The sequence below is a fragment of the Saccostrea cucullata genome, unplaced genomic scaffold (genome assembly GCF_032062105.1).
Source record: "Saccostrea cucullata isolate Sc308-1 unplaced genomic scaffold, CSIRO_AGI_Scuc_v1 ctg1268, whole genome shotgun sequence".
Taxonomy (NCBI): Eukaryota; Metazoa; Mollusca; class Bivalvia; order Ostreida; family Ostreidae; genus Saccostrea; species Saccostrea cuccullata.
In genome coordinates, this window is record NW_026941281.1 from 2,449 (window position 1) to 74,537 (window position 72,089).

A 72,089-nucleotide genomic window follows, 5' to 3' on the forward strand; every position below is an offset into this window, starting at 1 on the left:
ATCAATAACTCTTTGTCAGTTAATAGTTTGTATTACATTACTGAAACAAAGATGTTTATCTCAGTAACTTACAGGGACCACAAGGGGCCAGAATGTTAAATCTTCGACGCTTTACATCTTGAAAGAGAGAAATATTTTGATAAGTAATATTTAATAAAAGATGTTCAAAATCATGTTCTGAACAATATGCAACCATTCTTTTTCCGCTAAACGTTCCCGTTAGGGAGTTGAAGGGTTGGCCCCAAAATATTATTTTAGAAATTAACTCGAAAACGGAAAAGAATCTCTGAATAGTTGCTGAACAAAAATTCATCAAAATCCTAAGAGCTTTAAGATGATATGAATAAATACGGATTCTTAAAATTAGGAGCCTTGAGGGGCCAAAAGCAGATTTTTTAAGTCTTTAATGTTCAATGTCTTTTACACGTTATAGAAATCATTACTTTAGAATGAAAATCTCAATCAAAGTCTTATCTCATTTTATCATGAATCGAACGGAAGAACCACTCGTTGCTCGCAACGAGATCGTATCTAGTTATTATTCTTTTTTCTTCTTACAAAATTTGTGCAGGCGATTTCCCAGAAATGGCTCGTTCGATTCTAACCAAATTTTCAGTGCCGATGCATTGTTATATGAAGTTAATACCAACTAAAGGGATCTTTACAATTTACTTCCGGTCGGACGTTATCGCCCTTTGATCGAAATTTTGAGGACCTCCTTGTCTGTCACGTTACTCAAAAACAGCTCAAGCTAGAAAGCTGAAATTTTTAGTGATGATAGAGGACATGTTCCCATTTCGTCAAGATATTTTCCGGAAGTGCTTAGTATGGAAGCTCGGTAGGGGTCAAAATTTAGGACACAAATCATGAGTGATTTTTTGAGACATTTCACATCATATCTTTTAAAGTATAAATATTATTTGAGGACATACTGAACGTCATTTGTACAGAACAACGAGATCTTTCATATGATACCAAGAAAAAAGTGCTGACTCATCACATAAGGGACATAAAGGGGCCAAAAGTATTCAATCGATAACTCCTTAACAATCAATATTTTGTTATATATTATTGAAGCAAAAATGTTTATCTCAGCAATCTACAACGATAAATTATAATTTTTATGTACTATGATACATATTTAGGGACTACAAGGGGCCAGAATGGTAAATATTTGACGCTTTGTATCTCGAAAGAGAGAAATATTTTGATAGATGATATTGAACAAAAGATGTTCAAAATAATGTCCTAAACAATATGCAACCTTTCATGTTTCGCTTAACGTCCCCTTTAATGAGTTGAAGGATTGGCCCCTAAATTTTTTTTGCTAATATCTCGGAAACGAAAAAGAATCTCTGAATAGTTGCTGAACAAAAAGTGTTAAAAATCTCAAGTGCTATAAGATAAAATGCAGAAAAAGGGGCTGGACATTCAAATTAGGGGCTGAGAGGGGCCAAAAGTCTTCAATCGATACCTCTTTAGCAGGCAATATTTTGTTATACATTATTGAAGCAAAAATATTTATCTCAGCAATCTACAACGATATGAGCATACGTTTTATGTCGTATGATACATGTTAAGGGGCCACAAGGTGTCAGAATGGTAAATATTTGACGCTTTGTTTCTCGAAAGTGATAAATATTTGATACGTAATATTGAACAAAAGATGTTCAAAATAATGTCCTGAACAATATGCAACCTTTCCTTTTTCGCCAAAGGTCCCAATTAAGGAGATGAAGGGTTGGCCCCTAAATAATTCTTTTGCTAATATCTCGAAAACGAAAAATAATCTCTAAAATGTTGTTGAACAAAAAGTGTTCAAAATCTTGAGTAATTCTCCAAAACAGTGCGAAAAATATTTTACGCCGTAAATTGCACGTTTTTTTTTTGGCATTACTGGATCTGGTCAAATCTTAAGATATAATACCATAACGCTATAGTTCTGCGGCTAAATATGTGTTTTCAATTTTCATAGCTGAATGGTTCATGTATGCGATATGTCGTCCAATATATCTGTAGAATTTAGGGGAGTGATTTGCCGTAATTGAAAGTCCTAATGCATGATAAAATGGAATACAAAACAAATACGAAATTAGCAATAACGGCCAGGATTACAAAAGATTCCCTTTGCACATGTGTTATCTTTGTAAATATACATATTGATACAATCTACACTATAATATAGTTATTATTATAATTAATGCTGAAATGCTCTAACGTCTGTCTTTATTCCTAATGGAAAGTTGAAGATAACGAAAATATATATGAATATACAAATATCACCGCTCTTTTACATTTTCATCGACGTAAAAAATTAACTAAAGCACAAATACATAATTAGAAAATTAGTACGTAGTCATTATTAAGGATCGTTGTGACAGTGAGGAACTTTTGAAAATAAAGACAAGTGAAATGTATCCGTGCATATTGACAAACAGTGTGCCAACAATGACGGTTTTTTAGAAAAGTTTCTTTGGAAATCTCTTGAAAATCCATATGCAAATTGATCTTCTTCTTTCCTTGGCAGTAAATGAGGGGCTCGATTTAAATGAACTTAAACTTGTGGCAAAACCTGAATTTGACCGAATGAGATAGTTAGTTTATTAGTATTCTAGTCTATGCCAAAGTTGGTAGATTGGGGAAATATGAACGTATAGGAAAGAATTTGAAATAAAAAGATATTAAACAACAAAAAATTTAAAAAAAACTATGCGAAATAATTAATTATGAATAATAATCAGCGTCAATTTCTGAATTAACAGCTTTAAAAACTATTTGTTTTTCAAGAAATGGCAGTCTCTTTGATAATTTATACAATGTTAGGTGTTCGATAAATTTACTTTTTTCCAATTAAATATTCATATACATTGAATTAATATATATTCTTCCTTTTCATGATACATAGGTAAAATAAGGTAAACCAAGGTAAATCCTAACCAGAAATCAGACTATTGTTGGTATTGTTAATATTCAAGACATATATAACACCATTATTGTTTTATACCTAATTATAAAATGTGTCCAAAACAGGAACACACCGCTGGGAGCAATGAAGAAATTCAAAATTTGGGCTACTGTAGCTGGGAATGATATGCCAGTTGGAGTCAGTTGGGGATTTAGAGGGTAAGTACAGTGTATATACACTGTTACGCACGCCTGAACTTCAACGATAGCCAGTAAACAGCAACAGGGCCATGTCAGTCAACATTATGTTAGGAGAGGGTGTAAAGAGAGAGATTCAGTGCGTAAAGAGGGAGATTCAGTGTTGTATTTAAATAATAAAAAGAATTTATTTTCCCCAATTATTTCATCCCTTCATAATTATACCATGTTTCTTCAAGAAATAATTATGGACTTGACACAATTATTGTAGTATTGCCGAATGGTTTCTTACCCAACCAATTATAAAATAATTAATTTACTACTAACCGAGACATATAAGAAATATTTTATGAAATTTAAAACTGTTACATTTATTCCAAAGGTGGAATAATGTCAAAAATGTCCAAGATAATTTTTTTCACTCAGAATTGATTATCGAGTGTACATGTACGTGTTATTCAGTTATCTGCGCAATTATATGCATTTAAATTTCAGTGATTTGGACTATCTCATTAAAATGTGAATGTAGCAGACCGAAGATGATGGCGAGCAAAGAAAAAAATAGGTTTTAGATTGCTTACGGATCGAAAGGGGTACAGGATAAAATATGTCACGGGAAAGCAAAGAGTAGAATCGTGAAAGAAGCTGACCAGTTAATATTTTGATGTATAATTCAATTATTTATCACCGGAACAGGCTTTTTTCTCGCAGTACGCTGTTTTGAATCGCAGATAAGTATAACCAGTTAGATTTTGGTCATAAGTTGTAAAAGTAATCCTGGACTAAATCCGTTGTTTTGCGTAAACGGGGAAGAAGAAATGTTGGCGAGTATAACGAAGTAGTGGCGTTGTGGGCCGTAATAAAACGTAAAGGGTAAAGGTGCCGTATTCCTTATGGTCCTCCAATATAAAGTCAAAGAATTGGTAAATCAGGTTTCCGAATTTATTAAAGACGATGGTAAATAACAAACATGAATTTTAACAATATCTTACGAGACTTGGTCGAGTTGGATGTGGCCGGTAGAGCGTCGGGCCTCCAAACTAAAGAGATTATAATGGACATAGATATTTGTAAGATTAAGAGTAAACAATAATTGACTTTTGACACTAGTTGAGTTAATTGATGAACAGGCGTGTTTCTTTGATAAAGTGGACATGAAAGATGTTATAAAGAAATTGTACAAATAAAGTTATTGGTAAAGGATTAACAAATCCCGAGGCATTAACACCTAACGAGCAACAGTAACTTTGACAGAGTCACAGAGTGTCAATTGGAATGTCTTAATCCTATTTCAAAGGGAATGAGATAAATAAGACACAATTTACTACAAACAAGCAAATATTAAAAACAGATAAAGAATGTCACAAATAAACGTCACAATTTGGTATAAAATATATTAAAAAGTTATTTTAGTTAAAAAAATGTTAATTTTGCTCGGTGATATAAGTGACCATGCGAGTCGCTGTTGCTGGACATGATCACACTTATAATATGGAACCACCCCTAACAAAAAATACTATAGTAAACTATAGTTAACTATAGTTTACTATAGTTAGCTATAGTACCAAAGTTAAAACTTTGGAACTTTGATTTACTCTGGTGAAAACTTTGGAACTTTGAATTACTATGGTATAAACTTTGGAACTTTGATTTACTATGGTGAGAACTTTGAACTTTGATTTACTGTAGTAAAAACTTTGGAACTTTGATTTACTATGGAAAACTTTGGAACTTTGATTTACTTTAGTGAAAACTTTGGAACTTTGATTTACTTTGGAAAACTTTGGAACTTTGATTTACTATAGTGAAAACTTTGGAGCTTTGATTTACTATAGTTAACTATAGTAAACTATAGTTAACTATAGTTTACTATAGTTTACTATGGTATTTTTTGTTAGGGACAGTATTGGTCATATGAAAGTTATATCAACTTTGGATAATTATATCGTAAACTCTAATTATCAATAAATAAACCCCCCATCTCCATTTCTCCCGATATATTAGTATAATAAAAAAAACTGGTACACGTGCTTCACAATACATGTTTAACTGAAACATAATTACATGATAAAACTGACACCCCCTCCCCACCTCGAAAAAAATACAATAATGTTTTTCAGCGAAAGCTGTGGGACTGGATGAGAACAGAGAATGAAGTGAATAGACCCCCAACCCCGATAAGCAAAACTATACATATGAACAATGGACATCGATCTTTTTAAAGGCGCATAGACATAGATTTGCTGTAAATATTTTCTCGAATTTGATTATTTTCTGTATAAAATTATATATTGCAATTGCAGCATTTACCATCAAAACATAGTTATTGAATATTTCTGGATGGGTTTTATTGATACGTCGTTTCACTTTAACAAATTTTAACTTTGTTCATAATACTTAGGAAAATGACAATCTTATTGTGTATTAATGAAAAATATCAAAACTATAATCCATAAAAATTAAAGTTGAAATATTTGAAAGCAAAATATATACACTCAGTATACTGTCAGTCTCCTCTAAGTGTTGCACAGTATATCTTAAATAAATTTCCCACATCATTTAACATGTAAAATAGTTTAAAGTATCAGAATGTTGAAAACCTTTTTTCAAGGAGAGTTATCATAGGGTGCAACAAAATTAATATCTTATCAAAGGTAGGAAAATTAACAGTATTGTAATTCAGTATTTTAGTCGTGACGGGTATAAGTGAGCCCACTGGAAAGATTGTGTCGAATGTCATCTAGATATTTATTTGTTAATGTGTAGGGCTGTACTTATACACACAGTCTTAACTGGTCCCGCCCTGTATCTCTTCTAATGTAATTTGTTTTTCGTTAGGGAATCTGGTAAGGTATAATTATACTAGTTAAAGAAACAATACCGGTAAGTTTATTACCGTTACCCAAACGGAAATTACTTTCTTACAGGCCTGTAATTTGATCGAGTCTATGGTCAAATATAAGAACACGCATCTTTTTCTTTAAAAGAGTAAATTAATTCAGCATATCGGCGAGTTAACATAAAGTAGTGGACATTGTAGATGAAGAAATGTTTGTTTTAGTATTGACAAACTTCACATCTTTATATAACAAGAAAACATTGACGTTACCATCAATTGTCGCCCGGGAAATATATAAAGTAAACAATGGAAATGAAGTGCAAGTTGGACGTTAATGGTCTCTGAAAGGCTTTTATTGAAAGCATAACATGTATAAAGACAAGACCCCTATATAACCCGTCATTTGCAATGTACTTTCACTTTCAAGTTTTAACATTTGGACAAAATAAACATCGAAAACAACTTTCCAGAGACTATCTAAGTCCACCTTGCCCTTTATTGATAAACATATTTTGTTTCTGCAAAAATGGTTTTCACTAAGAGCCTGGAATTAATTAGGTGTATTTTAAAAAAATATATGCTTTTTAAAGATTTTTTTTTCTCAATTACTATTTCTTCCAAGTATTTTTTTTATCAAGCGATACTTTCTATCTGTTAATCAATAAAAAAATAATAAACTGTAAATGTTTCAACTTTATACCTCACATATATTTGGAGTTATTGTAAAAATAAATCTTTGGACATTTGACCTTTGACGAAACCTAAAGTATATCATTAGAAGATTTTCTGGGATCTAGTTCTCTATCAGCCGAATTAAAATCATCATCATCAGTTTCATTGTTGCATTCATTGATACATTTCAAATATTTAAATACCTCTTCAATATCTTCTACACTTTTTGACTCTTTATTAGAAGAATTTAGTATTTTCAAGTAATCTAAAGTATTTGTAGTACGCAGTTGCATGAGTTTACGAGTTAGGTCAGCTTTATATTTTCTAATACATATATCCATGACTTTTTTATTACTTCTACTCGTCTCTTTAAGATTTTGTTTGTTTCTTCTGATTAACGCAAGTTATGCATTCTTTTAGCCAAGTGAAGTTTTGCATTCTCTATTAAACCAAGGTTTGTTTCGTTTTTTTATCTTTTGAATATTTACCTTTTGAAAAGATTTCAAAACTTTCTTTGGCTGATTTAGTAAATATATTACAAATTTCTTTTGTTACCTTAATAATATCAGTACTTGAAACATCATTATTACTCATTTCAATAAGGTTTCACTCAATTGACTTCACAGCTGAAATATCAATGTTATTACAAAACTCGACTTCCCTATCGGAGCACAATAATTTTCCACCTGGTTGGTTTTCACACGTGGAGCAATTTTTAGGGTGCGTATCATTACCGCTACATTTTCAAAATTTTCATTACCGCTACTTAGTCATTACCGCTACAAAAAACCTTACGTTACCGCTACATAAAAAGTATACATTACCACTACATTGCTTCTTTCGTTAGCCAGCCACTTATGCGTGTACAGTACAACCTATAAATGTACATGCATATATGTGCAAGACCCATTCCTCCTGCTCACCACGGAGAAGTGAAAGTAGGACTTTGAACTGGATGTTGGTTTTTTTTTTAATTAAAATCAACTAATAATTCGTCGAGGTCTGTTTTGCAGCTGCTTTTGCAACTCTTTTCAACGCATTTCCACAATTTTGAGGGTTTTTTTTAAGTCTTTTTATTCTAAATATATAAAAAAAACACTAAGTAAGCCGGTATTTCCTCGATTTCTAACAAATTTCTCAATGGTGGTCAAAATGTTCAGATGACGCTAAAGGATTAAATTCCGACTGCAAAATTTTTTTATACATATGTACTCATTCTGATTAGATAGTTAGTGAATTATGTTGATTAGATTTCATGTAAACCGAACTATACCCGGCTAAATCGATATGTAGCAGTAATGAGTTGTTTTTGGCTGATTCAGTATGTAGCGGTAATGAGTTTTTTTTACTGGAAAAATGTAGCGGTAATGATCGGTCGAAAATATGACAAAATGTAGCGGTAATGAGTTGAAATTTTTGACAATGTAGCGGTAATGTTGACCTCCCAATTTTTAGACATTGAACAGGCAATCGCAAGTTCTCGGGCCTTTCCGACTTACGGAAAAACGACCTCGAATGTATATGGTAGACGCCATTACAACCCTCCCTTTTCATTATTTTTTGCAATAAATGCATGGAGACCTTTTATCTGTGGAATATGGAGTTTAACTTTATTCAATGTAGTGATATTACCTAAAATATACAAAAGAAGGGACTTCTAACTCACTCAATCCTATATTTGAATAAACAGGAAATGTATAAATTTTTAACATCCAGTAATGTTAATACATTTGAGGTTGTTTTTCCGAGCTGTGACGGAAAGACCCGAGATGATGCGATTGATTGAACAGGTAGACAAAGAAAAAGATAAAGGATTATGTACATAGGGTAGGATGGGGCCACAATGGCCGAACACAGTTTTACATAGAAATAAATAGGGAAAAATTTTAAAATCTTCTTTATAATATAATTACGCACACATCACGATTAATCGGTAATTATTATCCCTCTCTGCATTTTGGTTATTTCTCTCATCCAGATAATTTTCGGTAACTTTACTACTCCATAAAATTATCGGTATTTTTCTCTTCCAATCACTTTCCAGAACTTAAATACTGAAAGAAAATATGTTCACTGCAAAATCATTGTTAATAGACGATTTTCTTTTTTTCCAAACATTTGTTTTCCAGACTTATAACAATCAACAGCTGATAAGTAGGACAGCTGCCAGGGATGGGGCCCTGACTAAGCAGCTCCTTCTATGACAATGCATAATAATGATCCCTACAGCACCTCGCAGGGTGCTTTATTATTTGAATACAAAGACATAATTCTACATGATACATATAGTAAATCAAATAATATATGTATATACATGTATAAATATGGAATCAGTTTTGGTGAAAATGTGACAATAAAATGTAAAATTAAAATTATGATAAGATCATCGTTTTGTTATTTAAATCTGTACTGAGGAAAACAGGTAACACTTAATCGAAGTCTGTAAGCATATCTTATGTTAATTTTAAATTTCAATTGGAATTACTCTTATCATTTCTTAAGAGTTGAAAGATTGATTTCATTTCTTTCCTGAAATCATTCAAAAATATTGAAGCTGTAATATTGTTATTTTCATACTTAATGCTGTTTCTTGTTTTCCATAGTGACCACTTGTATATATAAATCAAAGTGTTAAAACAAATTCGAACATTTTTGGGTTCTCCAGCGAATCCCAATAAAACATACATACATCAACTTTGATTGAATTTACTACAGGAATTTTATCGTAATATTTTGTAGCACTTCTAGAAGTGGTTTGACATGATTATATTCATAAAATAAATATTTCTGACTCTCAATATTTGATTTACAGAAAAAAAAAATTACCATTTGATTATCCCTTTTTGCTTAATTTTTCTTTAGTGTATAAGACGTTACGCAAACATTTCCATTAAAATTCTTGAATCTTTTGTTTAAACTTACTTCATAAATTGAGCCCCCAATTTTTTTTTCCATATAATTTCAATTTGCATCATTTTCTTCCATGTTTCTTGAGATTTTGGAGTGATATTTTTGTTTAGTACTCTTTGTATACCTTTGAGTTTTATATTTTCAAAATTGATGAATTTGTTTGTTTTTCTTAGAAATAAAGAACTATCACACAACACAAAATAACTATTTATTTCAGTATCTATTCTATACAGTATTTCTCCTTTAAAGAATGTCAAGATAGGTCTTAGGTATAGCAGTTTTTTTTAATGTATTCACAAATTCAACTCCTTTTATGAAGAAGTTTTGATAATATATAAGCATTAGTCTTAAAAGTCTTAGTATCGTTATCCCGAATATCTACAATAATTGGTAGATCACATATGAAAAAAGACTCTATATATAGGCTTTTGCATCGAAATTGTTTATATTTATTTCCAAAAATCTGACATTTCAAAATTTTATCTTTGCTTTCTGGCGGAAAGTGTGATCTAAATTCACTGTATGCCAATATTGCATTTTTATAAAATGTGGGTAGTTTATTGAGAGAAATGTTCATAAGGTCAGAGCAATTGCAAATAAAATATTCCAGTTTTGCATAAATGTCTTTACTTTTAACCAGAGTTTTCCATTCCAGTTTAGCATTCTAGTTTTCAAGTTCAGAGTGCATTATTTGTTTTAATTTGTTTACTTTTAATAAATGTAAATAAATTTATCATGTTTAATCTCCCCTTAGCTTTACTAAGGTGGTTAACATTTCTATCTACTTTGTTTACTTTCTGATCCCATTAATAAGACCAGATAATGTCATTAAATTTTTTACTGTAAATATCTGGTATGCCTCTCATTTCAATTTCATAACCAATAATAGGGTTTAAAGGGTTTTTAAAATATTAATGTTTTTCCTTAAAATGTCTAATTTCTAGTTTTCCAAATATGAGGACTATTGGTTATTTTTTTTCTATTATTTCCATCTATATAGCTTAAATATCAATATCGTAACCGTGGTTCACACTTAAAGTTTTAACATGTGTTGTGGTCCACTGAATTTTATTGAATTTAGGTTTTTACCCTTTGATTTTTCAATGTATAAGCCTTTTGTATTAGCAAAATTTATTTTTGCACCTGAAATATATGTAAACGTGCTTATAGGTCTCAATAAAGTAAAAGAAACTTATCCATCAGCAAATATAAGTTTCAGCACGATTATTCCTAGGAAAGGTAAGCGTGCTGTGATAAAAAAAATTAAATGAAACAACAAACAATTTGAACATCTTCCTGAAAAAGAAGCTCTGCGATAAGGATCACAGAACTCAGATGATTGACACATACAGTCTTTTCGTAAATGATCAAGGTAACGCGATAAAATCACTGTACGATCCTACCGATCCAAGTGGCGTGCACATAAGCAGAAAAGGTGCTGAAGAAATTGTGATGGCCTTTCTGGAGCAAAAGGAAACTTCGGATGACAGTGAACCTCAGACACCAAACATGTCAAAACGAAAATTAAGTTCGCGTTCACCATCCTCCGCGGCGGAGAAACAAGGCATCTGTCACAAAGTGTAGTATATGTAGCAAATGTACGTGAACCATACACATTCTATTGTTATCAGCAAATAATCTAACTTCGTGATCTCCGAAGTGTGTTCGTTTGGGAAGGGTTGATACACAGTTTAAGATTTGTAGGTATCTTGTTCCGGTTTCAATACTAGTGTTTTTAATTGTGCCTCGTTTTATTGAATCAGACACTACCTGTCCATAGACAATCATTTTGGTGACAATGAAGGAATCGTCTAGTTTGACTGGGGCAACTTTAATAGTAATATTTGTTATTTGTTTCTCTACATCAATCAGAGTGATGCCTCTGTTTTAGACCGTCAAATCCGACTATAGAAGATTTTCCTCAACCTGACAATCTCAAGAGTAGTTATGTAATTATGCAATCATTTTCGGTAATTTGAACAGCTTTAATGTCATTGTTTTCTACTTTTGCAGTAAACCATCCAATATATCCTCGTGAGTTATACCCTTGAAGTATTTGTTAGAGAAGTGTAGACACAAATGCCTCGATACTTTTGACATACTGAGTAGTGTTCAATGACCTGTTCATCGACTTGTTTTAGATATGCGAATCGTTATGCAAGCTAAATGCTAAAAAATGTACTTTCACTATACTTGCACACTATTGGGACGAACACCTATTTATTCTCAGGCATGCATCGCTCTGGAAGAAAGAGTGCCAAGGAAAAATTAAAACAAATAATACTCGGAGCGATAAAAAATAAGTGTCGACCATGACAAGGGCTATAATAGACGATTTTCTTGTATGTTAGTTTATTTAAGATTGCATTATATCCCTTTGCTTGGATGAGTCTTTATATATTTCATAAAACTTATTTTTCAAAATCACATTATTTTTCTCTTTCAGTTCTTCCTTTCGATTGCAAAGACATCCTTGACATTGGTTACAATAATTCGGGGATGTTCGATATTTATCCAAGCTGTTCGAGTCCAGGGGCTACCAGTGCTTACTGCGATATGCAAACTATGAATGGAGGGTGGACGGTAATAATTAGATCTTACAATACTGTAAAATACTGTAAGATCCTGAAAAAATACTGTAAGATCCTGAAAAAATACTGTAAAATATTGTAAATACTGTAAAGTACTGTAAAATCCTGTAAAAACTGTACAGTTCTGTTAAATACTAGTTAGTGTCTTGCTTGCTTGCTTGATTGATTGTTTGTAAGCCTGTTTAACGTTCCTTTGAGAACATTTCACTTATACTTAGATTCCTGTGGCAACGCACTTTGAAAAATTAGTTTCAAAGTCCGCTTAATTTGGGCAAAATTATGACACGTTGAAATTTATTTTTTAAAGTGCATTCTGTATGGAAAAAAATCAACCACCTTTTTTATTCTTTCAAAGAAAATTAGTAGTGAACAACCTCTTTTTTGAACAGTACAGTGGTCCGGTAAATGAAAAGTAGTAAATTAAAGCCTTTACCTAGGTGATTTCCGGGGCTTACGCCAAAATTTAGTCCAGCGTTATTGCGTTTCACCAAGTGGAGTAAGTCTAGTCGTAAATGATACGCTGAGTCGCAGGACAAAGTCTTTCACAACGTTCAACTGCACGGGCACAAAACAAAAACATTGTCCTGTATAAATTATAGAACGGTAGAGTACAGAATAAAACAAGGCGTTTATCTATAATATCTCATACTGTACAATACAACTATCATATGTGTGTGAATGCATTGCCAAAACGTAAGATCGAAGAAATATATGTAAAAGCAATTTCCATCTCAAAGAAATACTGTTCGTTATTTCCATATCCTTCCTTTCCTTATTAAATTATTAAGTTCGTTATTACTCCAATCAACAACGTCTCCAACCAGTTATTTTTATCAAGTGATATATACTTTCTATATGTTAATCAATGTGAAAATTTGAAAACTGTAAAAGTTTTAACTTTATATCTCACATAGTTTTGGGGCTTAATTGTAAAAATAAAATTTAATTGTAAAAATAAAATTTTAGACATGCTGACCTTTGACGAAACCTTAATATTAACTTTACGCCCGATCTTACGCCTACCCATGAGTAGACATAAAACGTTGGCCTATATTTAGTCAGGCCTAGCGATACACTCTTTAATGAAACGCAAATATTCGTGTTAGTCCCGACTTTACACCGGCGTAGCGCTACGACTGGGCGTACGACCTTTGATGAAACGTGCCCCAGACCCTTAATGCACTTTTTAAAAAAAATCTGGACTTAGATTGTAGTGATAGACTGCACAACTTTGTTATATTTCTTTCGAAAATGTGATGTATTGATCTACCCTTATCGAGAAAGAAGAGAAGACAGGTAGAGGAATGCTCCGTCCAATTCTTTATCGTTCCTATCAAAATATTAGTATTTACATAACTTGTATGACATGATATACTATCTCTCGATAAATATGAGTAAAAGAGAAATAGATGCAAAAATTGAGAAAATCTTTCCTGAAAAAAAAAATCACGCACCCTTTAATATTAAAGAAGGGAAGTTCAGGAATAATGTCGCATATCTTAGCTGCAATTGTAAACTGGATTTTTTTTTTGCCAAAGTAGGCTTTCCTAATCAAAAACCAAACGAAAGAAAGAACAAATAAGAACAAAAAAATTCAACTCATTTTATTAATCAAATTACCATCGATAATGTCATTTTACTGTACGTGAATTGATAATTTTTTTTTCTATACTTCTAGATACTTCAATAAAAAGTGCGTTAATTTGATAAAAAATTCAATGCACTTTGAAAAACATTTTTGTTTTAAAGTTCGTTGTAACATACGACACCACTTATCAGAGGATTACAAATAAAGCCGTGTAATCGGCATTTATTGCCTTCGTCCATGGTTGGGAGGTCGTTTTCCTTCGAGCATTTGCTGCAACAAGGAAACTCAGTTTAAACAGTCTTTAAACAGTCTCATTCCATTTTCCCTGCCTCGCAGTGGGATTCGAATCTTATTAATTTAATTTTAAAATGTGTAAATGGTGTTGTTAATTTGAGAGACAAGAGGAGTCCGGATATACCATTTCTTTTCCTAGGGTTAGTAAAACATGTTTGTTCAATCTTTATTAGTCACCCGGATGGTTACATCTGCTCTGAAAGAGTCGCGAAGGAGTCGATCCTTACGTCGTGCGTTCGAATTCCGTTATGGGACGTGGAGACTGGGCCTTCGATTTAGTCTGTATAAACCGACAACCCGTGTGACAGTAGGTATTGGCACGAAAGAGATCCCGCACTGCTCAATGGCCCTAAGTGATTAGTAATGGACAAATATTTTAGCTCTCCGCCGGCAAGTGATGGCGTCTCCATATGAGTGAAAAATTATTGAGAGGGAATTTCAACAACATACAATCAATCAATATTTATTACATACCGTACAAATGTCTGACACGTGTTCATTTCAAAGGCAATTCAGAGGAGAGTAGATGGAACCGTTAGCTTTAAGAAGAATTGGGCAGAATACAGGAATGGATTTGGTGTACCGGAAGGGGATTTTTGGATTGGTAAATTTAGATCTTAGATCGCTGCAACATACGACAAATAATTATCGTACATATATTTGTTCAGATTATCTAAAGCCTATCTTGGTGAAATTTATTCACTGTGTGACAATGAAATCTCAAATAAATAGGAAGTTAATTAAAATGCAAGAAAAAGAATTAAAAGGTACCGTAAAGTAAAAACTCTCATGTCCAAACTTAAACGGTTTTAAAAATGAAAATGAAAATCGAGGAATAAGAAATGAAAATAATGAAATAAACACTCATTGACCACTCTATAATACTATTTAGTGCGATTTCTAGAAGAAATACTTCAAACGGCAAATAATCATTATTTGGTCAAGCATTGATTTTTAACCTATTTAAGTATGCTTAATCCGAAAAAAATATCCTGGCCATTCATGAAAATGGCGTTTAAGAGGTCAAAATGGCGATTCAAAATGCTGAACGTCATTTTTTTTCTTATTTTCTCTCAATATCGCGCAAAAAGGAGAAATAAAGTGTGAATATCTTACTGGGTGTAATAAAAATATGAAAATGACAATATAATACATATATTATTAATTTAAATTAGAAAATGTGGTCGTTTCTACACTTAATTCGATTTTTTTGTCTAACTTAATGTTCTATATTCTGTTGTTTGGATTTTACATTTGCAAACATCCATACGAGGCCTGTTCAAGAAATAATGTCCTGAACTGTATGACATACAATACAGATATCGTATGACATTAAACTTGAATTTCTCTCTTATTGAATCTTTACTGAATTTATAACAGTTTATGTGACCACTTTTCATCATATAATTTCATTGTGAGAAGCTGGGAAACAATGGCTATTCGAGACACTGCATTATAAATGAATGATAAAGAATCAAGTAGACTAGAGTGAAAATAAAGGCTTCATTAAAGCTGCTGTAAAACTTGTTAAAATTCCCAAAGAAATATGCACTGAAATATGAGTCATTTACAGCTACCGATGCTTGTTTTGTAGACAAATAAGCAGGTAGATTTCAATGATAATAATTATACAATGGGGATCAAAAATGGGTGTCTTCCTTGCCAAAAAACCTATTTCAGCCATTGTCCACTGAAGATTTGTATTTTTTCCTCTACATCTCACTTTTCTATAATTAAATGATGGTACAGATGTAAGTGTAAAGTCAAAATGGTGAATATTCCTTTTTTCAAATTATTTCTTAATGTCGTTTACAGAGGAAAATGGATTTGTGAATATCATAATGGGCAAGTACAGTTAACTATGTAAAATTTCAATAAGACACTAATATGATCATTTCAAAGCGGAAAATGGAGTTGTTTAGTCTGACATTTCTGCTTCATACTTGGATATTTTACTTGAAAAAGACGCTAATGGTAATCGAACAACCAAGCTATATGATTAACGGAATGACTTTAACTTTTGTATCGTCAACTTCCCTTACTTATGCAGCAATATACCTTCATCACCTGCATACGGAGTATATATATATATATATATATATATATATATATATATATATATATATATATATATATATATATATATATATATATATATATCTTTAACTTTTGTATCGTCAACTTCCCTTACTTATGCAGCAATATACCTTCATCACCTGCATACGGAGTATATATATCTCAGTTGATTCGATACGAAAGAGCATGCTCTACGTATAAACAATATCTTAAACGAGATTAATTACTGAGAAGCAAGTTGATGAAACAAGAACATCAACAGTCTCGTTTAAAGTCATAATTTTGTAAATTCTATGGTCGATACAATGACCTTGTCAGCAAATACAATTCATCATTGAATGAAATGCTGACTGATGTTATTCATACCAGTTGGTAGTCAATTTATTAAACACTGAATTGTCGACTGATTTTTTTCCCGTCATTTCCTGATCATGACAAGGGGCAAATAGTGGGTGTGAACGGTCGGCAGGGGATGCTAACTTCTCCATGGCACCTGATCCCACCTCTGATGTTTCGGGGGTCCGTGTTTGCTCTGCTCTTATTTTGCCATTTATTTAATGGACATTGAGATTGAATACTGTTCGCTATCTCCATACACTTCCTTTGTGAGTTCATTGGCTCAAAATGGCGATTCAAAATGACGTAAAAGATAGTTTCTTTCGAGTTCGAAAAGATTAACTTACTGTGGGCAGCCAGAAAAAATCAAAATCCTTCCAAAACTGATTATGTAAACTGATAGTCCTCCGAAACATGGCTGAAATTTGCCGACTCAGTGTTAAATAATATACAATCAATCAATCAACAATTAAGGAACAACACATCAATGTTCAAATTTTAAAAGTCTGCTTTGTTTTACAAAACCTTCATGGAATGTATCTCTTTATTTCGTGATAGCATATAGATTTTTTGTCTTTTAGGGCAGATAAGCCATTCTATTAGCAAGAAAATTCTCAAACTTTATCATCTGGAATCACAATATATGCATATTCAATTCAAGTGTGCCTGCAGATTCCTCGTGATTTCTATCTATTTCTATAGCTGAGCCATTCTTGACTTCGATCTAGTCAACAATCCTCTTGACAATAAAATTTTCTTGTCCAATATTCCAAGAACTTTATATGGCAACTTGATCCACACTTCTTTGTTGGATTATGTGCAGTTGAAGTTTTGACTGAGAATAACAAAATGAAAATGTAGGGACACAAAATTAGAGCTGGACAATCAAGAAAAAAAAATATGGTTTACGCATATTATACTGATAATTTTGTAAAAAAAAAATATGTTTATAATTGGATATTTTAATATATTCAGATTTATATAATGTAACAATTACTAGTCCTCTAATTAGTTGTGGTTCATAATTTTTAAAACTCTACTAAGTTATGTTTTTTGCCCTTTGTTAGATTCCACACAACAATATATAAACGATGCATCTATCACAATGAACTTGTCAATGTGACATCATCTCACAAAAATGATGCAGTTTGTACACAATCAGAGCCTGAGCAAGTCACATTTTGTACATTAAAAAATTTCTTCTGTTCTCAAATACGAGGGTTGATCCAAAAGTTCGTGGAATTTTTTTTCTATTTTATTCATTTTTAAGTTGAATTGGTTGAAAATTACAAATGAAAATATAGACACTTGATGGATATTTTAAATTGAAAAATAGTTTAAATATCTATGATAGTAACCCTATGGTAGTTGCCATAGAAACGGTTGTTTGGTTATGCGGGGGAGACATTAACACTTTCATTTTCATTTTAATTCTTAATACGGAAATGAGATTTAAACCGGTCTGTGTGGTATATAAACGAAAATTATGTCATTATTACGATTGCTTGGTCTTTTATAAACCTTTGTGTGAAAGTTTTACTGATTTTAATGGATATTTAGTTTATTAAATTATTATTTATGGTTCACCTTTAAGTTGTAAGACAACGTCAAATTTCGGTAAAGTCATACGTTTTGTGAAAAATCCGGGACCACTCTTTCTTAAACGCGAATATAATAGACAAAAGCCTTGGAAAAAATGCATTTAGTGACTGGTTTTTCGGTGGCATGAGAAATTTAAGAAAATAGAACTGCCATGGACGTTGATTAAAGGTGTGATGGCTTTTTGGAGACTGTCTTGATGCAGATCCCCTTAAACAAATTAAAAGCGTTAATGGACGTTGTCGGCGCTGCCGTACTGTTATTGTTATTGCTGCTGAAATTGGATCATTACTGGAACATCATATGGAAAGATGGGTAGTAATTTGAAGTATCTGTAAAAAATGAAGATAAGTTGGCGCAAGAGGAAACCCAGGCTTTTTAAAGAAAAAAATAGAGAAAAAGACAGCTTTTTGTAGAATTACGCATTCATTTTAGATTAGCATGAGTTGCATGTATAACGTGACGTGACATATCTAACTTGACGTTACGTCGAAGTCTCCCCCGGGTTTCACAACTATCCATTTTCAGAAAGCTCGTGTGACCACATTGGTAATTGGAAAGTAGTAAAATTTTCCAATATTGTTGCATAATGACTCTATATTATGAATATGCCTGTTGTTTGCTTTCATCAAATCGCTATAAAATTTTAGAAAGAAAATCCACGAACTTTTGGATCAACCCTGGTAAAATATCATTTGCACTATTTGAAAGGCCGTTAACTTGGATGCAATGTCTATTTTACTATTTTATTTATATACTGTCTGAATATTCTCCAGACAAGTGATACTGTCGTGTGCTCGTGTGCAGATTCAATGAAAAAGTAATAGAAGGGTCCTAATTAATCGATTTATTGCAAGGGCATACCCTCAATGTCTCTTGCCAAGTCTTTACACATAAACTCCACAAGCATTAAGTAATTTGTAAAGTACTTCGAACCTCGTGAAATCTTGAAAATAAATTAATTAAAGCTATATTTCATGTACCTGACTAGCAAAATATTTTACCTGCCGTCCAACAAGTTAAATTTAAAAATGAAATAACAGATTCTATTTAGGGTTTCAGCACTTTTCACAACCTATTTATTGTTTATTTAAAGGATTATAATTTAAACCTAGAAATTTCAACCTGGTTATGCCCTTGCAACATTGGAATTTGTAGATTATCTCTATACTCCAAGTATAAATGCGTAAATCATCACGTACATCACGTGCCAAGGCAAAGTCTAAATATCCTAGATATGCAGATTTGAACCACATTACATTTGTTTGATATCAGTGAAGTCTAAAAAAGAATAACACAGCCTTATAAAGCATGTATTTTTTATCTTAAAAAAATCGTCGATATTTCTATTTGTAATCTTATCTGTCCTGCGTTACATGAAGATGAACAAATTAATTTTAATGAATTATTTTTTTATGAATTAATTTGGGTTGTTAAGAAAAATTGTTCCACGAAGAAATAATCGCAAAAATTTCAAAATAATGCTTAACTAAAGACGTGAATTTTCAAATCTGACAAAATCACAAGAGTGTGCCTTAGAATCATAGCAATTCATTTCAGCAGGAAATTATAGCCTTTTTCTTCCTTATGAAAACATATAACATCTTTAAGGAACCCGAATGATAGAAAGGAATGCTATTCATTTTGAGTTTAAGAATAATTTACTTTAGTTTCTATATAGCCTATCTTGTATAAGACAAGCTGATGAGCATAGGTATAAGAGCGATACATCACTTTTTAAAAGAATAGGCTTGTCATAGGATGTTTTGTGCTGTGTGCTTGCTTAATGTAAAAATATGCGTCATCCCTAAGAATCTTGGGGTGGGGGGGGGGGGGGGGTTTAACATGAAGTATGAAAAGCATCACATACCAAAAGATACTGTGACGATAACCACAAGGTTTATAAATATAGATATTGTCATTTGGTCAGTGCTCTGAAAAGTTAAAATGTTTAGGTAAATCGAACAACTGTAAAATTTCCGATATTCCTACAGAGCTACAAAATCCCTCTTGACATATGACTCGCCGTGTACCCCCCCCCCCCCCCCCCCCCGATTTTTTTTGAACAAACATTATCTGTTTTAAGGTAAGGTTTGCGTCTCCCTCCAACTCATATTTTTTTTAATATGCACACATGCTATATATCAATTTATTCAGGGAGATTAGCTTCATCATTTAATACGATTTTCAAAGATATTGCCCGTCCCATTTTTTTAGTAAAAGACGCCAAATTTGACGTATTTCATATTTCACCTCGAATATTATTTTCATTAAAAAATTGATTTATTTTATAAATTATCAAACTTATATAATTAAAATGACCTGAATTAGTATAATTTATGCTACTTTTATTTAAATTGTTAATTTTCCGTTATCAAAAATGTGAAAATATGGGTAAAAAAGAAGATTTTTCAATTTTCCTTGATAAAGTGAAACCGTTGCCATGGCAACAAAAATATAAAAATCAATGTTTTACATATCTACCGATTCCATCAAAATCCATGAAGTTATTAATTTGATCATTTTCATTAATTTGAACTAAAAAAATATGTATGTCCCCAATATTATTTCCATGGAAACAGGGGCTATATTATGGGTTCGGAACATAAAAATCAGGCTTTTTCTACACTTTTAAAGATAACATAGATATTACCTTGTCATGGTGAATGTTAAAGACTAAATGTTATTTTTGATATAGTTTTTAGGCATAAATTGGCCAAAAATATTCAAAATAAAACTCCTCCTGTGCTACATGATGGTCTAAAAATTTATTCCATGGAAGAACTCTAGTATTTATGGCAATCTTTACATCTGAATATTCTGATGAAACTGTCCATGAATTATATTGCAACACCTTTAGAAGTACCTGTATATGTATATAAACATACTTCAGAACATGTTGCAACTAAATCAATTAAAAGCCTATGAATTTGACCTCACTCTGATTTAGTTATTCCAACATGTAGTAACTTCTAGACATCTTTGTAGCAAAATATCTTTATTCAGTTATGGCTGGTGACTGTCATTATACATGTATGCAATTTTTTGAGTGAAATGTTGTAAGCATTGCATCCACGAAGCTGCTGTTTTTATAATTAAATGATTTCTTTACTTCGAAGAGTAGAAATGCTATCTTTAAAGTACTGTTTGTTTGCCCTCTCTTGACTCAGGGTAAAATTATTGGGTCGGTAGGTGAGAAAATCTTCAACAACATTTTTTTAAGGGGGATAAGAGGAATAAAAAGAAAAAAAATACGGCCCTGCATTGAAAAAAAAGTTTTCAGTCTGGTCATTTTAGTCAGTCGGTCTGGAGAGGCCGACAATCAAACATTCTTTAAAGATGGCCTATTTCTACACTTCATGGACATTTTAATAGCTCAATCATTGGATTAGGTAGTCTGAGAATCTAAATTGAAATATCAGACAGAACAAAATAAAGATGAATTCTAAGTGACATCAATTCATACTTTAATGAGTTTACAGAGTACTTCTGATTTCAGAGAAAAGGCAAATTCTGCAAAATGACATAACACTGTCAATGTAAATATTTGTCAAGAACAGGGAAAAAGAAACAATGCTACAGTGATAGATATATCTCCTTGATATCCATGAAATAATAATTTCAATATAACAAAAATTGTTCCTTTTTAAAATCAAAATACAGAAAAAAAAATAAAAGATTATAAATATATACAATTTTAAAATAAACTACATGTATTTGTGAAAGATTTTAATTCTAGTAGATTACTAAACTGGTCTTATCATTCCTACTAAATTAACAACCTTACAATTTCCAAGTGTCATGTTTTAAACTGTTACAGTAGATATAATTATACATGTTCACTGCAGCTTTATGTACAAAACTCATCAGTTTTCAGAAATACTTATTTGAGCATATTAGGTCCTGGTAAGAAAAAAATTTAATGAATAAAAATATTAATCTTAATTGTTCATGTATTAATTTCCTTGCAATTTTACAAACCCTTTTAAGAAACTTGTTACATGTAAGTATAGACAAAAGCAACCTTCAATTAATACCTATGATTTATACATTTATTTTACTGAAAACAAATTCAAAGATGGACAAACAGAGCATGCACTGCAATCATCACATACACATATTTTCTAAATATACGGAAAACAGCATGTATATACTAGATAGGATGTTGTTAAACATTAAATTTTCTTCTATAATCTATAGACATATAAAAATATGCATTGGGTATAACAAGTCAGAAGTTCTTCTCCAAATCTCCATTGATTTTGCATGTCTGGTTCAACATCTTAGCTTGATCCATCCAACTTTCTTTAATATTCTTGGGATGACCTCTACTTTGATTGATGGCACAAATCTTTTAAGGAAACACTTTTTTTGGTTCTTATCTATTCCAATTAATGACCCATGATCTGAAATCATATGTGTTCATTTTTACAATAATTACATTTAAGGAATTGCATTTTTGGAATTGCATAAGGAATTGCACTGAGTTTCATTCACTCAATGAAATGAATAAATTTCCAATATAATCAATGAAGAATCAATATAAAATTATTGTAAAATTTACAGATTGAATTAGTGAAATGCAAATGCTTGATCAAGAAAATTAATGTTCGTGTCATGCACAATCTGTATCTTTTTTTATTAATTAGAAAATGAGATATTAATTAAAATCAAACCTCATTTAAAAAGGTAACTTGAACAATTGAATACTGTTCCAATAATGTTACAAATATTAGGCCTAAAAAGCAAGGATTTTATTTTTCATAATTTTCTTGAATGAATGCATTTTTATTTTTAGGCAATGTTGGGATATTAGTCACATCCTGACATCCTTGTACCGTTTATTCATCGTTATTAAATCCGTAGTCAGTAGATCATTCATAACTTTCAGTAAAATGAATAGTTTAATAATTACCTGATGAAAATACTATCAACAATCAAACTGTCAACATCATCATTGGACATGGTCAAATGCACCGTGACTTTTCTTCCCTGTTCGGGACTGCATATAGCATAATACTTTACAGGATACTCTCAGGTCTTTTCTTTTTTCTTTCCCATTCTCACTTAAAATTTTAGTGTAATGGTGAAGCGAGAAACACACAACAGCACAATGCGTCAATGACTCTCTTCTGATCGGAATGGCCGAGCAACTTGCCACGTTCCGTATCGAAAATAAACAAGTCCTCCTTTATTGGTTCATCCACATGCATCACGCTAATCTCAAAGGATTCTAAGATTCCTATGCTTTGATTTGTTATAAGACTTTCTCCTGAAAACATCCTTTGTTTTTAGTCCTAACAATAAGTGACAACAAACATCAAGTATGACAGAGGAAATTCGTTACCGAGATGCTTAGCATCGCTGGTTTAAAATCGCCTGTTTCAAACGCTTTGGTGATTCGCAAGAGTTATCTCCCTGTAAACGCAAACCTTACCTTAATACCTACCTTCTCCTTATTGATTCAACCAAAAAAAAAAGTTAAATTCTTAATAGTATCTAGAATACACTCTGTAAACATGAAATATACCAAATTGTAAATATCTTCTAATCGTATTTCTTTTCGAAAATAAAAGAAAAAAGGGAGAAGGAAATTAATAACACCCTTTAGACATGGTAAAAATAATTAAAATGTTGATATTATCAAAATAAAATAATTTATATAAAGATAATACAACTATTCCTCAAACAATCTTTAAACTATACTAAATATTTTTCTTCGTTTAATTTTCTTCCAAAGATAAGGTATCATCATCTTCCCATAGCAATTTTTGTATATTATTTTTAAATTATGAATTACAAGTAACCTTCTTCATTAAACGTCTAGGTTCAGAACATATTGTATACAAAGTAAAAATGCTTACTATTTTCTTGCATCCTACAATTACTATTTGGATTTGTTATGATCATTATATATATGCAGATCATTATTCAAAATACAATGTTTTCTTCATTTTGTATGTAAAATGTTCAGATGCCTGTGTCATATGCGTAACATTCGAGAAGTTTATCATGATCATTTTTCAATTTCTAGTAAAAATTCCAATTGATTTTTTTTATATTTCTGATAGACGTTACTCTGTGAATTCCATATTTGATCAGTGTTTGGGACAAATTATTTGTTGAATAATTAAAGCCTGCATTGTAAGGAATAATTAAATGACTTACGAGTGTTGTACTTTGAAACAGTATTTCTCAAAATCGGTGCATTTTTTCTAAGTTTTGATAAGCTAGGTTTTTGTGGATTTTAAACTTATTTAAAAGTTTAGTTTACATTAATGAAAAACAAATCACGAATTCGATCATAGAAATTCATAAAACTTTTTGATAGTAAATGAAATATGAAACATTTTTTTCGATGTACATAAAAAAATCAGCCAGTGAACTTTAAAAAGCACATAATTATACGACCGGTCACTCCCGCCACGTGCAGCTAGTATACAGTTTTGTGAAAATGAAAACAAAACATTTTAATAAAATTGAAGAACATGACACGGCTGTTAATATTCTTGTAATACTGGCTTGTTTTCAATAGTTTGGCTCATTCAAGAAAGCGCATCAAAATTTAAAATGAGGGAAGTCAATTGTAAAATAAATGATGTCATTAAGTTTTCTCGCGACCAAAACCTTAAAATTTTTACCTTGTAAATTATCTGAACATGAAAAACCCGTAGATGTGTCAGACTCTGTGGAAGGCTTATTTCAAGTTCAAATGCTTTTATCGTAATATTAAATTTGAAACGATACCAACAGGATATTCTAAATTTTAGAGACGTGTATTAGATACGTGTTCAATCCATGCATAGTTCACTAGAACTTTTGCGGAGGGTCTTTTTACTGGGTCTCTTTGAAAACACTGATCCAAGAATCTTCTGCAAGTCTCTGAAACTTTCTCCGGAAGTCTGTAATCGAATTCTGCACCGTTGCCTATCTTAAAAATAGCAGCTTGACTCTCTAATTCAGACCAAGGTGTTCTGGTGGTAAACATTTCCAAAATTACACAAGCCAAACTCCTACAAAATAGGATTGTCATATGAAATTACAAAAATCTGAAAATTTGTAAAATCGTTATCTTTTTAAATAAAATATCTCCTATCTCCTTGAAGTTATATTAGCGAATAGAAAAAGGGACATGTCGCGAAAAAATCGATATTGATATGTGATAGAAATTAACAGTTTGCACATGTTTTGAAAAGTCAATTTAACACACGCTTTAAGATTTTAAACTTTACGTTTGATAATTAAATGTGAGAATGCCGATTTTTTTAAAAAATTTGATTTGCACATTGGACATTCCCAAACTTCAAACTTTGCTAAGCAATTTGAATTAAAGAATTTGGAGATATTGGCAGGAAATATAATTTTCCAAAATATATACCGAACAGAAGAGGTAAACAATGGTTTTAAAAATGTCGGAACGGAATTTTATAAATGTTAAATTGACTTTAATGCGTAAAAGAGCTTGATTCTCTTCATGCATAAAATGACCCTGTAGATATACTGATTTATTGATTATCATTTGATGATCCATTTGAAGCATTTAAATATAAATGAAACTTTGTGCTTTCATTTCCTTTTTAAAATTTTCTCCTAAAAGTCAAGGTCTTGGAGCACTGGCTCTATGAAATTGTGATGGTCTTGAATTATAAGGTAAATAGGTATATTTGAGTACTTATAAAATAAAACATGTCTTCTAATCCCCAGAAGGAGCTCTATCAATATAATAGTTGCATATTTTAGATCAGAGGTTGCGCTCTATATCAAATTAAAACTTCAAAAATTGGCCATTTTTGTAGTCTCTTTTCATTAAATGAGGAAATTGACGCATTTGTGAATTCATAATGCATTGACTAAACTGAAAATCACGTCACTTTTGATAGATACGCAGTCACAAAAGATCTTAATGATATTCAATACATTGTTTATCTAAACTAAGTAGTTTCAGTTTTTCAGAAATTCACAGGGCCAAATAAGGCAAAGGTGAACCTTGTTCTTTGTAAAATGAAAAATGATACCACAGAACAAGATGTTCTTCAACAAATCATACTGTTTCATATGAAAATTTGAAAATCGCCAAAATGAGTAATAGATTTTGCAAAATTGAACAGAGGACGAAAGATTGCGACAAAAACCTTAATATTTTATAGATAGAAACGTTTTAGGGATGAATGTAGGCAGATGATAACATTGAAATGGCTAAAAGACAAGTACGATTTACGCACACAAAATCCAAACATGTATGTAAATATGTTTTGCGTTTAAAATTTGTTTAAAACTTCACCATTCAAAGTTTATCACTAATGTGGAGGTCTATGGTTAGGAAATTTATTTTGATGTCACAAATGCTAAAAATGTGTAAATGTGAGGGCCTTGCAAGACTTGTTAGCAAACAGTAATGCAGATATGATACTTAATCTTTCAAAAGAACGATTTAAAGTATAACTAAAAAGGATTTAAAAAAGTATATAAATATACTGGGGATTTTATTTAACAGAAAATTTCTTTGATCTACCCTCATCCTTACCAGATGTCGGTTTTTGTGCCATAGCCTTCTTTAGTAATCATTTCAGGTGACATCCAGTAGATAGTGCCTGTAAAAGTTTTTACTTGACCACTTGAAATTGTGTTCCTAAACCTCGACACACCAAAATCAGCCAGTTTTATGTTCTTCTTGTCAATGTCAAGTAATATATTCGCAGCTGAAAAAAAATAATGCATGAATAAAATTAAAGTTCGACAATGATGTGGTAGCTGAGAAAAATAGAGAGAGATATTAAAACGGGGGGGGGGATACCACTGTATACAGTTTTTTTCAAGAAAATATTGAAAGTTAAAGAAACTGATAAAATCCATTTTCACTAAAATACGGGGATGAATTTGGAAGACTTCTAAAAGAATGAAAGAAACGACAAGGAACAAAATAACAACAAAACATTATAATTTTCTCAATACAAAACAATTTTTTTTAAAACCTGCAAGTTGGTATTGTTCTCTTTTGTAAGATTTAATTTTATCTAATAATTTTTGCACTATCTATCCAATTTGCAATCACAAGTCAACGGTTGTGAAATGTCCTTTAAATATACTTGAATCCAAGGTGCCTGCATATATTCACAAAGTAATAAAATTTTCTTGCTTTTATATGCCTTACGGAATCATCATTTTTTTTCTTCGATATTTCCATATCCCAAATGTGTTTCAAATAGTAAGTTTTTCTAATACATAATTTACAGCAAAACTGCTAATACAAAAAGAACCCCCAATAAATTGACTGCATAGTTACAGTAGATCTAAAACAAAATAGATATTATTTTGTATTCTTGAGGGAGATCATGATTGGTTGTATCGAGAATCCACCTTAGCACAACTGTGTCAAATGTCCTGACCCATGATCTACCCGCCGATAATAACGGCACAAACACATATTAATCTGTAATTCAAGATGTTATAAATTTGATTATAAGAACGATAGTAAAAAAAAAAAAATACTAGTACTTGCACAAGCTAAAATATGCATAAAGTTAGACTTATTTTGAAAACAAATATGATTTTTTTCATAAATAATAAAAATTGTATACTCTGCTTTTTTTTATTATATTTTGTCGCTTGCTATTTTATGTCTTTAATTCTGAAAGCAATCTCTTTAAAACGTAGCAAAACCATAACTGTTAACTGGCCCACCCGAGTTATATCAGTATTACTTGGGAAACTATTAATTTCATTTTTATAATTTATTTTTCTATCATGAAATACTGATATTTAGTCAATTTTTCCTTTCATAATAAGTGCCATCAAATTAAGGGTACTTTGCGTAACGTTCTTGACATCAATTATCGATTAATATTCAAAACAGTCAATTTACGCGTTACAGCCAAACTAAAAAAAACAATATCTGTTTATCTGCCTTTCTGTTTTATTAAATTCTGAAACTTCTTTTTTTGTAAGTGCAAGCGAACAAACTTTCCATCACAATCATTTTTATGAATTTGTATTTCCTTATTCACCCCTACTATTGTTATCGTAATTTAAATTTAAGACGCGTGGTTTAGGCTGACTTGTTCAAATGTTATAGGGTAGGAAAGGTTTTATAAATGCGTAAATTTGCAGTAAACAGGAAATTGGTATAGGCTGTTTCTTTTGAAAACATGCCCTCGAAAAATGTATTTCCAGGCCTTTCTGACAGACTTTAGAAAAGGGTGACAAAGGGGGAGGGTTAAAAGAACATATCTCATCTTAATTAACGGTAAACATTAAAGCTAACTAGCGACCGACAGGTTGGTAAAACGTATCATATCATGAAGTCTGACAAAACTTTTGTTTGCCTCAGATGGCTATTGTTATTGATGTACACAGAGCATCTTACCAGGAGCAACTGACCAATCCTTGAATGAATAGCAACGCTTACGCCAAATACATGTTCACATTTTACTTTGAACACGTGGTTTAGGTAAAAAATGTAGTTACTCTCAACCTGCGCTTCCATCAATGGTTAAGAAAACACGCGGCATCCCTTATACATTTAAACGGACAAAACATTTTTACAAAACTATACTTGTGATAATGTTTTTTGTCCAGGGAATGCACTTGACAATTGTATTCACGAAAAGTACAACAAAGGAATTAATACAGATGCAATTCGCTTAGCTGTATGACTCTGGTAACTTAGACTTACACCGTTTATTTAACAAATGAATTGTTTTTCATTTGAGCACAAAAATAATAGGACTGAAAAAATGCTTTTCTTTTACGAAATGGATGGAAAATGACCTTTGTGCCTTTCGGATAGCCATAAGTTTTGTCTTTTTTTTTCAAGAGTAAAATTCCTGTAGCATTCGTAGTAACCCATAACGCATTTCTAATTCAACTGATTTATCATTGCAAGTCGTGTTGGTGCCTCATTTGCTAATCTGACGCAAATAATTATAATCCCAGTTCCTATGCAAAGAGTTTTGTCAAAAAAGAAATTTTATTCAAGAGTGCAGAAAAATTTTATCATAGAGAATACTTATTGAAGTTTGAATAAATTCAAGAGAGATCAATTGAAGTACATTTCTATAAATTTTATAGGGTTATAAAAAATTCAACGCAACATAACTTTTCTGATTACCATGCCTCAACTTGCAAGTCACTCCCCGGCGGCCACATTTCCGTGAATAATTTACCCGATCTCACTGTAGTCTCAATAACTCTCACCAGAGCCACTGACAGAGCTATTCTGAACTTATCGGAAATTATGATTAGCGGAAACCGAAAAATAAAAGGTTCTGAACACATTAGTAGGGTTCTTATTTAAAAACAAAGTTAATCATCTAACAAATGACGACAAAAGGAATAATAATTTATTCCTTACCTTTAAGGTCTCTATGAATATATCCCTTCTCATGAAGAAAACATAAACCATCAAGTATTTGTTTAGTATAGTTCTGAGTGTGGGATTCCAATAAGCCCTTTGATTCATCAATCAATGCCTTTAATGATCCCTATGTTTAAAGATGTAATTCAAACAAATGACAAGTGTTATACAACTTAGATTGTACATCAAGTTTTAAAATGATTGTATATGAAATTTTGAAAGGAATTTACAAATACAGTAAGACTTGGTTTAGTGCGGTTGAAATACATATATATACAAATACTTAATGAAAACACGTATTGCATAAGCACTTCATGCCCCCTACCGGGTTCCCACTTTTTCTTAAAGATGTCATTTTATTACATGCAAAATTATGACTAGATAAAACTTCTTGATGTAAGAATTTTGTTGTACATTCCATGCCGTTAGCCTAAAAAAAATCCACAAAAAGACGAAAATTTGACATTTTTTTTAAAAAGTCTTTTTTTCGCGTCGTATTTACCATGTTGATTTTTTTGGAATAAGTGCAGCACGTAGCCGATCTTAAAACATTAAGAAAAATTATAATTACCATAATTCTGTCAAAAATTATTAAAGCCAAAGGACATTCAAACTTGATCTGTAACTCATCATGACACACTCACATACCAAAATTGAACAAGATCTGCTAGAGTTTTGGTAGGACAGACTAACAGACGCAGAGGAAACCTATTATCCCCTCCGGTTGCTCTGGTAGGGGACTAATAGAGTCAATTCAATTTATCAAATTTTGAAAAATCCTTATGAAAATATGTAAATTTCTTTATATTTAACTTTTTGGGGAACAAAATTTGCTTTATCTATAGAATCGTTATATCAATATTCGTTGTAACCGTTAAATGTGACAAAAACTGTTAAGAATTTAGACTGAGACCATTAAAAACTTGGCTATGTCCGTGTTTTAGTTTTATATGTATTCGTACTGAACGAATTTTACTGATAAATCAGCAAATTATATATTTTTTTTACATCTAACAGATGAAAGGTTTGACTCTGTTGCACTGCTAACATAGCTAAGAAAAAATGAGACAACGTAAGTGATACAGTATTTAAAGAAAAACATGAGTTTCTAAGGACTTAAAAACTAAAAAAACAACCCTGAGACGGTGTTATATTATTTAAATGCAGATTGAATATGAAAAATGCATATCATAGCTCATTTCAACAATTATGAGCTAAATTTTACACTTCATTTACAAACTCTCCAGGCACGTAGCACCAGAGGGGCCAGAATGTGTCCCCCCACTTTTATTCTCAATATTACCTTTACTATTGAACATGTCTATTGAAACGTTGGTTGCCACCCCCCCCCTTCTTACTGTTTGTGATATGAAAAAAAGTAGCAATGTATGTAAAAAAAAAATGCCCTAAGGCCTGCCTCCTCAGGGGTCCATCTTAGCAGTGTGATCATATGGTAAACGTGATCTCATAAGGACAAGATAGGGTAACAGCCGAATTTTTTATATAAAAATCAGAACACTGATAAAACTGTGATAGTTTGTAGTTAAGAAGTTAAAATGATGCTTACTTTAAGACAAGCACTAATTTTGATTCAAAGGCTACATGGAAGCCACTAGAGGGTTCAGAAATAGGACATTTTCCCGAATTTCATCAATTCTGGTGGATTTTCATCATATTTTGCGTACATTTCTTTTCTGAAAACATAGAGCACACGCTTGCCTATCTGAGATTTTTTACACATATACTGCATCTGATATAAGTGTATAAAATATATAAATTTGGTAGATAGGCAAGCGTGTGCTCTATGTTTTCCGAAAGAAAATGTGCTGTAAAATTAGTGAAAATTTGCATAAAAATGAGAAATTTCGAAAATTGACTTATTTCCTGACCTCACTGCGATCTCTGTATATTCTTAATCTTAAAACCAGGACTCATTTTGTGGCAGGGGTGAAAACAGGTTTTCATGGACAAAACTGTTGGATCATTCTGAAAGACACCCAAAATCGGGGGCCAAATACTGGTCATACCCTATCTTGTCCTTTATCGCCTATGCTTTTGTCTTTGCTATAAGCTATAATGGGTTCCGATGTAAATATTTCTTTGCATCTTGTGTCTGTTTCCATTTCGTTCCAGCATTTTAAGATGCGTTTTTTTAATCCTTTAATTCGGGGATCATATAAATATATAACCAATTTATTGTGGAGTTTCAATTGGCTGTTACTTTTATTTAGGATCTCATTTCTGTCTGTTCAAATTATGTCTGTGATAATAGGATCTATTTTTGTATCAGAGTAGCCTCTCTCTGACAAGTGTTTCTTAACGTCTTGTAGGATACTATTGAGAGCTGCAATGTCATTGGTAATCTTTGGGTCCTAATACATTTCATGGACAAGTTTGGCTGATTGATGTCTACATTTTGACACCACACGGCAGACCTAAGCGCAAACATCCATTACAAAACTGCCGAAACACTCTTTACTATATTTCTATATACATTTATGAATGCTTATATTTCCAACAGAAAGTTTGGTTTAGAGTGTAGATTCCTAAAAAATTTCTTTGACAAGTTTGGCTGATTTATGTCTTTATTTTTACACATTTACAAAGCAGCTGCTGTGTCAACATCCATCTTCTTAACCCAATAAAGATACAATAACACTGACCATTTGACAAGTAATTTATGATGTGGCGGCCGCCAGATAAATTATGTGGTGGCCGCCAGATATAAATCTAGTGGCGACCGCCAGATAAAAAAAATTTCTTACAAGGCTCCAACGGGTTTCCGTAAAACTCAATTTCTAATTAAAAGCATTAAATGCATAAGATGTAGGATCTGGAGAAAATTTCATTTGTTGGTAATTCATTATTAAGTTTAGAAGCATACATGTATATATTAAAGTGCATATTTCTTGAAAAATTTAATATGAGAACATATACCTCTTTCTCATGATCCATGTCAACAGGGACATGGTAAATTTAGATATTTCTGATTCCCAACAATCAAAATGAATATGAATTTATCTTACCTTAGGTATGTACTGGATTCCTCAACTACGTCTTTCTTTACGTAGCTGTATCTATATTTAGACATAACGAGAGTATTTAAATGTCCTTCTCGATATATAGGGAATAATCGCGAGTTTCTGCAACACCTTCTTTTCTCATTTTTACCGACCGTCCACAAAAAAATCAAAGTTTTATTGTGGAATGAGCCAATGGTTTCGTTGATGAGATGTTGGAGGCAAACTTAACACTATGGACTTAATCAGCTGAATACCAGTTATATTTGTTGGTGTTCTGAACTGAGCGAGTTTACCGAAGTGCAGGTAAAGGAAACATATCATGGAAGCCAGCACAAGATACACATATGTGAAATCAAAAATTATAACAAAGCATTATTTGACTAAGTTTTCGGGCAAAATGAGCTAATTCGACTACTCTAACCATACTGTTTGCGTTCGGGCTAACTGCATCACCCTAACGGTTATAATTAGGTACGACAAAACACTTGCTGCCCTCCAACTCAGTCTGTAGCTGTAAAATATTCACAATTTAACTTTTTTGCATCATTTTATAAGGATCTGAATATCTAGGGGAAAACCCTACGTGTGATTTGAATTTTGTCTCTTTAAATAATTAATATTTCAGATAAATGGACAGAACATACATTTGAGAATAAAACTTATCAATTGTTTATGTATTCAAAACTTTTATTTGCATCTATATTTCCTGCTTTCTATCAAAAAGGATATAAAATCAAGGCGTACGACTTATCATAAATGTTCATATATTTGGATAAATTGTCCTATCAAATCGAAACCAAGATAAAGGAACTGTACTTTTATAAAGTAAGAACATACCTCAGAAGTTTTGTCATCTATTTCGGTTATTTTGACAATTTTCACTGCCCTGTATCCGAAGGTCTCATTAGAACAAAGGTAAACTTCACCATGTGCACCTCTTCCAAGACATTTCCCCTTTTTCCACAGTACAGCATAATGCTCTTTAAATTGTAAACTTGAATAAATTTGCAAATAATGAAATCTATAGCTTTGTGTGGTTTCTTTTAAAATCAATATTCTATTTCTTACCATTATCTTCTTTAGAGTGCTCAATACAAAACGTTTCTGTCAAATGTAGTGCTGTAAAACAGCAAGAATTTGGATAATCATCAATTCAAATAACCAAATAAAGAATGAAATTTACATACGTATTTCAAAATGCGGATTTGTAATTATGTTGAATAATTCAAAGAATAGAATATTTGCTTACAAAGTTTCTTGCTTTATCACTTGCATGCGGAATTTATATCTTTTAGTTGAGTCGGTACGCAAGAACTTACTCTACGTTCATGTATGTACAATTTCTAAAATGAGGTAGGTTATCAACAACAAATTGATAAAACAAGAATATGAAAAGCCTCGTTTAAAGTCATAATTTCAAACGTTCTATTGTCGATATAACAACCTTATCAGCTGATACAATTTATCATTGAGTCAAATGCTAACTGACGTTTTTCATACTATAATTGTTTAATTATTAATTGCACTCTGATTTGTCGAGGGAATTTTGTATTATTACCCGATCATGATAAGAAGCATACGGTGAGTGTGACCGATCGGCAGGGAATGCACATTCCTCCATGGCACTTGATACCACTTCTGAGGTTTTTGTTTGCTGTGTCACAATTTTGTATTGTTTAATGGACTTTTGAGCTTGAATATTATTCATCATCTCTACATATTTCACATAAGTACCATGACAAGTTACAGGCAAGTCTGTTACACTGAAAAAGATAACTAGTGGAGATAACGAAAATAATTGGTAGATTCACTGTCCATACAATTACTACCTTAAACGTAGTTTTACTAGGTATTGAATAGATTTACTAGATCTGATCAGTAAATCTAGGATTTATGCTAACTTTCACTAGGTAAGTAGGTATCTATGAAACTCCTGCTCCATGCTACACCTACTACTCACTATCTAGTCAGCAGAGTGATTACTATAAAACCCAATGAACGATTTACTAGGCAAACAAGTTAAAGTAGTAAGGTATTTCTTCAGTGTTATATTAAAATATTTTCCCATCCTGTATACAATGAAAGGTACAAATATTAGATATCTTGTGTACCTTCAACTACAATTATCCAATTCTATTCTTGGTCACAATTCCAACATATTTGGATTATTTAAGAGGTTTTTTTTTTATCTAATCTTATTTATTTATGACACTTTAACCTACTTTTATTGATTTTTTTTAAATAAGGGAATAACTTCTTTAAATTTTGTATTTGCGTACTGTTTGTAGTAAAGTCTTATCAGCAACGCGTAAGAGTATGTATCCTTGGTGACCCTTGTTTTTTGGTGTCTTTCAGATGTAAAAGTTTATCAGTAGAAGCCTGCTGTCATCCCTGTCACAAAATGATTATTGGTTCTTTTTGTTTTGAAATACATAGAGGTCGAAAATAGGTCAATTTTTGAATTTACTCATTTATATGCAAATTTTCAGTGATTTTACAGCACAGTTTAGGCAGGCTTGTGCTCTTTATTCATAAGAGAAAAGTATTTCAAATATGATGAATTTCTACCAGAATTGAAGAAATTCGGGATACTGTCTACTTCTGCACCCTGTAAAGGCTTCTGTGTAAGATTTGAATCCTAAATCCTGTTAAAGTAAGCATCATTTTAACTCCTTAACGACAAACTATCACTACTTTACCAGTGTTCTGATTTTATGGACTTCTGATCTTGTATACTGTTCCTTATCTTTCATAACGTCAAAAAGGGGTTTATAAGCAAAATAAAAAGTCATGTAAACAAAGTGATGGTGACCCTCTCCATTCTTTTAATTTGGTGTTTTCTGGAGAGGGCGACAATTCCAAAACAGCTTTGTAACGGTGCAAATATTTTTTTTTAATACGGATTACTGCATGCGAGCAAAATGTTAAGGAAGGTCAGAGTTCACATTCCTGCTACACCGTATTTGAAGTTTAATTGTGGTGTCATGAAAATTTAACAAGACGCAAATATTAATTAGCGACATGATGATGCATAAAAAAAAACTTGAATTGATTTATCTTCTCAATCATTTATAAGATCTTGTAAAATTGCAATACTTGTTAGCAATACAGTCGAGTAATAAAAGAAAGTCTTTCGTCAAATATGACGTCATCAGCCTTGACATGAGGCAGCACAGGTAATACAGAGTACTAGATTCACTGGTTTAATAATTACAAGAATGCTTAAATAAATGTGAAATCATCGCGTTTATTTACCTTATCGATAAAATTAAAAGAACAAATTTTATTCAATACAATTTGTATAGAATATGAAATTATCGAGTAGCATTAGGTCTGCACGATGACAAGGAATGTAGAGAATAGCGTTAAAACGATAAGCGTATTCGAGATTCACAGCAAAAGTTAAAGGGCGTAGACTATTTGTTTGAGCTGAAATTTGGAATATTTATTACTTATATATCGTATATTTTGAAAAGTGCTGGGAGCTGATAGTAGTCTGCATAACATTATTTTTATTTATAACAGAATTTAAGCGAAGAGTAAATTTTTAGCTATTATAAACATTTTCTGCAAAATTTTCAGTACTTTGCAAACAGCACAGACTATCTCCCAGCACTTTTGGGGTAGAGGAAATAAATACCTTTTATTGTGTACAAATTTTTATATGCAACCAAATTTATATGGAGCATATATTGTTTTGTCTGTCTGTCTGTTTGTCTGTTTATCTGTGTGTCTGTCTGATGTCAACTTTAACCTTCTCTATAACTTTTGATTGATTGATTGATTGATTGTATATTGTTTAACGTCCCTCTTGAGAATTTTTAACTTATATGGAGACGTCACCGTATGCCGGTGAAGGGCTTCAAATTTAGACCTATACTCGGCACTCAGGGCCATTGAGCAGTGAGGGTTCTTTATCGTGCCAGCGCCTACTGTGACACGGGACTTACGTTTTTAAGGTCATATCCGAAAGTCTGTGACTTTCACTTCTAGTGCAGAGCGCTTGGCGAAGGAACAGTCACTACCTTTGTTTAGGTCTTAGGTATGACACGGCGCCGGGAACGAGAATCGAACCCGGGCCTCTCGATCACGAAGCGAACGCTCTACCACTAGGCTACCGTGACCCCATAACTTTTGAACCGTTCGAGATAGAGAGTTCATGTTTGGAATGCTTACTTAACTAATTAAGCACATTCAAGTGACACCAACGACGATGACCTTTTGACCTTGACCTTGGTCAATATGTTAGAAATTTATTTTTCGCAATTTCGCTATAACTTTTGAGCAAAAGGAGAAAAAGAATTTTTATTTGATATGCATACTTCACTGATTAAAAACTTTCAAAAGACGCCAAGGTCAATGACGTTGTGACCTTGGCTGTAACCTTCATGCTAAAATAGCTTTTTCGAACTTTGTTGTCGACGGATGCATAGTGTTTCACAAGCACATCTTTTTCTTGAAAAACAGCCATATGCCCTTGCACTATCCTCATTCCCTACATTCAGCTTAACAATTCTATTTTTATACAAGCATGTTTTCTACAGGTATTTAGTTGCTTTGTTACATTTTTTAAAAGAAGAAATACATATCAAAATCGTGCTTAGGTAACATTTTCAATATCGGTCCTTAAAATACTGTAGATTCCTAATTTTTCGGGAGTACTTTGTATCGCGAACTGGGTTTTCACGTCAAATCAAGAGAATTATAATTCGCGAATGGACGGTTGATCAACAGAATTTACATCGATTTCAGCACCATAAAAATAAAAGCGAGAAATATTATTTCGCGAGTGACGCTTCTCGCGAAATTACGCGGGAATTAATTCCTCGCGTATAATTAGGAATCTACAGTATCTGAGTTGATTTTACATTCAACTTTCTTCTTAAAAGACATTTTTTTTCACTGTCAACATCAAAACCCATTAAACGCGAAAACTTGTAAAATTAATCTGCTTGTTTACCAGTCGCTCTACTCAGAGGCCATTACAATTCACAGGTTATGCACTGAACCGTTGGCTTGAATTTTAGAACTACTCAATAAAGCTAATGTCAGTGTTCATAAATAATTATTCTGAATGGCGTCACAAAAACATCAATAAATAAAACAATTTCAAGCGTTATTGTTACGCAACAGCAATATTTATGCTAAAATTAAAAGAATTCCTGAGGATCTTAGGTTCTCATTGGCTGTCTCAAAAACATCAATTAAGGTCAGTAAACATGGCGAATAAGAGCATTTTGTAATGCTGACATTCACGAAAAATTACTGATAAATATGGATCATTATGAATTTTTTGGGGTCGATCTATGTCTTGTATAACTACAGTTTTAGATGTTAATAAAATAGCCATTTACTGATAATTTGAGCAGACATTTGCACCATTATGGAGATCCTTAGGAGCCAAAAAAAGGAGAGTGCTACATTATTGCAGCTAATTTGATAGAACGTTTGCTCTTTAATCGGAGGGTTGTTTGCCGAGACTAACCTAATTTCCTAAAGAAAAATAGGTACATATAGCAACTGAACACTCACCAAGCACTCAGTACCTCGAAGTGAAAGTTGCGATTCCTTTGGACCCGGCCTTGAAAAACCTTGCCCCCTCCCCTTTCTTGTCACTACATATGCGTTAGCACGATAAATTCCCTTCACTTCTGATTGTACTTGGCACTAGGTTAAGGTATAAATTTGTAGTCATTCCCCATGAATATAAAATTTGAAACCAATCACAGTATATTGTGACATCTCTTTATGAGTGAATTTTTTTCTAACAGGACTTTAAGCAACATGCAATCAATCAATCACTCCTCAAATATTTATCAAAAGATGACGCCAGGGGTAAGGTACATAACAACTGTAAATATCTGCTTTGTAAATACATGTATACCTCAAAATAATATAATGTACTTTATATCATTTAGTTTTTGTATATCTTCATTCATTTTTAAGACTTTTAAATAAATTTTATAGTAAATTTAAAAGTATTACCATTTACAATTATTTTTAACTAACCTTCAAGATGACTTATCTTCTTCAATGTTTCTTCACGATAATTTGCTATGTTTTCTGAATTGAAATTAAGTCTTTTGTCACAAAAGGATATTTCATGTTATCGGTTTTATTTTTCTCAATGTTTTCAATAATTTCTCTTACTAATAACACACAAAAATTACTCACCTTCGAGGTCTCTAATCTTACTTTCCGATTTCTTGATATGACTCTCTATGTTTTCTAAAATACAAAAAATGAATTAATAGTGTTTAAGCACATCGACAAATTAGGAATATACAGACCTTGTGGCAAGTTTAACCATGTGAATCATTTGAAGGATACCCGATCATCAGGTAAGAAGAATAACTTTGAAAAATAAGTATTTGAAGTAAAAAGTTTAAGCTTGAAATTGAAATCTTTTCATGCAACAATTTTGATTTTATGTTCTCTATTTCATTTGAGATTCTTAGAAGTCTAACAAATGGTCTTATAAGAAGTACAAACGCAACTGCATTATAATAGAATTTTTATAAAAATTCCCTAAATCGAACCTTTAATATCTGTGTTTATAAGCATGACATAATATGACAATTGATCAATGATGTCTTACAACAACAACAATACAAATGTTTTACACTCTTTGTCTGTAATACATGAACAAAGTAGTAAAACGAAAGTGTTAAATAAGTATAAAAGCAGTCAATATTCTCTGTACATTTTGGGGTACCTTTAATTTTTTATCATAAAATACATCACTTAAATAATTTTCAATCAAATTGTATAATGGGTATTTTGATTTTGATTTCCTGATATTTGTTTTTAGAAATTTAATAATTTTTTCTATATAATATGATTCTATTTAATCATGATATTCGAATAAATATCATCAGTAAATACACATTATCTGTACTATAAGAATTTATAGACAAATTTGTGAGTATTTTCAATCACCTAACTCCTGATTTTTGAAACCTGAGGATCGGACTACCTTAATTATTTTTATTATTTTTATTTGGTTTTTTTTAAAAAGATGAAAGAATACCCTCCAGTGCAAAAATGCGCTCTTTAGTAATTTGATCAGCAAAAAAGTGTTTTCTCAGATTTTCTGTGTAACGCTTTTCTTGTTCAGGATCCATTGTTGCATATCTCAAAAACTGAACGTCCTTCTCATAAGCATTTCCATTATCAAGATATTTATCGATTGCTACGATTGCAACTTGAACATAAGTCCAGAATTCATTTAAATCTCTGTCCGAGAGGCCATGTCCTGCAGTTTGAATCAAGCGGTTACGGGTTATTCGCATCCTTTCGATATTTGCAGAGAGACATTTATCACTAAAATCTGGTTCATTTCCCCAACCCTTGTTATGTGGTGTAATGTTACAAATGTTTCGTAGAAGAATGTACAACAGTGAAAAATCAAAGTCATCATAATTTCCAGTGTAACACCCATTTTGAGACAGAATTAAATCTCTCTGTTGCGACGTTAATCGTAGATTATCTTTATTTTTCATAAATTCAATGAAAAACCTTGACGGCGGAATTATTTTGCGTAGAACATCTCTCATTTGGTCTGTACAGGGTCCAAGAAGTAGTGAATAGACCCTGTTAGTATTTGTTGTTTCTGGTGTTGAACAGTAGCGACTTCCTGCAGTAGCCATTGTAATAACATGGTATGAAATGTATGTACAATCTACAAGAGAAAATTATACAGTGTGGAAAAATGCAAAATATTGCATAATGATAATAGTATTCAAAGAATAAAAGATACTAAGGCAAAGACAAATACAACTTTTTCATTTTATAAACATTTTTCCCAGACTTATTACAATGACTATATGATAAGTAGCACAGCTGCCAGGGATGGGGTCCTGATTAATATCCTCTATAACAATAGATAATAATGATAATCCCTATTCTTTAATGATCAGGAATTTTGTTGCTCTCTGATTGGTCTAGACGCCTTTTCCTGAGGTGTACCTCAGAGTGAGTTCACCTCTGTGAGGTTTATTCGGGATTTTACTCTTGACCAACTATAGATTTGCTTACAGTTCTTTTTTTCGACCAATGAGATTGCGTGTTTCAAAGCATGTGTCGGTGTGAATGTGAACATGTCAGACGCCAGTTCGAAGGAATATTAAACGCTTAAGAAAATAAATGGTGGAGTATTCATTGTTTAATAATATTGTTTTCCATTTTAAATACTAGATATTAATTAGATAAGTCATGACAATTATTTTATGGTTGTTTTCTTTAATGGAGACAATATTGAAAGTGTTAAAGTGTTGTAAAATTCCTGATCATTTAATAAAACGGTTATTGACTTTTGAATTCTGTCTACTCGTGACTATACAGTCCTGGTCAGGTATTGGTTTAACTGGGCCTTCTGCCTCGGTCAACCAATACCTGACCAGGTCTGTATAGTCACGAGTATACCTCATCAAAAGTCAAAAATTGTCTACAGTACCACGCAGGGTGCTTAATTATTTAAATACTAAATCACACATAACTTTACATCTAATATATAAAGTAAAAATACAAATATAACTTGATACACATCTGCAGTAAACTTAAAGTGCGCATAAGTATTCTTAGAAATATCCGCGATTTTTTGCGATAAGAAATAATTCTTGATCAGGATGGTGATTCGTCTTTTGTACTTTTAATGAACTAATAATGGACAAATGTAATATATTATTAGCGACGTATTGAGGACGATTAGCTTTTTCATTGTTACGTAATGTGTCAGTTCCGTGATTTTGCTAATATACATACAGTATTCGGGTAACATATAAAACTCAACAGAACAAGGGCATAGCTATGTCAAAATTATATATTTTTTAAATATATTGGAAAACCAATTTTTTTATGAAAAGTATCGCGGTATGTTTTTCGCTTCTACGGTTTAAATCATATTAGCAAGACCATATGATGATTTTTTTGCAGGTCGTTTGCATAAAATATACAGAAAAATTATTTAGAACGAACACTTATATTGCGAATTCACGGATATGGCACAATAAACTTGGATTTCCAGCTATATAAATGTAACCGAGACAATGTTTATAATTTTTTAAATATGCAACCAATACTTACCGAATTTTGCATAGACATAATTAATATAGTCAATGTTCTTTTATATTGTGAATTTTGAAATACATGTCTTTCATATTATAAAAACATATTATAATAATATTAGGACGATTTATATGAAGGCCTTTCGGAGCACGGACAAATTGATCTAAGATTTCTGGCACGAAAAATATCAAAAATCGCTAGAAAAGCCTGGAAAACATTATGCTAATGTCTTTCAACTCAACATTTAGATAAATCGACGATGTATTGTCAATGAACAATTGTAATTTACAATCCTATCGATACAATATATCCTGGTGAGCTTGAGATAAAATATACCACAGAGTCTGACACATCTGTTTCATACATGGATATATTACTTGAAAACACGTTAATGGTAATCTAACAACCAAGCTCTATGATTACAGTGATGTCTTAAACTTTTCTGTCATATCGTCAATTTCAGTAACTAATGCAGCAATATACCTTCGTCATCTGCATACGAAGTTTATATCTCTCAGTTGATTCGATACGAAAGAGCATGTCATACGTATGAACAATTTCTAAATCGAGGTAAATTACTGACAAACAGGTTTATAAAACAAGAGTATAAAGACATCATTTCGTAAGTACTATTGTAGATGCAGTGACCTTGTCAGCAAGTAAAACTAATCATTGAGTCTGACTGACTGAAATGCTGACTGACGATTCTCATGCTAAGTGTAAGGCCATTATTTATACACTGAAATGACGACGACTTTATCTTATATTTCACAAGAGTGTCAAATAGCATACACCGGGTGTGACCAGTCTACAGGAGATGCTCACTCCCCCATGGCACCTGATCCCTCCTCTGATGTTTTAGAGGTCCGTGTTTGGTCTGCTCTTGTTTCATATTATTTTATGGGCTTTTGATCTTGAATACTGTTCGTTATCTCCATATATTTCATATTTAAAACTAAGTTTAATACTAAATTGTATTTGATGAGAAAGTAATTGTATCGACAAAGAACTATCGATTGAAATGATGACGTTAATCGAAACTGTTAGTATTCTTGTTTCAGCAACTTGTTTGTCAAAAAAGTACCTTAATTATTAAAAAAAAAATCAAGATTTAATGATACATTGTTTTTGCTGAAAAGTCATTGTATTGACCAAAAACTATCGAGATGATGACTTTAAACGAGACTGTTAATAATCTTGTTTCAACAACTTGTTTGTCAAAATCTTACCCTAACATATAAAAATTCTTCATACTTAGAGAATGCTCTTGTGTATGGAATCAACCGAAGAATAATATACACCCCGTATGCGGGCGATGAAGGTATATTATTGCATAAGTAAGGGAAGTTGACAATTGCAAAGTTAAAGTATTCAGAAATCACTAATAAATTTATATGAATGACTGGTTCACATGAAATGCGATTTTTTGTGCACCGATCATATCAGCCGTAAAATATTAGGTTGAGTAACACATTGTTAGGTCATTATTTCCACACTGGAATGATTACAGATTTCCGTTTGCCAAATTATGACAAAGAACACAGCACGAGTGTGATCGTTCCAAATATGCATTATTTTAATGGTCTTTTGACATTTATCACTCTTCGTTATATAACTGCCAGAAAATGTTTCAACTTGTCCCATTGTCATAAATTATAACTTTCCCACAAAAAAAATCAAAAGAAAATTCTCTTTGTTATTATTTTGTTGCCAGAACGTTTCGGTCTAATAAGAATGAAATAAGGATTCTCGTCTTAACATATTATTATAAATATATTGTCATGAAAACTCATATAAATTAACAAAATCGTTTCATTTATATGCAATGCATGAGTTAAAACTAGAAAGTTATACAGCTTGACCTCTAAACTAAGTTACTGGAATGTATTAAAGTTTAATTACCTTAATGGCTGACAAGGAAGTTTAAATATGGACGAATTTTGCATTTGTTAAGTCATCCAGGACAAAAATTTAAGAATGTATTTTTAGATCTTTTAAAAGGATTTTTAAAAACATTACGGCTGCTTTAAGAATGCACTACTTCAATTGTTCACCAATCATAAAAAGCAATTATCCAAAGCAAATATATTTAAAGACATTCAAAATCTGAACTTAGTTTGTAGTGATAGACTGCACTACTTTGTTATATTTCTGTTGAAAACGTTATGAACTGATCTACCCTTATCGAGAAAGAAGAGACGACAGGTAGAGAAACTCTCGGCCCAATTCTTTTTCGCTCCTATCAAAATATAAGTATGTACAGCTTTCTCCACTTATATTGAACTCGCTTATTTTGAAATTCCGCTTATTTTGAAAAAAAATAATAAATCCCCAGTTTTTGACTCTCACATTCTTTGCATTAAAATAACGTTTATATTGAAATCGGCTATATTGAAATTTCGCTTATATTGAAGCCACTGATCGGTCCCCACAGGTAACGGGTTCGTTCGCCAGATCTACCTGTTCGCAGGAGTCCGTTCGCCCGAAGTTTTTTGGCCCAATATCTTGTTTGCCCTTTACGTGGTTCGCCCAATACTAACATACATGCATATTTGTATATATGAATAAAAAATTTACATAAAGTATACTATATTGTAGAGTTTTATTGCGTAATATATACAGTTATGAGTAGATGCGATTTTAGTAGTTAAACTTTTATACTTGTAGTAAATTTTCATATCGCTAGCAATATGTAGCCTAACGGCATCCTAACAACATTGAGTGTTTTAGAGGACTAATCATGTTAGGTGGTAGAAAGCCCTATTACTTGGTGCCGAACACATAACGGTGGCCTAATCATGTTAGGTAGCAGGAGACCCTATTATTTGGGTGCCTAATAGAAGCCTAACAGAGGCCTAATGGATGCCTAATAGGAGCCTAACTGTATTGGGCTGTCAACAAGTATATATACATTTTAGGCACTTCTCCTTTATTTCTTGTTTTAACACGATGTAATGTTGAAGTAAATTTCCATAATACAATTCGTTCTACAAAAGCAAAGTGTTGTTCTCATTGATCTATAAAGATCCTTAATCCTACGCATGTATTACGGATAGCACAGGATCCACATTATTTTGTGACTGGCCTGAGGTTTAAGCAGAGTTGGACATAATCGCTAGCTATATTATCATCAGTTGCGTTACAATATAATTTTTTCTATTTATTTCTTTTAGGAACTTGGATTTTTTTCTCTAAAATTCTGATACAAAGAGCAATGTTAATTTAGTCTAAATTAGTTTTTTGATTTGATTCTAATGTTTTTTGTATGACTAAGTGTTTTCACTATAGTTAATTAGATGATTAAAATCAATGTTAATTTGGGGATACTTCCGTGTTATTTTTACAAATTGCGCTCTGTTTTGAAAACTATTAAAGGACTGAGACTTTAATAGGTGTGAACCCCTGATACTAGAACAGATGTGACCATTTGCCCAACGCCTGACGGACACAGTGACTGTCTGTTTTATTTGGAATGTGCAAAAAAATATTATAGAAATTTATAAGATTTTATTTTACATTAAATTACGATGAACAGAGCCTATGCGAACAAGTTTTAGGGTGAGCAGACTCTGGGCGAACAAAAAATCGGGCGAACGGGAAATCGGGCGAACAATTTTTAGGGCGAACGAATATGGAACCGTCCCCAGAGGTGATAATAAGTTGTTTTCATAACGGTTATATTGAAGTACTCCCTGGTGGCTGTCGTTACGGTTTGTAACAGAAAGTATGCCTGACTGACCAGTTGATATATAAAGGTGTGAATAAATAAGTTTTCACCTTATGTGTTTTAAACTGCATGCTCTTACGAATTAAAAGTATTTACTTTAAATTTAAATTCTTTGTTCCATGTATATAATACGGAAGTATTTAGACTAAAGGCAACAAAGTAACCCCCTCAGATCTAGAAAAAAATCTTTACTTTCAAATTAAATACGTACTGTTAATGGCTAATGATAAACCTAAATTCGAAATAGCTAAGAGATCAACCCGAGTACACTTACGATGAAATACATGCAGCGTTCAGCAGTACTCAACAGTTTGACATCAGAGATTTTCCCCGAAATGTGAATTAATGCGATCGGAGAATAATAATGAAGTTGAAGATTGTCTTCTTGATAAAAAAAAGAAAGAAACAATTTCATTTAAACTTTCAAGGACTAATATTCCATGTAATCTGTACACTGTTATGGGTAAAATTAAATTAAAAAAATTAATTTGTTCGGGTTTGTTCTTTATTTTGAGATTGGGATTGAACTTTTAATTAAAAAAAATGGCGGCTTCACGATTTTGCTTATATTGAATTACGGATATATTGAAATAATTTGCATAGTCCCCTGAATTTCAATATATACGGAGTAGGCTGTACATAACTTGTATGACATGATATTCTCTCTCTCGATAAATATGAGTAAAAGAGAAATAGATGCAAAAATTGAGAAAAATTTTCCTGAAAAAAGTAACGCACCCTCTAATATTAATGTAGAGAGGTTCAGGGATAATGTCGCATATCTAAGCAGCAATGGTAAAATGGCTTTTGGCACGATAAAGACCCCTCACTACTCAATGGCTCTGAGTGCTGAGTAAAGGTAAACAATTTGAAGCCCTTCACCGGCATACGGTGAAGTCTCCATATGAGTGTAAAATTCTCGAAAGGAACATTAAACAATATACACAATCAATCAATCAAATTTATCACCAACTACATGTAGTAACACTTATACATGTACATTGACAAGCGACGCGTGTTAATTCTTAAAATTCCAATTCACTATACGTGTAAACGTATCGCATAACCCCGCCCTTCACGCTATGAGTGATAAATCCAAAGATGATCCGACATTATCAACATGGCGAGTAAGTTGACGCCGGTTGACTTATCCGAAGTTACTTATGATTTTTCTGCAAAATATTTGTCATACGAACGCACTTTGAGACTAAAACAAAGGGCAAATGCTTTTACAAAGGGTTCATATTTTAAACCCCGTAAATATTCTTTATCTCTTTCAGGGAGAGTTTATCGATGCATGAGAAAGTCAGAGTTCCTTCATACTGTAAATATCGATTTTGACAATGAAAATTGTAGAAGCACATTGCGACTGCTGAGCTTGGTAAATGATAAATTATAGCAACAACCTTTAAAACAACTTGCAATGTAATAAATCTGTTATAATACAAAACTCATACGACATTGTCAAGACATTCTTTTAGTTTCTATATCTATAAGAGGATTCTCGCTTAATTCTGAAGGGGGCGGAGAGGGGGTGGTATCTGGGTAATAAAGGAGTTGAGTAATTTTGAAAAAAAAATATATATCCTTTATTGGAAGGAAATAAATTATCTGCCCTCCCCCACCCCACCTTTTTTACATTTAAATTCTGGTCGAAAATGTGCACATGTTCTAGCAATGATAGATAGTAGGTGCAGGGTGAAGATTTTGAATAAATGTGGTCAGATATTCGGTGTATATTGTACAAATTTAATATATAAAGTTTGCGTTTTTCTGCGACAACCCTCGTGTATAACAATTTTACATTGTGTTGATAAATACCCTCCTTCTGTCAGTCCGACTAATTCGTTAAATCATACATAGCATCATTTTTAAGATATTGATAATAATATTGATTAATACTATTAAGAACAATGCACATGTCTTTTAACAAAAAATTGGGATATTTAAAAAAATTTGATAATCTCGATATTTCAATAAAACTAGGACAAAGGGGGATGGGGGTAAATAAAAATTATTGTTTTTTTTACTTTAAACACAAGCATACATAATCATACACAGACACACCAGGGCCGGGAGAGTTGAAAATGTAAATTTTTGGAATATCGTGAAAAAAAAAAAGAAATATGATCATAAATACACAAATCACACAAATGTGATAATATAAAAGACATATATCTAGATAATTATGCTTTCAAATATGTGGTTCCAGTCATTCCATCTTCTTTTATACAAATGAAGTTTACTGTTAACCTTATACAGGTTTTCCTCAAATTTATATTACATATAAAAGTATTAAATGATACTTTGAATAGTTATACTAGCATTTTGTTTTTTTTCTTGATTGTTGAAAAATGTATTGTTAAATAAGTAGCAATATAAGATTAATAGTTGTGTCTTCTGTTGAAGCACCAAGTATAACTGTACATACATCAAACTCGAGTTCACCGGTATCCCAGAGCGTGCCTGGGAAGAAACAGAGAGGGTGCTGCAGGATCTCATTCATTGGAAATTTAGAACAGAGTATGTGATACCGTTTGAAAGAGTACACAGGGTTGGTAAAAGGAGTAAATTCAATGAGTACCCGAGGAATATTGTGGTGAAGTTCAGCTTCTTCAAAGACTGTGAATTTATCCCCACAAACGCCGCAAGGAGAATCAGCGGAACCAATATCTGGGTAAATGAATAATTCCCTACCGAAATTGAAGAGAGAAGGAAGAAGCTTTACCCAGTGATGTGTCAGGCAATGAAAGACAAAAAGAAGAGAATACATCTAGTCCGTGATGTTCTTTATATCGACGAAGAGAAATACATTCCACCCGTTGGATCCGCTCCCGAGACAATTACAGTCCAGCAAAACCCAGCGAACCGAGAAACGTCATGGTGAACTGACGAGCGTCAATCCTTGAAAAGGCCACGTCAAGGATCAACACCCGATTGTCCTAGATAGGGGCGCGCAGGAGAACAGCTAACTAAAAATAACAGTACTTTAAATACGAACAATGTAAATAAGTTGATAATACTTTCTTTAAATGTTTGTGGTGTTAAAAATAGGCTACTTTATAACGAAATCATTAATAAAGAAAAAATACTTATGTATTCATCCCATCATATGATTATTCTGAGCTAAATATGATATGAATTGTGTTATAATTGCACCCATGGTCTTGAGGGCCAGTTACCTATTATAAAACCTTGAAAAGTTTGTCAATTTTCTTCTTAAGTTAATTATGACATTACAGCTTTGTAAGCAATATTTTGAATTTGATATTAAACCAAGGTAATCTCGAAATACCTTACCTTTACTGACACCAAAAAACATCAAAACATTCCTTACAAGCACAAATAAATTGCTGGGTCATACCAATGTACAACATGCCCTTATCTATACTCATTACTAATATATGTTTTAAGTTCCTGTAGAAGATATGCATAGTACATTCTAGAATTTGGGAAAATCAGACATGGATATTAATAGAACTCTTCGGAATGTTAATAACTTTAAAATTTAATTAATTTATTAACTATCACCTACATACCTACTAACATACATAAACATACACAGACACACCAGGGCCGGGAGAGTTGAAAATGTACATTTTTTGGAATATCATGAAAAAAAAGAAAAAAAAGAAATATGATCATAAATACACAAATCACACAAATGTGATAATATAAAAGACATATATCTAGATAATTATGCTTTCAAATATGTGGTTCCAGTCATTCCATCTTCTTTTATACAAATGAAGTTTATTGTTAACCTTATACAGGTTTTCTTCAAATTTATAATACATATGCAAGTATTAAATGACACTTTGAATAGTTATACTAGTATTTTGGTTTTTTCTTGATTGTTGAAAAATGTATTGTTTAATAAGTAGCAATATAAGATTAATAGTTGTGTCTTCTGCTGAAGCACCAAGTATAACTGTACATACATCAAACTCGAGTTCACCGGTATCCCAGAGCGTGCCTGGGAAGAAACAGAGAGGGTGCTGCAGGATCTCATTCATAGGAAATTTAGAACAGAGTATGTGATACCGTTTGAAAGAGTACACAGGGTTGGTAAAAGGAGTGAACTCAATGAGTACCCGAGGAATATTGCGGTGAAGTTCAGCTTCTTCAAAGACTGTGAATTTATCCCCACAAACGCCGCAAGGAGAATCAGCGGAACCAATATCTGGGTAAATGAACAATTCCCTACCGAAATTGAAGAGAGAAGGAAGAAGCTTTACCCAGTGATGCGTCAGGCAATGAAAGACAAAAAGAAGAGAATACATCTAGTCCGTGATGTTCTTTATATCGATGGAGAAAAATACATTCCACCCGTTGGATCCACTCCCGAGACAGTTACAGTCCAGCAAAACCCAGCGAACCGAGAAACGTCACGGAGAACTGACGAGCGTCAATCATTGAAAAGGCCACGTCAAGGGTCAACACCCCATCGTTCTAGGTAGGGGCGCGCAGGAGAACAGCTAACTCAAAATAACAGTACTTTAAATACGAACAATGTAAATAAGTTGACAATACTTTCTTTAAATTTGTGGGGTGTTAAAAATAGGCTACTATATAACGAAATCATTAATAAAGAAAAAATACATATGTATTTATCCCATCATATGAGTTATTCTGAGCTAAATATGATATGAATTGTGTTATAATTGCACCCATGGTCTTAAGGGCTAATTACTCATTATAAAACCTTGAAAAGTTTTTCAATTTTCTTCTAAAGTTATCATGACATTACGGCTTTGTAAGCAATATTTTGAATTTGATATTAAACCAAGGTAATCTCGAAATACCTTACCTTTACTGACGCCAAAAAACATCAAAACATTCCTTACAAGCACAAATACATTGCTGGGTCATACCAGTGTACAATATGCCCTTATCTATACTCATTACTAATATATTTTTTAAGTTCCTGTAAAAGATATGCACAGTATATTCTAGACTTGGGGAAAATCAGACATGGATCTTAATAAAACTCTTCAGAATGTTAATAACTTTAAAATTTAATTAATTTGATACTATTTCACTTTCACCTTCATATGGTGGTTTGTCTCGCCAATTTTTTGCCACATCAATAGCTTTCTGTAAATACGATCATTTTTTACCTGCGTTAAACTACTATTAGAAGTAATAGAAACGTTTCTTTACTATCAAAATGTATTCAATGGAGACCTTAACATTCTGATATACTCTAATACTAGTTTTGTTTCAAATTGTACTGCTCAAACCAGTGCACTTTCTTATCGCATTTCTATATCACATTCACCGGCAAATGATACACTACATATTGAACCTCAACATGTGCAGAGTCAATATGTTTCCAGTGCTCCTGCTAATTTCTATTCTGGAAGTGTTGCTCTGCCAGACTACCACCCCAGATGTTTCTTGCTTAAATCAACAGTTCTCGATTATTTTCGACCAAGTTGGCTTACAAGCAATCAACTACAGAAGTAGAATCAACGCTAGATTTTTTGATGTAAGTTTCTTGATGTCAAATAATCTCTCTGAAATTTTTATTATTTCTCAATTATAATGCATATATGTATTTCTAAATCGAGTTTATTAATTTTGATATCTTCTTTTATTACTTATCGTTTCCTGGTCAAAATCCTTTTCCCGTTTTCTATTTAATTATTCTTTGAACTAACTTCACCAGAGCAAAAAATTTCGATTTTCTTAAATATTACCACCTTAGATTGTCTGTTGTAAGTTAATTTCAAAGGATTGTTTATTACACCAAAGATGTTCGGTTTTTTTATCGGATTGACAAAATTGTTTTAGAATCTCTTATAACCCGTCTTAACCCTTTCAATTTTTTTTAATAACAGAGCTATGCATATGGAAATGATATACTTTTTAGGGCCGGTGTAAAGACGAATAATGACCCCCATAGAATATTTACCGTGAGTCTTTTTCGATGTCGACAAAGAAATCCCGATCATTATTCTAAGCGAAAAATGACCCTGGGCATTATTTGACGTCGGAAATGACCCGTTTGCCCATAGAAAAAGTTTCATCCCCCCAAAATTAAAGAGAATTGCAGAATCCATATAAAGAAATGACCTCCGCAGATATTAACGCCCTTATGGATTAAAGCTTAAATTTTTAAGAGGGCAAAAAATAAAAAAAAGGGACCTATTTGCCAAAATCGTCACCTGAGCTAAATGGTGAAGAAATGGATGATACTTTGATCTCTTTAAATAAAACAATTATTGCTATTTAAAGGTAATTCCACCGTCCTATAAAGCATTTTACAGATAAAATCTTCGTACAATAGTTTCCTTATGCATCGTCTACTTTATGTTTTTTTTCCGACAAGTATTAATGAATAAATTTCACTTAGGGAGTTCAGTGGTCAAAGAACCTCCAGTTATATGTTGTTTTATTACACCCTCTTTCTCTTTTCTGTGTATATTTTGTAGAGTGTTTGATATGAATATCAGAACATTTAATGTCATTTTGTAACGTTTTCTCCATACTTTAGCAAAATAGGAAAATTCATTGAGGACCATTCCTTTTTAACATGCATGTATACATTTCGCACAATTACCCGTTAAGTATCTAAATAATCCAGAGGTACTGGGAGCTATGAGCTCACTAGATGATAACCATCACCCACACCCACCTCTTATATGATTATAATGACAAAATATATGTTTTGCTTTGTGGCACCCGAAATAAATATCTGATCATGAAATGTTGGTTGTGTTAGAATGTGCACATGGGGAATTGACCAACACCATATGTTTTCATTTTCTCGATAAATTTATTCTTTATTAATAACAAACATAAAATTCATGAATGAAATATATAGAGATAATGAATAGTATGAAAGATAAAGGTAAAACAATATCAGACCACCAAAACACCAGAGGTGGGGTCGGCTGCCATGGAGGAATACTCATCCCCTGCCGACCGGCCACATCTGTTGTGTGCTTGTTATTATGATCAGGAAATAACGGTGTATTCAGTGTATATATAATAATAATAATAGATATAATATTAAAAATTAGTACGAAAAACGCCAGTTTGACTCAATGATAAATTGTGTTTGCTGACAATGTCATTGTATCAAAATGATGACTACAAAGGATACTCCTATTATTCTTATTTAATGTCAACAGTTTACCTGGTATAAGATATTGTTCATACGTAGAGCATGTTCTACTTAAATCATAAACTCCGTAAGCAGGTGATGAAGGTATATTGCTGCATAAGTAAGGGAGGTTGGCGATAGAAATGTAAAAGTCATCAGAGCTTGGTTGTTTTATTACCATTCATATCTTTTTCAAGTAAAATATCTAAGTATTAAACAAATGTCTCAAACTCTGTGGTATCTTTTAGCTTAAGCTCACAAGGATATATCGTATCGACGTAGGAATGGAAATTACCTTTGTTAATTGACAATAAGTCGTCTATAATCTAAATACCGAGTTGAAAGCCACAACATGTATTTTCTTAATATCATTCTGTTTCATAAGAATGCAAAAATAGGTCTTCTAGTATTGGGCGCAATTGGTACCCATGGGAATTCCAATAGATATTGGAAGACCAAGTCACCAAAAATAACACAGATATTGTCAATCAGAGACTTAAGAGTACTTGTATGTACAATCAGAATGTTTTTAACAAAATAATTTTGCAAATGACAAATGACAAGGTAAATAGGATTATGAATAAAGGTTTCAAAATGAGCTTTATACTTTGCGATAATGGTTGTTATTAGGTTTTAATTTATTTAAGTTTCATTTCTCCTCCATTGATTTCTGATTGTATAAAACGTTTTTTGCATGAACTGTTCCCAAAGATGAACGTGCATAAAACATGGAATCAAAATAAATTGAGTAGTTTCCGGATATGATATAACTTATAACTTGTACAAGTTTAAAGAAAAATAGCTTTATCTAATATTGGTTTTGAAAACATTTCTTACAAATGATACAGCATTTTTTTTTATCCTATTGCAATAGATCATCTGCATTATTATATAACACGATCCATGGCAAAGATGCGCTATATCAGCATGTTGCAAGTCCTTTCATGCCAGAATTCTTAGGCTTATAAATTTTTGGACAACGGCAACGTGTCGACGCAGGACTTCTAGCTTGCGAACATGCCCTTATACACACGAATTAATTTACATCGTTTGATCATTCTAAAAAATTAAATAAATAGAGGATATCTATATTATGTGATTTGATATTGGCTTTATCAAACTTGCTGAAATGGTGTATATATTCGCAAGGTTTGTTGAGCGAATATATGACCTTTCAACGAGTTGGATAAAGCTAATATCAAATCAAAGAATTATAGATGTTCTATTTATCTTATACGAACTCTGTTTTTTTTTTTAAAAAATTGAGACTTCCCCTGCAAAACTACATGAATTATTGCCAATTAAAATCGTTGATGTATATCTTGATGACGGAGAAGAAATAAAATCAAAATGTAGAATGTTTGCTATCTGCGTCTTTGAAAACATTATGTGACAATTGCTGGAGCTTAACATCAAACGAACTTCTGACTTAAAGGCGTAAGGACCATTGGATCGTGAAAAGTTCGATGGTAGTACAAAACTTGTTAGGCATTGCTACGGGTCTACTGGTAGATTCATTGTTGATCCAGGTTAAGTAACACCTACATGACAATGTAAACATACGTAGTATAATATAAAGATGTTAAAGGAATATTTTTACAACCACATAACTGCTTTGGCTTTCCTTTCTCCTAAAACGATGTAAAAAAAGGGTGGGGGTTGGGAGTCTGATCTCTCTTCAAGTAGCCAATACAGGATCATTGATAAAATAAGACAATTCTTGGACAGACACGTACGACTTTTTCTTGTTTTAAACGATATTATCGTTCTTTAGCATTCATTTTATTTGGGCAATCATTTTCACATACAAAAGTTTCAAAAAAAATAAAATATAAAAGCATCTTCTTATAGGTTTATCCAACGGAGTGTATCATCCACACGTATGACATAAAGATATGTATCATACACAGTACACGTGCTTTTTATTTTCTAAAGATTTGTTGTGAAAATTCTTTAAAATGCTAAAATGAAATACTTTAGGGCCGTTTGATGCTTTCAGATTACTAAAAAGGTTTTTTTTTCAAGGGGGGTCAATTATTTTATAAGAGTAACATATAAAATAATAAACACTGGAGCTTTTTTCTACAAAAAATGCTTTTCCTACTGAAGCGGGTCATACTCTGTAATTGAAAGATAACCCCCAGGTCATTTCTCGATGGGGGGGGGGGGTCATTATTCGTCTTTGTACAAGTACACACGGTAAGGCTTGCGTCGTAAGTCAGGGAGCTTGAAACATAATGAGCTGCTACTTTGATATCCTTATTTTGTTGCAAAATTGTATATAACTACATGTATTTCAATGACAAAAAGTAACGTTAATAAACTTCTGTATATTGTATTGTATTGTATAAGGAATTATCGGGTTTTATTGTTAAAAATCAACTCACCTCTCTTTTAAAATGTTCCTACCTTGCAAAGAGATGCCATGGCGAAAACAAGTAGAAACGCAAATATTTTCATGTAAAAGATGATTGAATGATTATATGGTTATGATTATGTATTAATCTCCCATTTGAAAATTTTTCACTCATAAAGAAACGTCAACATAACAGGGATGGGACAATTACTTTAAAAAGTAAAAGATTAAATAACAATTACTTTAACTTTTCTTCAATTAAATTACAAATTAAATTACAAGCTTTCTAAGACTTGTAATTAATTGAATTACAACTACATTACAAAATTAATTGAAACATTAAGAACAATTTTTTTTTCATTTCATTTTTTCTAAAAAAAAATTTTAATCCTAAACTTGTATATGATTATACAGAGCTGCATTCATTTGTATATATACCACCTGGTAAACTCATTAAAAATGATATTGGCATTGTGTGTCTTTGTCGTTTAATTAATAACTTAAATTTTAAATAATTAAGAAATATCCGCGATCAATTTGATTCAGTTTCTTCCTTGCAAAACTTGCAGTACACAATTGCATAGTTTATGATACGTGATTAAAAGGGGTATCTTAACAGAGTAAAATGAGTTGCAACTTTAACCCATAATTAATTAAAACATTTTTGAACCTGAACATCCTAATTATAACTTGCTATTTAAGTTGAACATCAGACATAATACTTGTACAGAACATTTTTTTTTTCAGATACAAAATCTATTCATAAAATATTTTTAAGATGTTAAAATAATCATCAAATTAATATTAATTTCTAAATTAACAAAGCATTTGAGCTTTGACTACCGTAAATCTGGAAATTTCTACGTCGATTTTTTTTTTTTGCGAATTGGGGTCAAAATGCTGTTGATTAATTTTTACGTTTCAAAATTTTGCGAATGACCATTTCTTTGTTTACATTTTCTTATTGATGATTTATTTTTAAGAAAAATATTTTTGTGAATTCAATGCACTCGCAAATTTCCTAAAAATTTATCTACAGCAAAAATTTCCAGATATACGATAATTATCCCCTTTAACATTGTCTTCTAATATATGGAATGAATACCTTCTTAGAAGAGTTTTGTTTTCATTGTAATTAATACTTGTGATATGCAGGCCAATTATTACTTCATTCAATTATGACTCACTCATTCCTTTTCTTTAATGCTGTACAAACAATAAATATTGAAATATAATAATTGGATGCTTCATAATGAATAAACAAAACAATGGTTGTTCATTTAAATGAATGCATATAAGAAAAATCATGATGATTAGAATGAAACTAGATTATTATTATCGATACAAGCATATACTTGTAAACATTAAAATTTATATAATTGATGGACTGAAGATATGTTTAACAATTAAATTTAAAATCAAAGTACTGAAAGTACTTATGGGAGTTGAACATTGTAATCTGAAAGATCTCATAGGAAGTATAGAAACAGTTTCATGCTTTCAGATTCAAGTCAGCTAGAACTGATTTGTTAGAGATACTACACGAAACATTAAAAATAATTTCTATTGCATTTGAATAGTCAGGATCATGGGACTGCTCTTAAATTAGCTGCAGAACTGTAGCTCTCCGAAAAAAAAATTTGACAGACCTGAGAGCTACAGTGCCATCCATTCAAAAACTGTATATTTATTGCGCACGAACAATTAAGTTTAGTTCTGGATTTATTCTTTCTACTTCTTACCTTAACGATTTGACCAAACCAAACAAACAACCCCTACCACCAAAAAAATAATTTTTCCAAACTCGAAAATACTATTTTGTGGGTAGGTTTCAAACTTCTTTCAGTACCATTTTATTACTCATACCCAAACACTACCCTTATATTTCTGAAGCATTTGAATCAAAACGCCCCCTACTCTTTTTAGAATGTGTACAAGATATTTGGTCACAAGAAACAAACAAACAAACAAACACTCTTTATATTCGATGTTACCATCCCCAGACACTATAGATTGTCATTTTTCTTCCTCTGATTCAAACAAGTATTTGCTATTCTCTTTTGGGTATGAATTTTCTTTTCGGACACAATAATTAATTTTTATAGAACTCCGTGCTTATCTATTATATCAAATGTATTTATCTTTATAACTTAATCATCAAGTTTTGTTATTCGATAATTTTAAATATCAATTTAAGTAAATTCTGTATAGAAGTAAGTATCTGAATACTTTACATTTTGTTTGTTTTACGTTCGATAATTTTTCAATCATATTGAGACACTACCACTTGTCGATGGAGCTAGCTACATGTAAGTCTACAAATTTTTACCTATAAACGGCACTTAAAACCATTGAGTAGTGAGGGATCGTTTTGTGCAAGCACATACTGCGACAAGGGATTTCGGTTTGTATGGTCTCATCAAAAGAGTTTATCTCCAAATGCATCCCACGGGATTCGAATCTGCGACGTAAGGATCAATTAACACCTTACTTTGAATCTCTACAGCAAACTATTTTAACAACTGCGCCACGCGAATGAGACTTAAAGTTTGTGATTTTGATTTGATTCAAATGTAATTAAAAATCAGACATAGTTTAACGAGCTACTACAAGAAAAAAAACAGTTGTTATCATGAGGAACGATTTTTCTCACAGATCGATCATTGGGATTATAATTCCATTGTGTCCGTGAATACGCAGGTATTCATTAATTTTAACTATTTTAATTATATAATAAAATCAAATGATACATTTTATAATGTAATACTGCAATGCAAGTACATACACATTTTTAAAGTTCAGATTTGGTGTTGTACACGTGACCAAATGATTGCTGATAAATTCATGAAATTAAGGATGCAAAATTAATGTCATTTGAAATTGTGAGATCGAATATCAACAAACTTTAATACTATTATTTTTCCCTTTACCAACGTATAAAAATGAGTTGCATGTCTCGCGTCTGACAAAAATTTTCCAGTCTAACAGATCATTTTACTTGTCAGAGCAAAAAATGGCTGACAGTGATATTTTCCGCAGTATTTTTTTTAAAAAAGAAACGTTGTTCTGTCTCTTTATTGCTGAAACAAATTGACAGAAGTTGGGTTAAACCTTAGCGTTCTTTTGATCTTACATCTTTGTTTACATCTCTATATTAAGACAATCGCATCATTTTTAAACCAGTTAGATAAGAGGCCTGTTCAGTAGAGCGAACGTTAGCGAACGTTCGCCAAAATTACTATTGGATGTTTAAGGAATTTCGGCGAGCGCTCGCGAACGTTCGCTCTGCTGAACAGGCCTCAGTTGTTGCTCCTTGGATGACATCGCACTTTTTGTAATGAAGCGTAGTGGAGTCAGCTGAGGATTGCCGAATGATAAATAACAGAAAACTGGGACTTTTTCATGCGGAAATCAAAATTTACGTGTCATTTCTCAAGAGAGATAACAAAAATATGCTATTCAAGTTAAGTTAAATAAAGCTCTATTTCATTTACTTTCAGATCATTTATGAAAATAGATTAATTCAGAAAAATGATATGGGCTATATTTATTGCGGAAGTTTCTTCGAGTTTATATAGACTGGCACGAGTTTGTATTGAATATCACAGGGGAGTAAATTGGCTGACACAGAAACACCACAACGGCCGCTATATAATTCATTGTAAAATTACTGCGCTAGAAACCGTGTGACGACTTAGGGAGTCTGAACATAGTTCAACTCCCAAAAAGCAAAATGAAAAGGTTGTGATGACCATATATCATGGATGTTCACTGTATAAAGTAATTGAATGTAAATGAAAAATGTTATTGAAATTACATGTATATTTTCAGTATAATTAATTCCAAGTAATTGAAAAAACGTACAAATTACAAATTGTTTTACAAATGTAATTATTTAGAGTCAATTACAATTATTATTTTTTTCAATAACCCCATTCAAGCACCAAACACCGGTGACATATACACATATACACACATACTTTTATCGTTGCAATTCCTGCCGGAAGCTTTATAATGCACTATTGATAGAGTGCCTGTTGGCCTGAAAGTTACGGGTCCTTCAAATGAGACATTAAAAACTTAGAACCTGTGTTACGGAAGTGTTTGTACGATATAGTACCCCTACTGCTCAATGGCCCTGAGTGTCGAGAAATTGTCAAAATATGGTATCGTCTGTATATGAAAGAAACAGGACGTAAAACAACAATCAATCTATCTACGAGTATTTGAAGAGTATTTATCATTGAAAGCAGGAATTGTTGTCAGTAATTATTATTGTTTTCTTAATCAGTTATTTAACCATCGTCTTTTTCTTTTTCACAGCAAATGATTTCTATGCAATATGATAACACAAACCAAAGGATAAGTTTAAAGTATTTTCGAAAGATTCCTTTTGGAGATGGACCGTGCATTTCCAAAAGGATAGAAGATAATCGAATGGTATGATTTTATAAGAAAAAAAAAACCTTCATCAAATTATTAATATATCTATCAGTAGGCAAGTCAATGCATCAGAAGTTAATTCTCTGAAGTATTTTTAATTTATATATGACAATATGAAAAATGTTTTTTTGAGCTAAGGAAACACTCCTTACCAAAAATATCACATTGAATTTGCATTTGGAGCTTCTAATAATTTTTCATTCCCAAGGAAAGTTTATCTGCTAAGAAATAAAATTACTATTACGTAGAGCAGCGTTAGTACGAGGGTTGTCCCGTAAAATCGTGGACAAGTTGTATTGTATAGTGTAAAAAATAAACATCACTGCGGTCTGAAATTTTCATTATTATTTAGTATATTTATATTTAAGTAATATACACAGCAAATTTTAGATAAATATATGCATAAAGAAACAAATTATGAGATTTTATACCATGTATTGTATCACCTTACGGCGCATGGATTATAACGTCAAAATGTCTAAAACAGCGTCACGTTTTATCTTTGCTGAAAATGAAGTTGGATGAGTCAGACTTAAATTTAGGAATTTCATTGATACACATTCTTTGGTCTCCCTAAATAGTCGAAGAACCAATTGGCACCCGCTTGCGATCTTAAGTTACGGACAATATTCTCACCATCATTCAACTAATCTCAAATCAGCGGTCTACTGTGACGGCGCCATTTGCTATTACATTAGGAGATTGTCCGTATGTTTTGTACTCCGAAGGGACTCGATCAAAAAAGAATTCGCTTAGAAAACTCCTATTTCACTTTCTCTGTATACTTAAGATATTGTGAAATTTTTATTATCTTTTTTCTTCTTTTGTCATTGCAAGTCTCTAGGGGTGTCATAACAACATCGAATTTAAACGGAACTGCTCTCCGGTGCGCCGTAACGTCATAAAACGTCGCAATTTTTCGTGTATTGTGTTTCCACTTTCCCATTTCAAATGCTCGAGAAACTGCCAAAAATTAACCAAATGCCTTAATTTTTTTTTTTACAATTTTACAAAATTGATTGTGGAATTAAATTAGGATAATTGTAATCCAAATTTTATGTACTTAAAACTTTTATTTGAATTCAAACTTGTGTATTCTTTAATAAAATCTTGGGTTTTTTTGTCCGTGCGCCGTAGGACAATACTCTGTGTGCATTCAACCATAATAAAATCTTTTTTTTTTGCCTATATTTTATCAGAACAACTATCATGCACTTAAATATGACAAATAAACATTTACTGAGATTTTCAGCTTAGTGCGCCCATAACTTTTCGAGAAAAACGCTTTGTCCATGATTTTACGGGACAACCCTAGTAGTTACATGTGTATAAAAAGAAAATTCATGTATATAACAAGATAATGAAGCAACTTTGTTACAGGGCCAGAGCTTCCAATTTATGAACAGTTCTTGCATGACAACAACAACAACCCAGAAAACTATCCTGACCAATCCATGCATTTTCCGTGAAATCCTAACACGTAGTAAGTACACCATTTTCGTGTTAATTGATCTCAATATCCGGAGCATTTCTTATACGTGCATTTTTTAAAGAAAGTTTCGGAACATTGTTTTAAACAATATCTGTCTGACTTCACGTGCTACACACTTTCTTTCTCAAACTTCCCCAAACTCATTTTATATTTTACACAGTAGCCTTATCATATTGTGGGAGTTAAGTGTATTTAGAGAGATGTGTAATAAAGTGTTATTTTCAAGTGGAGGTCTAAAATGACCAATGTTCACAAGGGACCTCGGTTTTCAAGGTCTCATCAGAAGGATCCGCAATTTTCACATCAAAGTGCTACCTATTTTTATCGACTTATATCAGTCGCAAACGTGATTCAATCTCACAGTCTCCCGATCAAGTAGCGAGCCCTCTACCGTAGACATAGAGCACAAAGTTTGCCTATCTGAGATTTTTACTCTTAAACTGCATCTGATATCAGTGTATAAAATCTATAAATATGGTAGATAGGCAAGCGTGTGCTCTATGTTCTCCGAAAGAAAATGTGCTGTAAAATTGATGAAAATTTGCATAAAAATGAGAAATGACGAAAATGACCTATTTCCTGACCTCACCGTGGCCCTTGTATATTCTAAATCTTAAAACCAATACTCATTTTGTGGCAGGGGTGACAACAGGGTTTTATCGATAAACGGTTGGATAATTCTGATAGACACCAAAAATTGGGGGCCGAATACGGCTCTTACCCTATCTTGTCCTTTAAGTGTAGGTACTGTACAAGAATAAAATATGAATTAGGCATTCAAATAAATTCAGAAACTATATACTGTGAACTATGTTTATAGTCGTGAAATTTGCTTTTGCTATTTTAACTGTTTAAATTCCTACACAAGTCGTAGATTGTGTAAACTATGCATGTTTTAACCACTCAATCTACGTAAATATGATATCTGTCGAATAGTTTCGAAGTGTTTGAGAAAACTAGACGTTTATGCTAGCCGGACAAAGCGGTTCCTGCAATATTATCCTTACCTATCTTCTTTAACTGGAAACGAGGATTTGATAGATTCAGTGTGCTTATTGGTGTTGGTTTCTGATTAACTGACCTTGGCATTTTCAATGTGCATAGGTACAGGTATGGTCACTTCCCTGGGGTGTTATAAAGATACCATTGCATATTGCAAAATGCTACCAACCAATATGGTTGCAGGCTTCAGCTAACCTATTGTAAAATAATGATGATAAAAATAGTCTCATTATTCTAAAGTGAGCCAAAAAACTGGTACTGAAAGAAGTTTATATTGAGAAAAAGATAGCATCTACCTCATCCCCCGCCCCACAAAATAAGGGAAGGAGGGGAGGGGGTATTGATGAAAATTTGTTGTAGTGTTTTGTCAAATACTGAGCCTTTGACCTTGCTCTTAGCCGAAGTTCAAAACTTGTAATACTTACCCAATGGGGCACTGACAATATGCAAAGTCTACTTTGTGTGTGCTACCAATTTTTGCCATGCAAAGATAAACCTGATACCTCTGCTTTTTCATAGATGTCATGCTAAGGCTTTGACATAGACTGTTGTGTCATCTATCTTGAACACAATGTAACAGTGTAAATACAATGACATAATCATTAATTCTATATTTGTTGTAGTTGAACATTATACATATATAATATATGATTGAAATAAAACGGACACAACTCACTTAATAAATCTGAATGAAACAGTATTACTCACATTGGCAATACTTAATTCTTGGATGTCCCCAGAATAAAAATGTTTCAGAGACTTGTCCAGTCCTTAAACGTTTTGAACACTCTCTCTGACTTCCCCGCCTTGTCCTTGAGATAATAAACTCATATAAACAGGAAAAAGAAAAGACAAATGGTTTCATATTAGCTAATGGACCTTTTAGCTAATAAAAAAAATTGTTCAGAGAAAGAAAATACTTTAACTGTGAGATACAGGGTATTTGTGCAAAGGCTGCATGCAGGAATATCGTGAATCAGATAATCTTTTTCTTACTATCAATGCCCAGATCAATAGCTATTGTTTTCACAATGCTTATTTTTCGTTCTATTTAAATTCTCTCTCGTCGCCATACTAGTTCGACACGCATAGTAACTAATGCAAAGAGGGGGGGGGGGGGTTTGATAAGGCTGTTTTGCCGCCCCTCAAGAAATGTTATGAAATTGTGATATGTTGTAGATAAATGTCTTATCTTCCTAAAAATATGAAAATAACTTATACTGCACATTTTCTGGTCACGTGATAATTAAAAGCTTAAGTATACCCACTTCTCTACATTTAAGGAGTAGGCATTTTTAAAACGGGATACTGGACTTTTTGTCAACGTCAAATCATAAATGAAATGTGATAAATGTGAATAAAGACATTGAATAACCAATTTCAATATTTATTTTTACAGAAAATTAATAACATTTATTCTATATGAATGTTTTTTAAGGTGCAAGATTTGTCTCGAGTTTTAATTGTAACTCTTCTTTAAAAGAGGATGAATTTGACTTATAAAACATATATATACAGTATAGACAGAAACTTTTACAAGAGGAATTTACTTACAGTTTAAAGTTGAACATGATAATCAATTTATAACAGTTTTCCTGTACATAGGTAAGCAAATGTTAAAATAAATAGACATGAGATAGATCAACTATGGCTGTAATTTACAGGTGTTTAAACTGTTTGCAATACATTTTCATCAACTAAAGTTTAAGCGCAAAATTTATTGCAAAATTATACAGTTAAAATAATTAAATTTGAGTTTAAACCATGCCGTAAACAAAAAAAGGATTTTGGTACGATTTAAGAAACGAAAGTTTATATTTATATTATTTTAAAAGTATATTCAAAAGAATCCTATTGCTATGCTCATTGTATTTTAATATATCAATAATATGAAACACAGTCAATATATTTTATCAGGAAAGCAATTATTAGTCCCCTACCGGTGAAACCAGAGGGGACTACAAGTATAGTTTCCTTATCGTCTGTCCATATGTCTAGCTGTCCGTCCCTCTGTCTATCAGTCTGTCCCATTTGGTATTCCACACTTTTCTCTATAAACGCTTGTTCGCAGATTTTAATTTATTAAGCTTATTTTTGGTACTGAGTGTATTCTGCTGAATTAGAGATCGAGTTTGAATTGATTTTTGACGGATTTTTGATTTTTTAACGGGGGGGGGGGTCCAATTTTTATTCGAAATGCTTGTAAATATTGTAAGTTTTGGTAAATGAGTTAATATCGATAAGTGATAGATCATATTTGTATTTTGTTTCGCTTCATTTTTTGGGGGGGGGGGGGGTGGGGAATCATGGAATTTACATGGTTTTTTGAAAGTTAAAACCAGGTTATACTTGCAGGTAGAAAACTATAATTGGTAATGCAAATACTCATTCAAATTAATAGCCTAAAGATAAAAAAAAAACACTAAAATATATTGAAGTCGACTTCAACTTAAAGATGTACATTATGTTCTCAACAACTGAAACTAAACAAGACTATGTTCTTCTTGCTTCCCACTCTTTATGCTTCGCAAAGTCTAGTTACATTTATAAGACCTCATTGATTGAGTGCGCAGCACAGTTAATGTTACAGTAAGGAGGCGGGACCTAATTTGTACGGGAAATGTTTATTATGACGTCACGCAAAATAGTAGGTCTTCAAAATATTACAAAATGAAATTAATTGCTATTTCAAACAGCTGGAGAGCTGTATACTACATACAAACTTATTATTACATGCAGTTTTGTCGTTTGTTAAATCCCATACAACCGTATATAAACGATGCATCGATCGCAATGCACTTGTCAATATGACGTCATCTCGCAAAAATGACGCAGTTTTTACACAGTGAGAAGCTGATCAAGTCACATTTTATACAATGAAAAATCTCTTTTATTCTCAAATAAAATATTATTTGCAGTAAAATAAAAAGCCATTAACTTGGATGCGATGTCTATTTTAGTATTTTATTTTTCAACTGTACGTGCATTCTCCAGACAAGCGATACTGTCGTGTGTTTGTATGCAGATTCATTGAAAAAGTAATGGAAGGGCCCTAATAAATCGATTTATTGCAAGGGCATACCCTCGATGTATCTTGTTAAAATCTAACACATAAACTCAAGAAGCATTAAGATATTTGAAAAGTGCTGCGAACCTCTTCAAATCTTGCAAATAAATTAATTATAGCTATATTTAATGTAGTTGACCAGCAAAATATTGAACCTGCCGTCCAACAAATTAAATTTTACTAATTAAAAAAGGGAATCTATTTAGGTTCGCAGCACTTTTCACAAACTATATATAGTGTTGAAAAGGATTATAAAATAAACTAAGATTTTTAACTTGGTTATGCCCTTGCAATATTGAAATTTATAGATGACCTCTAAACTGCAAATATAATGGCCAAAGTCATGTGACGTCGACATCATAAGACAAGTCTAAATAAAAAAAAAACTAAATGTCCCCAACATGTAGATTTAAACCACATTTCATTTTTTTTATATCAGTGAATTCCTAAAAAAGATTTGCCCATCCTAATAAAGTATGTAATACTATCTTTTATCTTAAAAAATCGCCGATATTTCCATTTGTAACCTTAACTGTGCTGCGTGTTAGTCCAGATCGCAGTTCAAAATACATTTATAAATGCCAAAGATAAGTGTTAAATCCCAAATCCTGCAGAAACCTATAAATCAAAATCTAGTCTTTAAAAAATTTACGTTCCCTTCATAAATACCAACCACACGGAAAAACATAACGAACATTCTCTAGCAGATTAGAGCAAGGGTTTCTATTCGAAAAAAGGTTAATATGATAATTTTTCTGATATATGTTTGATACAGAATGTAAAGAAATGGAATTGTTTTCACTTCTTCAGTTCAATCAGTCAGAAAATACAAGTAAGATCCGGCATCTGGACCATTTCTGGTAATGTGCACCCCTAAATGTATCATTCATGTATCTAAATGGTGCATATTTGATCAACTTTTTACTCTGAGCATTCATCAATGTAAGTCAGACTCGGCATCCAAAACAAATCTGGTGCTGTGCATCCAAAGATGCATCATGAAGCATGTCTAGTCATCAAGTACTTATACTGTAGCGGAATTGCTAAAAAAAACTTTAGCTTACTTTAAAAAACATTTACCTCGACACATGTTAGCTTAAGATACAGCATCTGAAACCCGACAGGTGACAAGGAATTACTGGATCAGGGGACTAGAAGATATAAAAAATATCTGCTTGAAAAATATTTAACTGGGAACGCCAATGACCGATGGTATTTAGAAAACTCACCCTATACTAGTCCGTGTAATTGAACTAAAAATGTGACGTTATAACGTTATAAATGCTGGCGACGAAAAATTAAGTATGGAAATAAAGACAGTATCCGAAAATGTATTCTATTGTCAATATTATCGAAAATTATCTTTGATTAAAAAAAAGTCCTACTTTTGGCTTTCTATTTTATCCCGGTGTATGATCAAGTAACCAGCAGGTTCTAATTTTAGGTTACAAATTTTAGACAATTTTCAATTTTTGGATATGAAGTGCACACGCGACACTCATCATATTATAAAATATTAGTGCGCAAGGTTTATCTAATACATGTGCAAAACTAGGTGAGTGTCCCTCATGCACTTCATATTCTAAATATCCATTTATAAATGCCACCCTCTTATATTTTCCCATAGGCCTCATGTTAAAGCATTTGCGGGTATATCTAAGTTTGTGTCAGCTACGGTGTGAATTTATCTCATATTAACTTTTGAAATATTAATAACAAAAATTTAGACGATCATCTTGAATTCTAAACTAATTTTGAAAAAATAAGTTGAAATTCATTATGAAAATAAGTGGGCCGATAAACGGCCTTATCGAAACTCCCCCTTTGGCAACAATAAACAGGAAGTTCGATTAAAGTTTGGAAAAATATCAAAAAGATTTTTTAAAAAAAATATTTACATAGCTATATTTATTAACACAAAATTATAGATTTATATGAAACAAGCTTTTCTACATTTTCATCGCAGTTTCCTTCACGCTTGTATCCACTCGAAAGTAGTTATGCTCATATCTACATACATTTTTTTGTTTTATTGGGGTTTATCGATGAACTACATGGTGACACAAATATTTTGACTTGTATTTATTGTATCTGTATTATTGATTTTGAAAGAGTTCCAAAACTTACCTTAAACCCACTTTTATTTTGAAACAGCAAATGTTAGCTTTGTTTGATCAGCGAGACTTGGATCACCAACCAACCATATTTTGAAACAGCAAATGTTAGCTTTGTTTGATCAGCGAGACTTGGATCACCAACCAACCATATGACGGTCAATATTATCAAATTACATAATGAGCATCTTTTCAATGGTATAGCTGTTTTTTCTTCGAACGAAACCTTCATTCCCATATTCATTGCGATAAAAGATTTCGGTCATGGTAAGTGGAGCTTATTAATAAAAGAGATACTAATTAATATATTGTATTTATTTTGTCGGAGAAAAATATTTGGGATCAAAATGTACCTTTTTTTACACAAATTATGATGAATTAAGTAAATATTGTAAATGTTGAGATTCAACTTCAAAACATTAGGATAGGTAATATTCAGAATCTAATCTTTTAGGTAAATTGTCTTCATTAAAATGATTTGATTTTTTGTTGTTTAACAGTGTACTTTTTCGAAATTTTTACTATGAATGTGTATAAACTACAACATTTAAAAAAAAAAATTCATGTATATAGAACTGAAAAGAATATTAAAGACTTTAATGAAATATCAATTTTTTCAATACGATAAAAAACAACTTGTATTATATCAATAGCAGTTCACCAAATGACCATGCTCTTTTTCAACTACACTGTTGGATTGGTTGATCCCTCTGACTTCATATTCAATAGATCGACGTGAAATCCAGGCATACCCATTCAATGGTTCATGTATCCTTGCTACGAAAAAAACGCCTTTGGTCTGTATATTCCAACAAAAACAAATTAAAAATTCTGCTTAAATATCAGAGTTCTCCATCTTTTAAAATTTAACAGTGGCACAAGGCGTATACAAAAAATTAACATTCAGGGTCTTTTTACGACCAATTTCTCAATATTACGAGAAAACAGACTGAAATAACCATAACTCTCAATCACAAGTATTAAATGCAAATTTTATTCAATATAAGTTGTTTAATTAATTAGATAAAATGCAACTGCAATTGATTATGGGAATAGATTTTCACAAAGTTCAAAAGAATGTTTCCACTAAATATTCAGTTAGTATTTGTGAATCATCCCACCACCAATAATACCAACCTACAAACTTACATATAAATAAATAATGCTAAGCTAAAAGAAGGTGAGAATATGTGTACCAGTAATAATTAATTATAAGTATTAAACCTGTTTTTATAACAATTATTTTGTTTACATTATTTAAATCACACATTCAATGTCAGGACAGGGTAATTTATATCATAACAATAATTACACGAAAAGAAGGTTGTACAACGTTTTTTGTGTATTTGCACTCTTCGACGGAGATGCAAGCTTCTGAAGATAAAATTAAACATAGATGCTGGCCTCTAGGGTGACCTTTTAACCTGAACGATTCCTGGAATATACAATTCGTTACAACGCGGTTATTTACTTGTTTATCGGAAGATGTATTTGGTTAGGAGGAAGAAGCAACCAATGAGATTGGAGTGACCAGAGTTCATGTGTTTGGAAAAATTATCTACAACAAATAATATCTAAAGATTATGCAAAAGATTGGAAATTATTTTAAAAGTGCAAATTTAAAGACTATTCAAGGTCTGGATAATAGTAAATATATACATTTGTGGTATCTCTCCATTATATAATCATACAGAGAGAAAATATCTTCAATTCTGTATGAAATTTGTCAGAGGTCAGAGGTCAATACGTGACCTAATCACACGGCGCAATAATATCTATGGTACATAAATCATAAAATGACCTGCTCTACTTGCTTTTCATGTATAAAAATGAACAAAATAAGCAAGTAAAATGATAATTATTTTATTTAAAATGTAAACAAGTATTTTTTCATACAGTTTTTGGGCTATCGATTCAACCTGTGTACATAGAAAAAACTAGGAGCCTAACGAGTAACGTGTGTTTACATTTTTCTTCACTTTTGTCAGCTTCACAGTCTTTAACGTTCATCCTTATTTTTTGTAGACCTTTGGTTAAATTTTCATGATAACCTTTTATTTTGTCTTTAGATTTTACTCACGATAAATGTGTTAATCTGTTGAAAAATATCATTGCATATCATTCCATGAACAGCTGCCAAACACCTCGGCGTTTTCGTAGTTCAGTGTAAAGCTGTCGCCAGTGTCTCCGTGTTTATCAGTGTTTTACGATAAGTATGCCTTTAGTTATTGAAACCGTAGAATGTTTTTGATCAAATTAAAAATAAACTGGCTCGGACAAGTGTCTCAATCCATCGGATCCATCCATTCCTTTCCGGCGACCGAAATTCCTCCAACTTTTTATTTTCAAACTTCGGACGTGTTTCTTGTGTCTTTTCAGCATCGATTATCATTTTTCACGAATAAAAATATTCCCAGACAACAATCTGTTCACTATAACTGATCACAAGTAGCCTTTCACAAAATATTCCCTTCGAAATAGATTCCTTAGCCTGTTGCATTCGAAGCGTAACCGCCATGCAAGCCGATTTACACCTTGTGTCATTTTCAAAATCTACGACGGACGGTTAGTGCAATAATTTAAATTCGAAAATTTTCAAATTGTCTCTCTCAAATGTATATATAAGTAATAAATAACAAGTTTATAAACTTGTTATTTATTTCTTTATTAAAATTCAAATCAAAATTTAAAGTAATTATTGCAAATTTCGAAGGAGTTACATCTTCAAACGTAAACCTAGTATGAAATGAACGGCCGGGATTGACAGGATCTCAGTGGAAAGCAGAAATTTGACTGTTTTGGGTGCATTTCATACAGGTGAGATAAATTTCGAGACTTGCGCGGTTTTTGTCAAATTATCAATGCTTAATTTATTTACAGGTTACAATCTTTTATATCATAACTAGTAATGTTTAGTATAATGTGTAGTCTATTGTAAGAAATTATTTATTGTAATCATAATGATTACAAATAGATTTTTTAATTTAATAAAGAGTGATAAGCTGAATCTTGACTGTCTTGGTTGCATTTCATACAGGTTGGGTAACATCGCCACTCCCCAACACATGTTGACCACTCAGGTCGGGAATGTTCCTTTGGAAATAAAGTGACAATACTTAAGTAAATAATTGAATAGCGAAACTGAGTCAGCGGAATTGACTCATCCAGGTACCTCCACAAGTTCCAGTTAACGAGTTCAATCTGATTACAGAAAGCGAACTATTAAATTCATTTTAATTTTTATGAAATTTCACACAATCAATCGATAACTACGACAAGGTGAGCCACTCATTTTTTAACAAGTCCCAAGCATACGGCCTATCGTTTGGACTCTGTTTAAATCAAAAGCTTAAATTTTTTTGCATGATTCAAACACTCCCTCGGGGAGAATGTAATTGGGTTCTTTTTCTGTTCCGTTTTTTTTTTAAATATTTCCGCATTGGGTGGGCATCCATGCCATGGTTGTTGTCCTGTTAGCATTTCTACTATCGGGTATTCGAAGCTCCTTATTGAATACAAAGAATCTTTCTGAATGGGGACGAAGTGTTAAACACAATATGAATGAATTTGGTTACAATATTAAATTATTTAGAATTACTCATACCAGATATCAGTTCTCTTTCGATGCCCCTCATTCTTTATGATTTCTGGTGATTGCCAATGCGGGGTTCCCATATATGAATGCAGTTTGCCACTTGAAATATCTTCGATGATATAATAATGGCAGTGTCGACGTTTGACACACAAAAATCAGCTAATTTCAGACCTTCTTCTCCGCATAGAATAATCGAAGCACAAATTAAAAATGAATTAAATGAAATGGTAAGAATTTTCTGTAAGAGTAATTCTTATTATTGAAAATAGGATTTTGCTGTTTAAAATGTAATTTTCTATCATAGCGTAAAAAAGAAAATGTGTAGTTTGTTAATTTTATTTGTAGATCGATGTGTACAATACTGTAATATATTGACGATACTGCAGTATCATACAAAACTCAAAATGCTTTGTCTTTCAATTAAAATATAAAATCACGGATAAAGTCCACAATCAAATCCAACCGAAATAAAATCTGAAATTAAAACAAATGCTTTCAGATAATTCAAACACTATGAGATTTCTAAAATATTTGAGTATATAGTGTTAGCTAACATATTTATTATTCGTGTGTTAATATTCGCATTATGGACTAAATAATGGACCTGTAAACAGGAAGAATTGACACTTCATACAAATACTATATAACGGTTAAAAATGTCAACCATTAATACAATAACTATTAATCTTAATGACGTTTGTATCATTAAGTAGTTTTGTATATGGTCTTTTGGTCTTAAATACTGTTCGTTATCTCCATATGTTTCATTGATATATATTTCTTTACGTATATGTACCTAATACCGCACCATGGGTTCTACTTTTCACGATTCTTCCTTCAGGGATGTTCGATAAGGCATTGACGTATAACTGCTCAGTATAACATGGAGATAAAAGAGGTGAAAACAAAACAAAGTTTTAAGAAAGCTGTAAAATCTTATTTATCTACAAATACTAGTGTTACTACATAAAAAGCTTGTCTAATTTTATTGTTTATTTATTATTTTAGTATCATAAGCATTTTGTGATAACTACCAAGACAAAACATGCTACTGTAAACATGTCATTTTTCAAAGCATTATGCTATACTCATAAAAGTACCTGCCTAAATTCCAATGTTTATGTAATTTTGTTATTTTTTGTTTACTAACATGGCTGTTATTTGAGGACCCCATTGGAAATAAGCTTTTTAATAAGGCTTTTATGGGCTATCCTTAGGTAATATTTATCAACTGTATGTCATGCAATGTATTTAATAATAATTACATATATATGTTAAATTGATCTTTCTTAATTAGCATAGTGCTGAGATAATGTGTGTGTATTTCTTTTTTCTAGTAGTATGCTAGTCTTTAATGTTTTAATTTGTTAATCATGATATTCTGTGATATTTTTACCTGAATAAAATGAAATGAAATGAAAAAACAGTTTTCACTCTCACACTTAATATTCAGTTTTGCATCATCCTATAAATGCTCAGTAAAGCATTATAACACCACCACAGAAATGCTCAATATAGCATTAACATGATTAGCATAACCTAGAAATCCTAAGAGTAGCATTAAAACAACACTCTATAACAAGTTAAATTCTTAGCTGAGTTATTAGAAAAATTATTTTTTTCTTTTAATTGGAATCAGTTTGTGTAAATAGAAAATGAGAATGCAGAATGTTTTGGAAGTAAATGTGATTAAGTAGCAAATCTTTTGACTGATCGAGTATTTTTCACTCATA

The 72,089-nt window shown here is 32.0% G+C and overlaps 2 protein-coding genes and 1 long non-coding RNA gene across 5 annotated transcripts; 1 reads left to right on the top strand and 2 right to left on the bottom strand.

Moving 5' to 3' along the window:
- Nucleotides 1-24,587: 24,587 nt before the first annotated feature.
- On the bottom strand, nucleotides 24,588-31,483 carry LOC134257548 (mitogen-activated protein kinase kinase kinase 2-like). The gene is made up of 4 exons (XM_062740149.1): nucleotides 31,388-31,483; nucleotides 29,358-29,487; nucleotides 26,532-26,706; nucleotides 24,588-25,020 (listed from the first exon to the last, which is right to left on the bottom strand). Exons 1-4 carry the CDS (start codon nucleotides 31,481-31,483, stop codon nucleotides 24,774-24,776), a joined length of 648 nt encoding a protein of 215 aa, XP_062596133.1. The 3' UTR covers nucleotides 24,588-24,773.
- A 1,988-nt stretch (nucleotides 31,484-33,471) lies between these two features.
- On the bottom strand, nucleotides 33,472-38,612 carry LOC134257545 (uncharacterized). Its single transcript, XR_009989941.1, has 3 exons — nucleotides 38,558-38,612; nucleotides 38,393-38,446; nucleotides 33,472-33,502 (listed from the first exon to the last, which is right to left on the bottom strand). It is a non-coding gene; the product is annotated as an uncharacterized LOC134257545 (long non-coding RNA).
- An 11,836-nt stretch (nucleotides 38,613-50,448) lies between these two features.
- LOC134257549 (uncharacterized) lies at nucleotides 50,449-67,591 on the top strand. Of its 3 annotated transcripts, none has more exons than XR_009989942.1 (5): nucleotides 50,449-50,667; nucleotides 58,967-59,083; nucleotides 60,467-60,569; nucleotides 66,864-67,028; nucleotides 67,415-67,591. XR_009989942.1 is itself a non-coding variant. In XM_062740150.1 (4 exons), exons 1-4 carry the CDS (start codon nucleotides 50,464-50,466, stop codon nucleotides 66,819-66,821), a joined length of 444 nt encoding a protein of 147 aa, XP_062596134.1. In that variant the 5' UTR covers nucleotides 50,449-50,463; the 3' UTR covers nucleotides 66,822-66,851. The 3 variants fall into 3 exon arrangements, 1 of the variants encoding a protein (XP_062596134.1); XR_009989943.1 differs by having other exon boundaries at nucleotides 67,418-67,591; XM_062740150.1 differs by lacking the exons at nucleotides 66,864-67,028; nucleotides 67,415-67,591 and adding an exon at nucleotides 66,802-66,851.
- The last annotated feature ends 4,498 nt before the right edge of the window (nucleotides 67,592-72,089 follow it).

Bases quoted from the DNA above. Each gene is read 5' to 3' on its own strand.
- LOC134257548 (XM_062740149.1), bottom strand. From the start codon at position 31,483: ATGGAAACAGACACAAGATGCAAAGAAATATTTACATCGGAACCCATT. The intron at 29,488-31,387 runs GTATGACCAGTA...CTTTAAACATAG, and splicing joins GCGATAAAGGACAAGATAGG to GGATCATTAAAGGCATTGAT. The intron at 26,707-29,357 runs GTAAGGAATAAA...ATTTTTTTTCAG, and splicing joins TATTCATAGAGACCTTAAAG to CTGCGAATATATTACTTGAC.
- LOC134257549 (XM_062740150.1), top strand. From the start codon at position 50,464: ATGATACACTACATATTGAACCTCAACATGTGCAGAGTCAATATGTTT. The intron at 50,668-58,966 runs GTAAGTTTCTTG...TCTTTTTCACAG, and splicing joins TCAACGCTAGATTTTTTGAT to CAAATGATTTCTATGCAATA. The intron at 60,570-66,801 runs GTAAGTACACCA...ATTTTGAAACAG, and splicing joins CCGTGAAATCCTAACACGTA to CAAATGTTAGCTTTGTTTGA.